Genomic DNA, 72,089 nt, shown 5'->3' on the forward strand with positions numbered 1-72,089 from the left:
ATGGTGAATTGGAAGAGGAAGTGTACATGGAACAACTAGAAAGATTTGTTGTTCCATGACAAGAGCATAAGGTATGTAAGCTTCTTAAATCTTTATATGAACTTAAACAAGCACCATAACAATGACACCAAAAGTTTGACAAGGTTGTTTTAGCTAATGGCTATAAAATAAATGAATCTAATAAATGCATATATAGTAAATTTGAAAATGGAAAAGGTGTCATAATTTGCTTATATGTAGATGATATGTTCATTTTTGGCACAGATTTGGAACAAATAGAAAACATGAAGAAATTCTTGTCTAACAACTTTGCTATGAAGGATATGGGTGTAGCAAATGTTATTTTTGGGATTAAAATAACCGAAAATGAAAGCACTATAGCTTTATCGCAATGACATTACATTGAAAAGGTGTTTAAAAAGTTTGATCTTTTCAACTGTATACCAGCATCTACACCCATGGATCCTCAAATAAAATTAGTATCTAACGTTGGTAGGAAAATTGATCAATTGAAATATGCAAGTCTAATCGGTTGTCTTATGTACATAATGACTTGTACAAGACCAAATATTGCATATGCTATTGGGAAATTGAGTAGGTACACAAGTAATCCAAGTAGTTTGCATTGGCAAACTTTGAATAGAGTACTTAGGTACTTAAAAAAACCTATTAACTATGGATTGTGTTATAATGGATATCCTCCAGTTTTAGAAGGGTATTCGGATGCTAGTTGGATTACAAGTTTGGAAGATCATGCATATACTAGTGGATGGATCTTCATTCTTGGTAGAGGAGCCATTTCTTGGGGTTCCAAGAAACAAACATGTATTATTGATTCCATCATGGCAGCATAATTTATTGCATTAGCCGCTGCATCTAAAGAAGCAGAATGGTTAAGAAATTTGCTTTATGATGTACCTTTATGGCCTAAGCCAATTTCACCTATTTCTATCCGTTGTGATAGTGAGGCTACTCTAGCAAAGGTATCTAGCCAAGAATATAATGGAAAGTCTAGACACATTGGATTAAGACATAGCTATGTCCGACAATTAATATCTGATGGAGTGATCATTATTAATTATGTGAGTTAATTGAAAATTTGGAGGATCCTTTGACAAACAGTCTTGCTAGATGTGCAATAAAAAGGACCTCAAAAGGGATGGGACTCAAGCCCATTAACTAAAGTCACCCATGATGGAAACTCGACTCAATGCTTAGTATAACGTCAAGTCTTGAGTTCAATGAGACAAAGTACATTATTAGTATGTGACTGTTAGCACTATAAATAAATCCATCCTAAGATTAAAATGCTAGGTACCCGTAATGATAAGGGAAGGATGAGCAATGTACTCTTAATGGACCCATAACATAAACATGTTAGAGTGTTATAATTACGGGAACACTCTTGATGGGATCTACTTATGTGAGTGGAAGTGTGGCCGCTTCTAGGAGCTCAAGGGCTTGGCTCTGACAGCACTCATGAAAAGAGGAGATAGACACATGGTCATAATAGTGTCCCTAGATACTATGCATTGACTGATGTTGAAATCATTGTGTGAGATGTGTTCAGTTAATCAAATGGAATAGTTGGTTCAAAGTTTAGTCTATTATGCAATTTCGATTAACTTTAACATGTTTTTACTAAGTGAAGGTTCAATCGTAAGATACCTTCATTTATGCTAATTGATTTCCAAGAATATCAAAATCTAAAATATTTTGAAAATAAAGGAAGATTGTTGAAATATTTTCAAATATTTATAGTGTTCCAATAACTATAAATGAATGGGTGTAATTAATCAAAAGTTATATTATTTGATTTTTGAAAAAGAATTATAACTATTTAAATAATATTATTTGAATAGTTATAATATTAAATGAATAATTATGTGTTTATTTGAAAGACGTTATTATTTAGAAAAACACCTATGGAAAGATGTCTCTATGAAGAGATATGAAAATTCTTATAAATAGGAATGAGATTTCATTTGGAAATCACACCAACAAATTCTACTATTCTTTCTTTCATTTCTTCCTTTTCTAATATTATTATATTATTCTATAAAGTATTACTGTAGAAATCCTTTGCAGAAATTGAGTTTCTTGTTATACATTGCTCAGTGCGTAGTGGACTATTCTCGTTAGTGCAAAACACAAATAGTCATTGGCTTCATTGTATCCTCGAGATTAATTTGCTTGGAACTCATTTGCACATCGAAGATAAGTGAGGGCGAATATAACCTTAAAGATAGTGGCTTGATATACGCCTTAGATAATTGTCCTATTTCTTATTTTTGTGTTCAAGTTGCCTTAAATAATCAACCTTTTTTTCGATCTTAAACCTTTTGCAATGGTCTCTTTTCTGAACAATGAAAAATAGTGGCAAGGCACCATCATACGAGTAAAGCCAAACTGTTGGCTCCTAACTTCTTCGGACTATTTGAGCCTAATTGCAGGTGAGTAGGGAAAGGAGTTCTTTTCTTGGGTCATTCTTTGCCTTTTGACCTAGTCCAAACTTCATTGTGGGTATAATTCTTGCCCATTAAATTAGTTTTAATTATCATTATTATTATTTTTAAATATAATTTTTTTATTGTTAGTAAAAGAGAAATGGGAAAATCCAAAAATAAGAATGGAAAGGAAAATAAATTCAAAAGGAATGAAAAAATAAGAAAATTAAATTCAAATGGAAAGGATACGAGTAAGGACAAGGAGGTTGAGTTAAGCCTAATTTAGTATTGTTTCTCAAAAATATTTTAGGGATCAAAAGCGCTTTTGGAACTAAAAACAATACTAAACAAATAACTTTTAAAATAATAAGTGCTTTTGAACCCAAAAGCAAAAGTAATTTCTTCTAGTTTTGACAAAAACGCTTTTAAAAACAAACGGTACTCCACATGCTCTATTTTTGGAAGTTCAACATTTCTGTCGAAATTATTGTAACCGTGATATTGGGAAGAAAAAAGAAAACCTTTTACTCTTAGAGTGTATATAAAGTCAAATAAATTTTGACATTTCAGTATAATTGATTGTAAGCGTGATATTAGGAAGATAAAAGAACACCTACGAAGTCTATGCCAATTGACTGACTCTTGAGTTTTGGTTCTTCTTCTTGACAATCAAATCAACAAATCATATATACTGATTTGTAATTTCATTCATTTTTTCTTTCTTTGCATGCCTCCAAACTTCAAAAATCTTGGTTCCCCAAACAACAATTTTAAAGTTTGATCTTCTTTATGCAAAAAACTTGACTGATTTCTTTGTATTTTTTAAGTTTTTTGCCACCTTCCCATTTTTGATTAAATTCTTTGAATATTGAAGGCATTTGAAAATAGGAGGATAAACGCGCTTTAACATGTTTGAATCCATGTTCTCCTGCACTGACAATAATACTAATATCAACCGAACTAAAACTCAATTAACTAATTAATTAAAATAACACCATTTGGCTATGCCATTAAGCACTTATTTATTATTAGCAGGAGTAAATCAACGTTGTAAAATCCTAATCTTACATTAAGAATTTGCAAGGATGCAAAAAGATTCATATTTCATTTTTGCCATATTAAACTCTTATGGAATCCACTATTCATTACCCACTACTCATTAATATCGGTGGGATTCAATTAGATTTTGAAAAATAAAAATTATATAGTTATTATACAGTATTATGATTTAAAGAAAAATGAATCAAAACTTATCTAAATATAAAAAAAAAGTAATCCAACCATCAATTCGGTTCATTGACTTTTAATTTTTTTTAAAGGATAAATTGTTTGTAGTATTTTAAATTCTTTTTACTAGTGAATGGAAAATCAAATCAAATACATTTAAATAATAATTAAATCGGGAGTTGATCGCCGCAGAGGCGAGCGTAAGCGTTTTTCCCGGTGTTGTTAATCGCCTTTTGTTTATAGTTTCTTTACGCGTTTTCAAATGAAGGATATGTTCCTTTCATTTTTGTTTTTAGGTGTTTGTGAACTTTTTGTCTATGGAAGAGACGTTTCTCCATTAAAGTTTTCTTACATCAATTTTTTCTGCTTTTATGGCATGGTTATGTCTGCTTCTATAGCATGGTAGTTTGGGTTTCTATTCAGTTTTTCCAGTTTTTCAAGCGTTTGGGAGAAAGAGGGTAAAGTCGCGATTCAACCATTTTTTGAGTGGTTATGGTGGCAATTTTGGCAACATTATCCATAGAGGGTGGGGAAATTGACGAGTGGCATATCAATTCCAGCAATGAGGAGAAGGAAATCGGGCGAGGGGTAAGCAAGTGAGAGGCAATGCCGGACGACAGGGAGATGGGTTACAGGAGAAGCCTTACCATTAAGTATCGTGGTGGGTCAGGTGGACTTCAAATCGTTGAGAACGTTGCCACTGGATTGAGGAGTGGACACGAACTGGATGCTATCGTCTTGGAGTAGAACAAGGGAAGATTGGGAGTAAACAGATGGTGGTGGATCTTGTCGGAGTCAGGGACTCTCATCATTCATTTGTCACAGGAGATATGTAGTATCAAGAGAGCTCTATACGTATCAATGTGAAAATATCGGTTTGTACGAGGGGCAGCTCAAACAGCGGTTGGATGCGCATGGATCTTCCCTTTGATAGGATGCTAGTCAATGAAAGGGACCCCAGTCATTATCTTCTTGTAAAATACAAACGACGAAAAGTGTCCATGGAGGTGATGTGGTGCATGGGTCAGGCCTAAGGGTGATGGTGGCGGGAGGCGGAGGATTGGAATGGATCTCAATGGTCAAGGTGCTTACCATCGACTTGTTTACTACCAGATGCTTATGCCACCATCTACAACTAGCAACGGATGTGGACAGAGGTGAATTGGGAGCTTTACAATTTATTGGTATTCTAGTTTTTAGACGAGGAAAGCTCAAGTGCGGTTGAAATCTATGTTTTTCTTTTTAAATTCTAGGGTTTGTATTTTATTTGGTTGTTTTTTTAATTTCCATTTGTAAAACGTTACCTTCTTACTTCAAAAATTAATAATTAAACCGAGTATTGTATAATTCATTTTTTTCGATTTTTTCTCAACCATAAAAATAATTATTTAAATGAATATATATATTCTTATATTCCTTGAAAAAAAATATAGTCATATATACTTATTTAAATATAAGAAAAAAGAAAGGAAAAGATACGAATAGAATTTGTCCTCTTTAAGCATTTGATTCACCTTCATTTTTGTTCATTTTTCAGTCCCAAATTTGACATTTCTATTCCCCCAGTAGTCTCAATCAAATTCACTTTAATTTATCATGTCCGAATATTATTCATCTCCTTCCATTATTTTTTATTCATAAATAACCTCACACACATATTGTCATGAATCTGACTAAAATGGAACATTGTACTATTCGAATATAATTGAAAATATGAATAATTATATAGAACTGATGTGGACCGCCAAATTAAGCATGTCATATGATATGAGCATGAGAGTTTTCATTTTTAATTGGACAATTTTGTTGTAGTTGAATTTTTAATTATGTGGATGACAACCTCTCTTACTGTGTATATATATATATATACTTAGGATGTGATAAGTTAATTTTTGATTATCTAATCAACCGCCCACATAATAATTGAGAATGAGATAGCTTATTCAGGTAACTTATCATAAATATGCATAATTGAAAAATATATTTATGAGGCCTAATTGAAGGGCTACTACTACTAAAAATATAAATTAATTAATATTGTGAAAGTTCAATATATAAAAAAAAATTTATTGAAGTCCTTGGCACACTCAACTATAATTTTTTTAAAGGTTTTTATATTTTAATAAATTTAGAAAAAAAAAGTTTTTTATCCAAATAATATAAAAAAATAATTAATTATGAAAAAGCATAGAAAATCGATCAATTACGAAAATAGGCTTTTGCTAAAGTGTTCTAACGGTGTCACCTGACAAATTGGCAGCACTAGACTGAAATGTGATGACCTAAAATATTCAGAGACATGATATGTAAATTTTTTTTTTCTGTTGGCAGCTGAAAGAAAGGGTTTAAGGGTACTGCCTGACAGTGTAGAGACACTCTACACCAAATAAATTGTTTCATAAACCTCTTGTTTATTATTTTATTTTATTTTATTTAAATTGCTCTAGTTTTCAGAAAGGAGTAACAGCACCATACTTATACAAGCACACATAAGGTGTTCTTGTTTTTTTTTTTCCATCATAAGCATGCTCAAAATATGCTTTGAGGTTTCAGAAAAAATATGGAACTTGCAACTTCTCAGACTCTTAACTGCTACCTCCTAAATGGGCAGAAGAACAACTTTTCCAATTTTTGTTCTTTTCCTACTGTGATGTTTCACCCGAATGAATTGATGCTTCTGTTTCACTAGATTGACCGTATGAAATGGCCACTTCTTTTGGTCTTACCTGCAAGATTATTCGGCAAGAAAAGATACTGAAGCTTCACCGTCATTACAAAGAGTTCAAATTTTCACTTGAATAAAAGATATTATTAGCAGGCCCCTTTTATCCCATATCAATGAAATTTTTCCTATGAATGCTGTACCAAGTGAGGTTCTAAATTTTCAAAGACTTTTTCTGAAATTTCATAATAAAATATTTTAGTTTAAACAAAATCTGGTAGAAAAATGGTAGGCGGGGGTTTATGAAGCAATTTATTCATTTATAGTTTGGTGCCGTCACACTCTCAAGCGGCACCCTTAAACCCTTTTTTTCATCTACCAACAAAAACAGAAAAATTGCATATTCTTGAATATTTTAGGTCATCACATTTCAGTGCTGTCAATTTGTTAGGCAGCACCGTCAGAACACTGTAGCAAATGCATATTTTTGTAATTAATCTGTTTTCCATACCTTTTTCGTAATCAATTATTTTTTATATTATTTGGGTTAAAAACTCAAAAAAGAACCTACACATTATGAGAATGATAAAATGTACTCTTGGTCATCTTAGATTTACCATTTTAAATAAAAACACATTGGGTTTATATATCAATTTTTTATAATTTTATTTCGTCAATAATTTTACTCATATAATATTAGTAAGTGTACAATAATAAAAGAAAAACGCACTAAAAGATTTTCTTTTTGGTGAATTACAAGAATAGAATAAAACCTTAACAACAACGCAATTAACACAATTTGAACCCAAGCCGCACCTAAGATAATGAACACGTTAGCCATCAACACAAATTCACACACTAAGGGTCTGTTTGATTGACGGAATTGATTTTTCGGAAAATCATTTCCAACTTTTCCAGCGTTTGATTGGCGGAAAACATTTTCCATTTGGAAAATGAACTCCAAAACAATGGAAAATTGGTTACATTTTAGGGAAAATGTCTTACCCTTTCAATTTCCGTAAGACATTTTCCGTGCTTTCCTCTCTATCGCCTCCTTCATTCCTTCCTTCATTTCCGGTAGAAAACTGCTTCTGTTTATCGATTTTCCAGTAACTTGTTTTTTAATTATTCAATACTTGTTTTTTTAACACAATTACAAATAATTTATTTGATATTAGTTTTTTTCAATTTATAATGATTAATATTGTAGCTTAATAATTGAGTATTATTATAAATAAATCATTGCAATATATGTAAAAATAATTTAAAATATAAAAATTTATTAATATATATTAATATATGTAAAAACAACTTTTCCGAAAAATATTTTCAAAAAATCTGTCAAGCAGCAGAAAATATTTTCCAGTAAATCATTTTACAAAAAAGTAAAATATTTTCCAGAAATCATTTTACGAAAAATATTTTACTGGCAATCAAATAGACACTAATAGTATTTAAGTTGAACTTCCAACCAAAAATTTTAAAAGATTATAGTGGGACAAAAGAAAGAGAGAAATAAAGGTAGCTCTAAATTGACAAATTTTAGATGAATATTTTTAAAAAAAATAATAGAAATTAGAACAAGGGCAATCAACCACCACCATGCATTGTGATTTTCAAAATGGTCCCCCAATGGGCCATAAGAAGCATGCTAGATTCAATGTATTTAACTAAAATTTAGGCAATAATAACTCATTCATTGACTAATTTCATATTTATACTTAGCCTCCCATTGTTAAGGAAAAATCAGGCAATCACAATAATAATACTTTCCTTATTGACAATTTAAGATAAACAAAAAAAAGGGTAAGATTTAATAATAGATGGAATATTTCACTCCATAAAGCTTTCCCAAATAATCAATAAACCTAAAGAAGTTTCTAAAAACGTTTTTTCTTTTAATTAATAAATGTGCTATTTGAGGTCAAATTTTTGAAAATTATTATTTAATTGAAATAGGGTTTAATCTTACTAACTTACATTTATTTAAACCAGACAATATTAATTTAAATAAATGCATTTTTATTTTTATTTTTATTTTTTTAGATTAAGATTAATTTACTACGTTTATTAATGCTCAATTTGGCATAGGCTAGTTAAGCCACCCCAGAAGTGGTTGTTGTTGAACCTTCCAACGAATTAAAAATAAAATAATGGTCTTCACATTATAATCATAATTTAACTTTTATGCAAGTCAACTATGTATCTAGATCCAAAACTTTAACCTATTCTATAATAGGGTATTGGATCTAGTGTTTTGGGGATCTTTATGTGTTATTATTGTTAGTATGGTTAATTATTAAAAAAAAAAATCAGTCATAAAATTATTACTTGATTTTGCCCCTAAAAAATCAACTATCTCCCCAAAATAAATTATGCATTGTGGTCTGATCCGAAATGCAAATGGTTTGCGGTATCTGGGATTTGTAATGGTCTTGAATAGGCTTGGAAGATTGATTGTCGAGATGTGTTGTTAGAATCAGATTGTTTGGAAGCGCTGCACCATATTAAGGGGAATCTGATAATTAATCAGTCCAAATCGCACATCATAAATGCGATTCGAGATTTGTTGAGGCGTGATTGGAATGCAATTGGTTGGCTGATTGTTTAGCAAAGGCTACAAAAGGAATGGATATTGACTTTCACCTTTGGTCTTAACCCCCAGATTACCTTACTGGTTTATCTGTTCCTAGATTAATTATTATGTAATAGCCTAGAATGCTCAATTTGCAAAAAAAAAATTATGTATTTTTAAACTATCATGTGGTTGAAAAAATCTGTTAAATCTGTATTTTTTTAGCCACACAATAATAAAGAAACACATAAAAAAATTTTGGCTAATTAAATTTTTTATGGACCAGATCCTGAATAATTTAACAAAAAATTAAAACAATATTATGATTTGAATAAACTCCTAATCATACCATGTTGATTATAATTTTATATTATTAAATAAATTTGTACATATTTGGAAGGGAAATTATTATGTCCACAAATTTATTTCCATAGTGGACCGACATTTCCTTTTGTCAATTGGTCAAGTCACAAAAGGTTTATGGAGACTAGAATCTCAAAAGAATATCCGGTAAGATGCTGTTTTTGACTTCCACACACAATCTTCACTTATCACATCTTTTTCAGAAATAAATATAAATTTGATAAGTTGTCAATGGTTGAATTAATAAGCAACCGACCCTATCGTCATGCAACTTTACCTCCCGTTATTACCTTTGTTCGTATCCTTCATAGTCAATATTTGACTTCATTGCACTTTGAAAATTAGGCTCCTCTTTTATCATTAATTAATACTTAGGAGAAGCAAAGCAGTAATTTTTTACAAAAAAAAAATTATTTACAAAAGAGATTATAGTTGAGGATAAAAAATAAGTTCTCTATATGAAAAAGAATTAATTTATCTTTAGAGTTTTACTTAATTCAATAGATTTAAGTTTGTGTATACAAAATCGATAGTCTTAATTCGATTGGTATAAACATTGTTGTCAATGTAAGAAAACGTGGGTTCGAGTGCACTGAAGTGCATTATCCTCCTATTTATGGGTTGGGGAGAGATTATGAGTAATTCTAAGTATTGTATCAAAAAATAGTTTGTGTATACGAGAACTGGGCCCAAAAGCTTAACGGAGTCCCCTCGCGTACTAGTAATTGTACGGTTAGAAAGAGAAATATCTGTAGGAATACAACAACATATAAGGCTTAAATACGCCAGTCCTTTGGGCATTCTTCAAGCGCTAGCAAATGAAACAAAATTGCTTTTCAAAAAAAAAATATTCTTCCTTCTAGAGGCAATACTCGTTTATTTGGTATTGGACCGACTATAGTAGTCATATCAAATTACTAAGTTTTTTAGTAATTCCTTTTAGCTCTCGCATTATTTTAGCCAGTAATTCCTTTTAGCTCTCGCATTATTTTAGCCAATCTCAATATCAGTATTTTCTTTATGGATTGTCATTTCAAGTATTGTTCCCGTTGGGCTTCTTATGTCAGGATACTAAATAAACGTCTAGATGGAAGAATATTTTTTTGAAAAGTTGTTTTGTTCCATCTGCTAGCGCTTGAAAAATGCCCAAAGGACCAACGTATTTAGGCCTAATACGTTGTTGTATTCCTGTAGATATTTCTCTTTCTAACCATATAATTACTAGCACGCCTATTGTGATTCCCAATACAAGAGTCAAAATAGGGATCAACATCCATATGATCCCATAGACCTCTTTTAAAGATTTCAATGTGTAAAAGGAATTGATATCTTCTACTTCTGTCATATAAATTATCATTTCAACTATCCACTTCTCCCATAATGATATCTATGCTACCTAGTATCGGGAATCACAATAGGTTAAATACTATAAAACGAAAAAGGGTTAATATATATTTTGACACCTATATTTGGTTTTAAGATTCAAATTGGGAGCTAATTTTTTTTTGTACAATTAGGCATCTGAACTTGGTTTATTTTGATCCAATTAAATACCTAAGCTTGACATCTTGGTTCAAATTGGTACCTAAACTTGAGTTTTTGGATCAAATTAGTACTTACGATAAATGACTTATTTGAATTAAATTGAACTATGAAACTAGGTTCGGGTACCTTAAATACCAATTTAAACTTTAAAGCTAAATTTAAATAACTAGGAAAAATTCTAAAAACCCATCTATAAATTAAATATAATTTATTATTAAAATCTAATTTTAATGTGACAATGGAGTGTTGGCACAGTATGAAAATATCTCAATTATAACCCACAAAACTATAAAAAAAAAGTAATGATGAAAATTAAATAACAATGAGGATTTGATTACCAACTACTCAAGAGTACTCGAAGCTTTCCGTTTTTATTATTATTAAATGACACAATAATATATTTAAGGGGACATTGTTGAGCTAACACCAGAAAAAGGTAACATGAAAAAAACCTAATATTTTAGGAAATTGTCTGTACTAATACCAAATTACCAACCAAACCACATGGTATTACATTAGATTCATGTCAATGTCTTTGTCTTTTTTTCATCACATGCATGAGGAGTTGTGTCATTCATGCCCTTATTTGAGCACATAATGCTACACATTTGTCATTATGGTTGACCATTACATAAATATTAACATATACATAATAATATGTAGTTTAATATATATTTTTTATTTATCTATTTATTCAATGATCACTTAAAAAACCAACAAGCCTGGCATAAATGTGATGTGACAATTAACTAATATGGATTTTTTTCATATGAGGGATGCATGATTGGATTCATCATATAACTAATTTTTGGAAAATAATTTATTTATCCAAATAAATAGATAAGAATTTGTGATTATAATTATATGTGTAAATTTTAATCAAACTTACAAAAGATCCAGTAAATAAATAAAGTACATAATAACTCATAGTTAAGTGTATTTTTTAAAAAAAAAATCAAAGTTATTTTCAACTAAAATTCGAAAAAAAATATCTATGTAATGAATTTATTAAAAATATATAAATTAAATCTGATTTTGATTAAAATGGTAAAATTAAGATAATAAAGAATATAAATTATTGGGTTTAAAACATATAATTTTGTATACATTTTTCTAGATTTATCAACATATAAAAAGATATAAATACTCTCGAAATAATATTTGTTGCTTTATAAAAGGAATAATACAATACAATGGGGAAGGAGAAATGGTTTACAAAGATTGAATTATGAACTTCATGCCAATTAACTTGAAACCTACACAGAGGTGAATCCAAGGTGGCTGGCAGGGGCCCCGCCCCCCATAAAATGGAAAATTGTTGTTTAGGTCATTTAAAAAATTTAAAATTTTAAATTAGCAAAAGTAAAATTATACTTTGGCCCCTTAAAATTATGAAATTTTAATTTAATCCTTTAAAAATTATAAAGATTAGACTATTAAAAATTAAAATTTTGTTTCGGGCCCCATTTAATAAATTTTTTGGCTGTGAAGGCATTAAAAATTATAGTGTTTTGAGTTCAAATCTAATCAAGCTTTTTTTTCTAATTTTACATTATTTGAAATGATAAAAATATCCTCACAATAACGTTTATTATTTTATAAAAAGAATAGTATTTAATAATTGTTCAACTGGATTGAGAATTGATACTAAGGGCCTGTTTGATAAATTGAAAATTTAAGTGTCGAAAAATAAAATATTAAATTTTTAATGCTAATTTTTATAAATGGTGAATTTGTATAATTTGTTTGATAAACTAGTAAATACAAGTAATGAATACAATTACGTTATTTGATAAAGTAAATACTGATTTTAAATTATTGTTAATTTTTTAAAATTTTAATTTTATTAATATAATATTTTATATTATTTTAGATAAAAATACATATATGATAATTTTAAATAAAAAATTAAAATAATGATCAAATACGATATCTCACTAAATTATGCATATTGATTAGTCCATACAATTTGTCCTAATACATATAAAAGAGGAGATGATGATAGTGAAACTACATTAATTATTTAGTTTATTCAAACACCATCATTTGTCATGTTGATGCTCGTGACTGCTGACAATTGACCAACATGGTTTATTAATCGAAGGCGACACTCATGTGAAGGCATAATTATAATTTAACAAGGATTAAATTGAAAATTCAATATTTCGATAAATATTAAATTAATTTTTTTAAATATGTGTATATATAAAATTTCAAGTCTATATTATTGAAAATAATATTAAATTTACTTTTGAGAGAAACGAAATTTCATTAACAATCAAAGTGCAAAAACAAATAATAGTAAAACTTTAAACTTTATATTTTCAAGTCTTATTAAATTTCTACTATTATTTAGTACCTCAAAATACAAAATAAATTTATATATTTTTATATAGGTTAAAGTAATTTCTAAAAATTAGGAATTTAGTTTCTTTAATTTTCAAATTTCAAAATTTAAGTCCAACCAGGAGCGTATCTAGGGGATCTGGTAGGGTCCTTTAAAATTTTAAATTAGTAAAGATAAAACTACACTTTAATCGCCCCTAAAAATGATAAAATTTTGATTTAATCCTTTAAAAATTATGAAAAATTATAAAAATATAGGCTATTCAAATGGTGAATTTGCATTTTTACTATCGTAAAAATTATAATTTAATTTCGGCCACCTCTAAAAAATTTTCTAGCTTCGCCCCTGAGTCCAACTAATAATACTATTAAATTTTTTATTAAATTCGGATTAATTACATGGTTATAAAGAAGTTTTTTTTTATCTCAAAATGTCGTAACAACAAATTTAACAAAAAAAATTAATAATATTAACGGTTAGACTTGAAATTTGAAAACTGAAAAATAGAGTGACTAAATTATTAGAAATACAAATACAAAAGCTAAATTTTTAATTTTAAAAAAGTAGAAGCAATTTTGCCTTTTACATATATTCTTCAACTTTTAATAGTGTGTGCTTACGAGGATTTACAAATTAGAAAATTGGTTGCTTTGGCTTTTGCTTTTGATCCAACTTTTTTTATACATAGATAACCCATCAAAAAGTACAGCATTGATCAATTAATCGGTATCCCATTCATCAGCATATCCACTAGATTATCCTTTCTTAAAGTTTTATGCTTCAATTTATAATACATTTTTCATGAACTATGCGTTTACGATGCAAGCATCAATGTCTATTAGTGGAACAATGAAGAATCAATTCTTAACCTGTTTTCTACATTTTATTATATAAAATATTACCAGGTAAAAACGTTTGAGTGCGGATTGAATCTTAACTTATTTGGTATGAGTGTTATTGTCAATGTAAGAAGATATGAGCTCGGATACGCTTATTTGGTATGAGTGTTATCCACCTATTGATGGATTGGGGAGGAATTATGGATAGTTCTAGCGATGGATGGATTGCGGAGGGATTATGTTTTCGAATCACTCCTCCAAATTTTGTTATTTTTATAAAATTAAGGAGGATAGTAAGTGCCTATATCTTGAGCTTAATTTGGTAATAAAAATCAAAATAAATTTTTTTTAGAAAAAAAAGTTAAAATATGTTATAGTTTTTGTACTTTTAAATTCAAGTTCATTTCAATGTCATTTTTAATCACATCATTATTAAGTGAGTATTTTTTTTTTATTTCAAAATGTTACACTAACAAATTTAACAAAAAAATTTAAGAATGATAACAATTGGACTTGAATTTTAAAATTCGAAAAGTAGTGAGACTAGATTCTTAAAAATAAAAATATAAGGACTAAATTTCTAATTTTCAAAAACTACATGGACTTACTCAAAAAAGTTACGTCATTAAATCAATTAAATTTCCTTTATTACAATTTAGAAAATTGAAGGAGAAGAAACTAAAGTAAACTCAAATTCTGAAATTAAAATTAGAAAAAGAAAAAAAGAAGAAGAAGTTTTGCATTTGCTTGTTGCTTTTCTAATTTGTTTTTCTTTCCTACTCCAATGTCGTCCACACTAATTTCTACAATATAAAAATTAAGAAAAACCCAATTTTTTTCAATATTTGTTATTTTCCCTCTATAAATAATCGTCTTCCTTTGTTCACTTGCTCATTAACTAGCTTCACACACTCTCTCTCTCCCTCTTTTTCTGGTCCAAAGTTGGGTTAACAGTTGCCCTGATTCAGGTACACTTCTTTATCCTTATCTTTATTTGATTATATCCAAATCTGGGTTTTCTCCAAAAACTTTAAAGTTTTTTTTTTTTTACAAAGAGCTATATTTTCTCCTAAAACTATGGGTTGTGTAAAAACCTTTTGATTTTTGATGATTCCACTCTTCAGGGTCTTGGTCAGATTTTGTTGCTATTTTTAAACCCAATTTTGGTTTTTGTTATTTTGGTAAATTAGCCTGTTTAATGGTCCACAGGGATTAAAAAGAAAAAAAAGCTAAGTTCTATATTCGGGTGTGGCAATGGCTACTAATAACAATAATAGCAAGTTAGAGAAGTTGGCTTCTATTGATGCACAGCTACGTGCTTTGGTTCCTGCTAAAGTGAGTGAAGATGATAAACTGGTGGAGTATGATGCTTTGCTTTTGGACCGGTTCCTCGATATTCTTCAAGACTTACACGGCGAGGATCTTAGGGAAACGGTATGTCATTCTCCAAGAATTGCATATACATAGTTTGACGTTTAAAACTAATGCATATGGTAACATTATACTACTTTATTATCAATTGTTTGTATATTGATTTGTGAGAGTTTCACATTTGGATCACTTAGAATCTTATTTCCTGGTTTTATGTATTACTTTCAGATACGGTTCATAGTGTTCTTTGGAAGATGCTAAATAAATTGATTTGATCTTGAAATTTGTGTTGTGAATTACAGTGATAAAATTGTACCATTTTTTTGTGTGGTTGATTTGATTAGGTTCAAGAATGTTATGAACTTTCTGCTGAGTATGAAGGGAAGAGTACCCCCAAGAAACTTGAGGAGCTGGGGAATGTTTTGACTAGTTTGGATCCAGGGGACTCCATTGTTATAGCTAAGGCTTTCTCCCACATGCTTAACTTGGCTAACTTGGCTGAGGAAGTTCAGATTGCTTACCGGCGAAGGATCAAGTTGAAGAAAGGTGATTTTGCCGATGAGAACTCTGCAACAACTGAATCGGATATCGAAGAAACTCTCAAGAGACTTGTGGTTGATCTCAAGAAGTCTCCTGAGGAAGTTTTTGATGCACTTAAGAACCAGACTGTGGATCTGGTCTTCACTGCTCATCCTACCCAATCTGTTCGTAGATCTTTACTTCAGAAGCACGGAAGGTTTGTTCTTTGATTCTTGTAGCTTAATGTCTTTTTTATTACATTTTGAGAAGTACAGCGAAGAAGCAATTTCGAATTTAAAACTTGTTGTTTTCATTACATCCAGGATAAGGAACTGTTTAGCTCAGTTGTATGCTAAAGATATTACTCCAGATGATAAGCAGGAGCTTGATGAAGCTCTACAGCGTGAGGTATATCACTGTGTCTTGATATTTGTTTATCTGTAAATAAACTTGCTATCCTTGTCACAACTTCTTCTCACTTATCTTGTTTCAATTCCTTTTCCATGTAGATTCAAGCCGCATTTCGTACAGATGAGATTCGAAGGACTCCTCCAACTCCCCAAGATGAGATGAGGGCGGGAATGAGCTACTTCCATGAAACGGTATGGAAAGGTGTCCCCAAATTCTTGCGGAGAGTTGACACAGCTTTGAAGAACATTGGAATTAATGAACGTGTTCCCTATAATGCGCCACTTATTCAGTTTTCTTCATGGATGGGTGGTGATCGTGATGGTACATTCCTACTTGGATAACTGAATATAAAAAAGACTTTACCCTGTAGCACAAAAGCTTTTCTTGTTAATATTTGCTTGATATATAATGCAGGCAATCCAAGGGTAACTCCTGAGGTCACAAGGGATGTTTGCTTGTTGGCTAGAATGATGGCTGCCAATTTGTACTATTCCCAAATCGAGGATCTGATGTTTGAGGTATTTAGCTTGTATCATGTAACACTTTCTTATGAGCTTTATTTGAAGGATCCATTTTGGGCCAATCCTTATTGATGTATCTTTGCAGTTGTCAATGTGGCGTTGCAGTGATGAGCTTCGTGTTCGTGCAGACGAACTTCATAGATCTTCAAGGAGAGATGCTAAACACTACATAGGTATACTTTTAGAAATATGCCGGTTTCCATTTTGTTTACCTTTTTTCCTAAATCTAGATGATGCACTTTTTACATAAATAGCTGTTCCGAATGGGCTTTACATGCATTTCATGCGACCTTGTGAACAAAAATGTAAGTCCAGCTATTATTTTTGCATGTGTTTTCAGAATATACTTTGAAGTATTGAGAATACTATTTCTATCTCTAATTCCCCATACGGACAGAATCTTCTATAGTGTATCTTTTATAGAATGCTTAAAGAATATATTTAGACTTTAGGGAAGTTAAAACTAGATATGCTTCTCTGACAAGATTTCCAATGCCATGTGATGATTTACGCGACTTGGAAATGATAGTTTCTATAATATCTTGCTCAATTGATTTCGTGTCACTGGTTCAGTTCTCATTTGATGTTACTTCAATGCAGAGTTCTGGAAAAAAGTTCCTCCAAATGAACCCTACCGTGTTATTCTTGGTGATGTTAGGGACAAGCTGTATCAGACACGTGAAAGGTCTCGCCAAATGTTGTCTCATGGTATCTCTGACATTCCAGAGGAGGAAACTTTCACCAACATTGAGCAGGTCTCTGTCGGTTTATCATATATCAGTCTTATTATGAGTTTGGAATCCACCTACTCATCATGAGTAAAATACAGATTTACATTAGATTGCCCCTCGGCTAACATCTAGCCTTAATAACAATAGGAAAACGGCCCGGAAAACCCGATTTTGTAACTCTTCTCCTTTTTTCGTTTTATGTGCTGGGACAATAATGCCTTGAAAACTTCCATTTCACTTTCTCGGCCCTCATTGTAACGTCTGCCCTAATTAACTCTTTGCTCTTAAACTTTTTGCAGTTTTTGGAACCGCTTGAACTATGTTATAGGTCACTTTGCTCTTGTGGTGACCGGCCAATTGCTGATGGAAGTCTTCTTGATTTCTTGAGGCAAGTGTCAACTTTTGGCCTCTCACTTGTCAGACTTGACATTCGGCAAGAGTCTGACCGCCACACCGATGTCTTAGATGCCATCACCAAGCACTTGGAAATTGGTTCCTACCGAGAGTGGTCTGAAGAACAAAAGCAGGAATGGCTATTGTCTGAACTAAGTGGAAGACGTCCATTGTTTGGTCCTGATCTTCCTAAAACAGAAGAAATTGCTGATGTTTTGGATACCTTCAGTGTCCTAGCAGAGCTCCCGGCAGACAACTTTGGAGCATACATCATTTCAATGGCAACTGCTCCTTCTGATGTTCTTGCTGTTGAGCTCCTACAGCGTGAATGCCATGTGAAGCAACCATTAAGAGTTGTTCCACTGTTTGAGAAGCTTGCAGATCTGGAGGCTGCACCTGCTGCTTTGGCTCGGCTCTTCTCTATAGATTGGTACAGAAATCGGATCAATGGCAAGCAGGAAGTCATGATTGGTTATTCTGATTCGGGTAAAGATGCTGGCCGTCTCTCTGCTGCCTGGCAGTTATACAAAGCTCAAGAGGAGCTTATCAATGTTGCTAAGCAATTTGGTGTGAAGCTAACGATGTTCCATGGTCGTGGTGGAACTGTTGGAAGAGGTGGTGGTCCCACCCACCTTGCTATATTATCTCAACCACCAGAAACAATTCACGGCTCACTTCGGGTTACAGTTCAAGGTGAAGTTATTGAGCAATCGTTCGGAGAGGAACACTTGTGCTTTAGAACACTCCAGCGTTTTACTGCTGCCACACTTGAGCATGGCATGCACCCACCAGTTTCACCAAAACCAGAATGGCGTGCACTGATGGATGAAATGGCTGTCGTTGCTACTGAGGAGTACCGTTCCATTGTCTTCAAAGAACCTCGATTTGTTGAATATTTCCGCCTTGTAAGTGAACTTGCATTATCATGTTCTGAACACCATGCCATTTGTTCCAAGTTAATTAAAGCAGTTTTGGATTAACTAATACCTGTTCTTTTTTCTGTAGGCTACACCAGAGTTGGAGTATGGTAGAATGAATATTGGAAGCCGACCATCAAAGCGGAAGCCAAGTGGGGGTATCGAATCTCTTCGTGCAATCCCATGGATCTTTGCGTGGACGCAGACGAGATTCCATCTCCCTGTTTGGCTCGGATTTGGAGCTGCATTTAAACATGTCATTCAGAAGGACATTAAGAATCTCCTTATGCTGCAGGAGATGTACAATGAATGGCCTTTCTTCAGAGTGACAATTGATTTGGTTGAAATGGTTTTTGCAAAAGGAGATCCTGGGATTGCAGCCTTATACGATAAGCTTCTTGTTTCTGAGGAACTCTGGTCTTTTGGAGAGCGGTTGAGAACCAACTTTGAAGAAACTAAAAGCCTTCTCCTCCAGGTAAATTCCCTTGGCCTGGATCGCATATAGATGCTTCTGGTTACTTACATCTTTCAAAAAAATCGAGCAACTTACTCTTTTCTTCTTTACGGTTATCAGATTGCTGGGCACAAGGATCTTCTCGAAGGGGATCCCTACCTCAAGCAAAGACTCCGGCTACGTGATTCATACATCACCACTCTAAATGTCTGCCAGGCCTACACACTCAAACGTATCCGTGACCCAAATTACAATGTGAAGTTGCGGCCACATATCTCTAAAGAGATCATGGAATCAAGCAAACCTGCTGATGAACTTGTGAAACTGAACCCAACAAGCGAGTATGCCCCTGGTTTGGAGGACACCCTCATCTTGACCATGAAGGGTATTGCTGCCGGCATGCAAAACACCGGTTAAACCACCGACATGCTACACAAGGTGTGCTTAAAGTTTTTTAAATCCAGAGAAGATGAATTATTCATCAAAGACAGATGTCATTTCGGCGAAAACCTTTCTTATGGGTAAACAAAAGAGGCGGATATATATATAAATGCTCTTTAAAGCTGTATGATTATGCTGTTATGCTTTTAAGACTCGTTTTATTTATATATATATATGTATTGCGGCAAGTGTTTATTATTGCCCAAAAACGGATTGGAATGGAACTCCATTGGAACTGATCCATTATGCTTTAAATACAAGTAATGCCTTTTGAGGCTTCTGGTTTTTGTTTTTACGTATAATCTTGGGTCTTTTTAAGCTTATATAATTTACAGCTTCTTTATGCATGCATGTATTTTTGTTTCAATCAAATGCAAGATTTTCATATGATTAAAACAAAAACAGACTAATAGTTAATGGTCAGAAATGTAATTTCTCTTAATTTTTTGTGTTTTTGACAACAGCAGTTCCACTAAATTCTGGCGAGTGTTCAAATTTCTAATAAATAGTTGGGTAATCGGATCCGAAAAATAGGCTTAAAAAAATAAAATCATTTCAAATATAAATTAATTTTAGGCTTGGCTCGATTTGCTTTCTACTTTATAATATATTGTCTTATTTTATTTATATATATATAGAGAGTTTATATAAAGTAAAATTAAATATATAATAATATAGTGTATATTTCAATATATAAGATAATGTAAATATGCATATCCTAAAACAGACTTGAATTAAAAATTTACAAATATGAACGAGCATAAAATATATCAATATTATATATAAACTCAGCCCTCATGAACTTCTTTAATTATTATGTAGATTTTCGTATTAAGAGATAAATAATATACATTCATTTATAGATTAGTTAAAATTTTTATTAAATTATACAATAAATATTTATATAATGACTTTTTAACAATTTTTTTCTTAAAAATAAATTAAAATTTAGATTTTAAAATCAACCCTTTTTTGGTTTCTTCCTCCTTTTTCTCCCTTATAAAACATGTACCTAAAGTTATTTAATTTTATATATCATTATTTTCCTCTTAATTGTGTAAACAATAACAATAAATTATCATTTCACTAACAAATTAAAAAAACCAATTAAAAGCAGAACAAAGAACGAGTCTCACTCACTGTTTTTAGATAATTTTAGTTGCTTTTCTTCAGGTTGGTTTGATTAATTAAAAATTCCCTTAAAAACAAAAAATTTGAATAATTTCCATAGCCGAAAAATAGCTCAGTCCCTCGCTATAAATTTACCTTTTTTGTTTTACAAACTTCCATAACTAGAAGAAAACTAATAAAAATAAAAATAAAATAAAAAGATGGAAAAAACATCAATCCTGGCCCTTGTAATTTCATTGGTAATATGCCTAATTTCGTCCCTCCTTGGCTTTTCCCATGCCAAGCATGGCTTGTTAGTTGTAATAGGCAAAGTTTATTGTGACACTTGCCGAGTTGAATTTGAAACCAAACTTAGCCAACCTATTAATGGTAATATGCAAACTATATCAACTCCACTTAAACTTTTATATTCGTCATATATTCGGACATAAATACGTATACTTCTTGTTTATATGCATAAGCAAAAGTGCATTTGGAATGTAAGAATCGAACCGACGAACGAATAGTATATAGCAAAGACGCGGTTTCAGACAAATTGGGAATGTATAGCATCCTGGTGGAAGATGATCACGAAGACGAACTGTGCGAAGTGCGCTTGATAGAGAGCCCGAGGAACAATTGCAACGAGATGATGGAATCGTGGAGGAAAGCCAGAGTGGGGCAGACGAGAAGAGATGGGGTGACCGATCTAACTCGACAGACCAACAATTTAGGGTTCAAGATAAAACCGGAGGATGTTGATACTAAGGCATGTGTCAAAGTGCTTGAAGAAATGGGCTTCGTTGTTGATGGTAAGACGCAAATGGTTGAAATTCCGTCGTAAGCTTTTTTATTCACCAATATTTGTATGATAAAAGGAAGGTTTATAATAGAATATTTTAAACCCATTTTTTTATCCTTTCTTCTTCTTTTCTTTTTTTCCTTGAATAGTAGATAATGATTTAATCCGAGTAGATTTAAAAAGGATTTAGAGCTAATTAATGATCGGATCAATTGAGATTTTATAAATATGAAACTTGAATTAATAGATTTTATGTTTTACATTGATTACAGTTTATTAACTAATGTATCCGTAGAGTTATTTATTAAAATTTGATTGATGGAAGCCTATAAGAATCCATTTATCTTCTTCGAAATAGAGAATGAGATCCTATTTCTCTTTGTTCATTTTATACTACAACATACTATCATTTATGCGATTGGAAGCGAAAAAATTAAGGCAACAAGGTTGGGAGAAATTGTCAATGCATCAATCATCTTTTGTTAAGTTAGTGTGCATTCATATCTGATTCTAAAATGTGTACTACATACAACCTTTTTGACATCTGTCGGACAAAATTAGAAATTTTGCATTGGAGGGCAAGGTCAAATAAAACAAGTTGGGAGGTGCCATAGTTAAAAATTGTGTTTTAAAATTATTTGAATTGAAATTTTAATTTCTTGTAGGGGTCAAACTTGAAAATCTTCATTTAATTAAAGGGTTAAAAGGGAATTAATCAATTTATTAATTTCAAAGGAACTTAAAAACAATTCTACTATTTAACCAAGGCAATGTTTTAGAAAATTGAACCGGTGATCAAACATTTAGATCACCGATTCCTCATTCAAGTGTCGGTACAATAATAATTCTATAAATAGTTAATAAAAATTTTAAAAAACTTGTAAAACATTTCAACAGTTGTTTTTTATTATTATTTTGAATTACAATTTCTTATTGTTTTAAGCGGTTTGCTCAAAGATTGATTTAATCTCTTCGTCAAACTAGATTGAGAGACGAATCTAGCTTAATTCCAACAATGCCAATGCTCTTGCTTTAATCATGTTGAAACATTATCAATTTTTGTTAAAAGTGAATTGTTGATGGTGCCATAAAATATTTTTGTTAAATTTTTTGTTGGTATCAATTTCACATTTTATCTTTAAAATATTTTTGATTAAAAAATCACATTTTACATTTAATATATTTTTTAATTTCAAAATACATGGTGACAAGAATCATAAGATAATTGAAGCAACTAAGCAAGCAAAGAAGCTAACCTGTATGTAAAAGATTAATAAATAAATGATGAGGGAATCAAAGTTAATAACAAATTTGATTACAGTGGGTGACAGTGGCTACAAGGACCCAAATTTATTTTTTAAATTTAACTCGAACAAATATATTCAATTCGATTTTATTCTAATTTCATCTTATTCAACTCGAATAAATAAACTTTCAAATCGAATTAAGATGAGAAAATAAGATCCATCAACTCGATTAACTCAAATTCATTCAATTCAATCCAACACTACCCTATCCATTATTATTTGTTTAGTGGATTTAAATGCTAGAATTTATAATTTTATTACAGTGATAGAAATTAATTTCACCCGACTTCTCCTTTGGAAAAGGATTTTAAGTAAATAGAAAATCTTTTTTCTAATTTAAAACTATTAGTGACATAATTATTTCCGACGAAAGATTCAACCGAAAATACTTGCAATGAAAAACACCTTGAAGCAGCCATTGTTGAACCCAAGCGTGCATTGATTGAAGAAGGCAGGGAAGCCATTAAAGCAAACATTGAGAGAAATGAAGGAATTCCATACGAGACGAAACGACGAAGTCCAGGGGAACCTGATCTTCTTCATCATCATTAATAATCATGAATTTTGTTTCTCCTCTCCTTTCCCGCTTTTCTTCGGAAATAATAGAACCCGCAAATGGTGGCTTAGAAAATTTTGTTTGAATGCAAGCTAAAACAAATCATTTCCAATTCCTCATCTTAATTTTCTTTTTCGGTTAAAGTAGGATTTTAATTTTGATTCAATAAAATTGGACTTTTCATAAGATCATTTACTAAAAGATGCTCAGCTTACTCGAAAATGGTACTTGCTCCATCCTATTCGAGCTATTATCATGATCCATCTCCATTTCAAACACATTATCATGATCGAAAATTTATTTAGTTGTGACGTGGAGAATATTTATTTGCATTTGTTAAGGTTTGAACCGCTGCTCTCAAATGTTATTAACGACATCAGGTGGTAGTACACTTGCCCATTAATGCCATTTAAGGATATGAGTTTAATCTTTACTAAGGTCCCCTTGATAGGTGGTCGTGCTCTATGTATAGTCCGGTCCAACAAAACTCTCTCGTTTTGTTGAACCTACTACTTCAAGCACTCGAACTCTTCAAAAAGTTAAGAATGAAACCTCAATTAGAGACAATGCCAACCCATTAAAAAATCCATTGACTTATGACAAATAATTTTTAAAAAATGTCTAAAATAAAATCTGCTTTATCAGTTTCTTTTTTCATGTATGCTTTTTAATCGGTGGTATAACCACAATAACCAAAAATATTAAAAATATGTATACCACAACAAAATAAAGTACTAGACAAGAACAGTATTTAATTAAGTTTAAATAAAAGTGTACTAAGCTTTAGAGATTGTGTGATTAAATTATTTAATTATTTGTTAATAAGACCAGCAATTGCTTTGCGGAGGAGATATCTCTCCAGATAGGAGAAGAGTATTTAAGTTTAATTTAAAATAATAGACTTTTTATCTTTAAACACTTCAAGTTTTTAATTTTTATAATAACATTTTTATCGTATTAAACGAAACTTTAGCCATATTTAGGGATTTAATTTAAATTGAAATTTTATTATAATCCCTACCAAGTAATTACAAACCCTATAAATATATATATCCCATGTTCACCTTTTCCAACACTTTCGATTATCGTTTCCTTAAGTTTCATAGAAGCTAATTCCTTTAACGTGTTCGAATTCTTTTGACTTTTAGTCATGAAGAAATATCAGCTTTTGTTCCTAATGCTTTACCTTGCATTATGTGTGAATCAATCTCACCAGCGGATTCTTTCTCAAAAGCATGATGCTAAAAAATTTGATGAACAATTTCTTCATCAAAAGCAGAATGTTATCGTCTCAAAAGATTGTGAATTAATTAATCTTGTTAAAGTTACAGGTCCTGAAAGTATCGCGTTTGACTGTAAAGGCGAAGGGCCATACGTTGGAGTATCTGATGGTCGGATACTTAAATGGCATGGACCAAAACTTGGCTGGAAAGAGTTTGCTATTCCTTCATCAATTAGGTATTCTGTATTATTTACGCATTCGTTAACTTATAATCTTTTTGTAAAGATAGTTAACCAGCGGATGGATTTTTTGTTGGATTAGGAGAAGAGAGTTGTGCGATGGGTTTACAAATCCTAATCTTGAACCAATATGTGGAAGGCCACTGGGCTTAAAATTTAACCCAGTAACTTGTGATCTCTATATCGGTGATGCTTATTTTGGTCTTCTCATGATTGGACCTAATGGTGGCATAGCACAAACTCTTGTTAGCTCAGTTGAAAGAATCCCATTTAAGTTTATAAATGGGTTAGATATTGATAGTAGTGCAGGAGTTATCTATTTTACAGATAATAGTACTACTTTTCAGAGAAGATATGGTTTTCTTTTGAACTATTGGAATTTTTTTAATTCAACTTTTTGAATATTTATATAATTTTTAATTAAATTTTTAATATTTATGTGTAGGTATGCGGATTTTTTGTCCAAATCAACTGATAATAGCGGAAGGTTATTAAAATATGATCTACATACAAAAAATACATTTGTTATCTATACAGGTTTGATGTTTCCAAATGGAGTAGCTTTGAACAAAAATCATTCTTTTCTTTTGGTGGCGGAAACAACACGAAGAAGAATATTGAAGTTCTATCTTGGAGCAAATAATTTAGAGCCCGAAGTGTTTGCTAAGTTACCTAGAGTTCCTGATAATATTAAGATGAATGATAAAGGAGAGTTCTGGGTAGCTTTAAACGCAGGAAGGCTTGGAAAGATCGATGATGATGTTCCGGATCCCATAAGAACTAAATACGATCAAGAAGGAAGAATTTTAAAACAACTGGACGGAAATAATGAAGATGTATTTAGTTCTATTAGTGAGATTAATGAGGTTAACCGAACTTTATATATTGGTTCAGTTACAAAACTTTATGTTACTATTTTAAAATTTTAAGTTCTCGTTTTATTAGTGATATTAGTGAGGTTAATTGAATATTGATTAAATTACAAAACTTTGGGTTGCTATTTTTATTCTTGTAGCGAGGTTACAAAATCTTAGGTTGATATTTTAAAAGTTTAATTTTTTTTATTTTTTAAATAACTTTTATGAGAATGTTCAATTTTATTTTAAATTTTATTTTTTTGCATTGGGCTCGATGATAATTAAAATCTTATGTTGCTATGTGATAATTAATTTCTATATGGTTTTGGTGATAACTAAAACTTTAATGTCAAGTATTATTTTTTAAGCATGTTTTAGTGTACGAGTTACCAATAAACCACTTCAGTTAATAATATTTAACTACTTTCTTGACTTATATTAATCAAGTTTAAAAAATTATTTTTTATGAGAGCTATCACTTATCTTTTTTATTTCAAATTTAAATTTGTATTATTTTTCTTATTTTATGGAAATAAGTATGTTTTTCTCTAATATGTATTGAATTTATATATTCTGATTGAGTCTTAACTTAATTAATATTGAAATTATTATCAGTATAAAGGAATATGAATTCTAGTGCGCTGAAAAATATTTTTTTATTTATAGGTTTGGGAAGAATTAAAATTTTCTCCAAATAATGATTTCCAAAGAAGGGATTTAAGTAATTTCATTTTATAAAGGTTTTTTTCACGTGTGGTGGGCATGGCATGGCACTGGTATTTATATACAAAGAATCTTAAATTTTATTATCTCTCTCCATTTCTAGATCCCCAAAACCCTCAAATACTTTTTTTTTTCCTTCCCATCGATCTCGCCAATGGCCAACACTAATCTCCCTCGAAGAATCATTAAGAGTTTGATTTGGTAGCTGAATTGTTTTGGGGTTTTAATGAATCGGAAGCTTCAGTAAATTGTTTTAAGTCTTCTTACTTTGTTTCTGTGAATTATGTGAATGTTTCATGCTTAATTTTTGTTTCTTTATCTTTGATCTAAACAGGAAACTCAGCGTCTCCTCAGTGAACCAGGTAAATACTTTGCTTCTTTTTTTGAAATTCTTGTTGAATATTGTTTGCTATCGGTTTTTTTTTTTTTTGGTTTAAATGTTATGGGCTGAAAAATGTTTAATTTTATTGTTTTTCCCATAAATACAGCGCCTGGAATTAGTGCCTCACCATCAGAGGATAATATGCGATATTTCAATGTGATGATCCTTGGTCCAACACAATCTCCATATGAAGGTAGTTGATTTTTTTTTAATCTGATGGGTTGCGCTTTTTCTTTGTGTTAGAAATGTAAAATTTTAGCAGTTATTGTATAATAGTTGGGTCTCAACTGATTGAATACATAAAGATTGACACCATTGCCAATTTTTAGTTATTAAAATGACCTCTATATGCCTTAAGAGTATGGTTTTTCATTTGAGAAAATGGTTATGCTGTGTTTATTTTACTTCATTTCTATCTTTTAATGAGAAAGAAGGGGCCCTTGTTTTCAATGTTGAGTGTTGAAATATAAGCCCAATTAGCATGGGTTTAAGTCTTATGCTGTGGTTAGTCTGGTTTTTGGAAGTTGTTTCTGGTAATATCTCATCACCTTTTTTGTCATTCTGCATTTATGTATAGGATATGATGCATTTTCTTGTTTGGTTATTTGTTTAGGAGGGGTTTTCAAGTTGGAACTATTTTTGCCTGAAGAATATCCCATGGCTGCTCCTAAGGTAGTCAGCATTGAGTTATTCTTAATGTTTAGCATGATCTTCATGTTTTGGCATCTGTTGGGGTATGCTCGGTTGATGTTCCTTTGATATATGATATTGATTGACTTTACATTGGGTTTTATTATGAATTAGGGATGCACTAGTTTACATGTAGAGAATGCTGTCTTTGCTTTGTGTGACTGTTTTATCTGTCACGTTTTACTGTTAGTGCATCTAGTTTCCATCAGTTTCTGTTCTTCTTGGTGATTAAGGATATAATTTCCTTTAGCTTGTCAATGTTTGCTCGACCTTCACTTGTTAAGTTGTTTGTTAGTCAGTGTTGAAGCACACATGCATCATATTACATATTTGTAGTCTATCTGCTTAAAAAGTGTTTTTGAATTGCTCTCTATCTAATAGGTACTATATTCTATGACCTTCAGTTTACTGAACAGATGGAGATACATATACTATCAATGCATCCTATTATTAACAGCCTAATTTCCATGACCTTCTTAGCTCTCTAATATCAAACTCTCTTTCATCTCTTTAACTAGTTGGAGAAATTCATCTGAAATCATATGATTTTCTATAATTTGCTATTGCTTTGTGATCTTCAACCTTCGTTCTAATAGATTCAGGTTCAACAGAATATTTTTTGCAAAATTGTGTTATTTTCCTTTCAATATGGTGAAGTTTTGGTTCTATATGATTCTTTGCTTTAATGACATTTAAGAGGAAAATGTATATTGGAAATGAACATCTAGTAGTATGTTATATTCACTGGCTTTCGGAAGCCGTTCTTACTTTCATCTAGGAAGAACCTTTACTTTTGTGGATGCCTTGCCTTCAATTAGCTGCGCAGAACCAACTTTTTTGGTGCTAATGATCTAATCCGTGCTTGCTCTCCTAATTGGACTCTGTATGGCTGATTGGTGGCATTTGAGATTCATTATCTTCTTTTGATCGGTACTTAATTGTTTGATTTCCGAAAATTAGGACCTCTGTCCTCTTTTTGGTGATTGGACTTCATTGTTTGGTTCTCAGAACTTTTCCATCTTCCATTAGTTTTGCCCTTTCTGGTATATTTTGTATTTTTATCCACCTTAACAAATTTGCTGTAACAGGTTCGATTTCTTACAAAGATATATCATCCTAACATCGATAAGGTCAGCTCTACCTGTTCCTCCTTTTGTCCTTGTTTTTTGGTGTTAAAGGTGTATTTTATTGTTCTAAGAATTGATCTTTCTTGCAGCTTGGAAGAATATGCCTTGATATTCTCAAAGACAAATGGAGTCCAGCTCTCCAGATTCGAACTGTACTTTTGAGGTATTATAAGTTTTTGTGAGATGTAACCCTAATACTGTAAATCGCAATAGATGGTTTGAGTAACAAGCTTAGAATGTATTACGTGTCATTATAGTTATAATTTTTTTTCTGGAAAATGAGAGATTACAAGTAAAGATGGCAGTTGAATATTTCTTTTCCACCAATGCCTATTTATGTAGCTTTTGTTTTGCATGAAAGATTTCACTGCTTTTTTTCAAATGCAAATATATTTATATGTTTGTGTGTATGCGTGTATGTGTTGTGTACGTATTATTACTTAGAAAGGGAATTCTTTTGTGTCTGGGTTCAAGACATTATTATCTTAAGTTATTGCGGTATCTTGATCGAGTTTTAGGTCAATACTAAAATTATTATCTTTATTGCTAGCATTCAAGCACTCCTGAGTGCTCCTAATCCTGATGATCCACTCTCGGAGAACATTGCTAAGCACTGGAAAACAAATGAGGCTGAAGCCGTGGAGACAGGTAAAATCCCATGGTTGCAATCTTAGATCACTACTAGAATCAAGGCTGGTATGCTGTGATTCTTACGATTGACTGTTCTCAGTTTCCTTGACTATTTGCAGCTAAGGAATGGACCCGTTTATATGCGACCGGTGCGTAATACAAGTGGCGGATCCGTTAGTGCTCTTAAAATAACATTTTTATGCAATGTAAGCTATTCAATGTTAAAGTTAATGTTTGAAAGAGTCTGATATTCGCAAAGCTTTCAGCTGCAACCTGAGTTGGAAGCAGTGCAGTCTCATCTCTGAACTTGTAAGATAATATACATTGTTCTCAAAAACTCTGAAATGCTCAAACTAAGGGATTATTCTCTAATATAGCAAAATGTTTAAACGAAATAATTAAATCTAATTGTAATTGATTAAATTTTGTTGACTAATGTAGGTGATCATTTTTAATTTAATTATTCCATTTTTGGCAAATTCTACCATTTTTTTTACCCGTCTTCTCAATTGCTCAGTGCCTGCCTCTTTCAACCAAAACTCTTGTGGTCTTTAATATATAATGCAGAAGTCTTAATTGTATTTTGGCTTATATTGTTGTGCCGAGTAATTAGAGGTAGTAATTACATTTTATTTGATAATATAAAATGTAATGATAAAATTATATAATTTTTATTTTATAAAAAAATTCTCTAATAAAATTTAAAAACCAAATGTAATGTAAGAAAGTATTTGATAATGCAATTATTAATAAAAATAATAATAAAAAAGGTGTATTATGTAACTTTAGCTCATTCCATCTCTATCATTAAACTTATATCCCTAGTTATCATTGGTTAGTGTTTTGTTAAGTGCAAATAATTTATAATAAATACAGGTTAATATTTAATGGGTAAAATGTATGAAAAATTTCATCTTTTCAGATTACTTAAATGAAATTAGTAAAAAAACATGTAATCATATTTTTAAGTAATGTATCATTAAATTAAAATACTTTTATTGTGTAGAATAATAGCTTCTTAATATTTAAATCACGTATTGGTGTGTTTGGATAGTCACATGATAATTAGATTTTAATGTAATTGTTTGTAATTATTAATATAATTATCTCATTTCTCACCGTCTCTTAAGAATTGGAGTGTATTGAAGTGCTCTAATTGTTATATTTTGACATATGACCGAAAACATTACAACATCGACTATTAGATTACAGTTTTTTATATTGAGAAATAAAATAATTTTAATTTTTATGACATCAATTATTAAATTATGATGTTTAAATCAAGAAAAATAATATTTTTAACTTTTAAATATTATTTAAAAACTAGATTTTAACATTGATGCCATATAAAATTTGGGAGGAAACATTACAACATCAACGATTAGGTTGCGGTTTTTAAATCGGAAAAATTAAAATAATCTTAGTTTTTACGACATTAATGTTTAAATTACAAATCATAAACCTATAAACTAAAATAAAGACTAAATTTTAACTTGGACACTATATTTTGAAGGTTAAATGTAGTAAAATGTCAGAAGTGGGATTTGAACCCACGCTCTCTCACGAGAACCAGAACTTGAGTCTGGCGCCTTAGACCACTCGGCCATCCTGACATTTGCGTTAATTTTCTCATTTTGTTTTTAATATCACTGTATAAGGAGCTGCTAATCACATTAAAAAACAAAAATTAGAATATAACCTAATTAAAAATTGTCTGACTTTAAATTTTTGGCTTCTAACTGTTTATTTTTATTTTAGAGTTAAAAGTGTAAATTTATCATCACATTATAAATTAATATTGAAATTTGTTATTTTACTTTTTTTATTAATATTTGCAACTATATTATAAAAATATGAGTAAATATTTCAAATCTTATTTCGATTAAATTTTACATCAAAATTTTTAATTTTATTAAATTTTACCGTCAATTTTAATAAAAAAATTAAAATTTACCCATCAAGATTAATTTTGATAATTTGATAGCATAATTTAATAAGGAAAGATTTTTACTTTGATTAACAAAAATTTAACTTTATAAATATTTAAAAACAACTAATTAAGTTACATTTTCTATTTAAAAAAAATAAAAACTTAAAAAATTTTTAAGTTTTTCTTATAAAATAACCGTTTTTATTTAATCTTAATTTATATTAATTAAAATATAGAAATAATTTTTATAAAATTTATTCTTTAAATTGTTTTAAATTAAAATTGCATTGAAAAATTCAATAATAACTTTAGTGGCAAAATCAAAATTAAATAAAAGTAAAGCAATAAAATTCAGTATAGAGTTAAAATATAGTGATAAATTTATCTTTAATTCATAAAGATAATGACAAAAAAGTCAATTAAAGGGAAGTATATATTAACCCTTTATTTTATATTGCATTAGCATTCTACTTTTATTTTTAACTTTTAAAAGCAAGTTTAAAAATTTGTCTTTATATTATATTAAAAGGAAAAAAGCTAAATACTATCACATGCACTGGTTTTTTACCTTTTTACTTCTGAAGGTTAAAAATTTCGCTAAGTAAGCTTATGGATGTATTTTAATTTAAAGCAAATTAATTATGTATAGTATGAAATTATTCGTGAAATTTTTAGACTCCGTAAATAGGGTCAAAGGGTTGATGAGTGTATAATAAAATATTTTTTAAAAAATAAATTATTAAAAATTTAAATATCTCATATGATTACCAATAAAGAATTGATTTTGGGAGGAAAAAGGGTAAAAAAAATTTCAATCAAGTTAATTATGACAAAAATAAATAATGAATGGTCAACCACCTCAAAACGGCAGCGTTTTCGTGGTCAGATAAATAAAACTGAAATTACCCCACAACGGCTATATTCCCTGCCATAAAAAGTTAAAAACAAATACTTTAATCGTAATAAAAATATACAAAAATTCACCGTATTCCGTACAAACGGTAATTCTACAGTACTATTTTGGACCCGAATGAAGAAAAAAATGACAGGCTTTTACAACGTAGGCCCATTTCAACACGTGCAACCCACCCACACGTGCCGAATTCATCATCATGGTTTATTTTTTTCTACAACTAAATTACTTTATTTATTTATGTCCGTAGTTCACATCAAATTAAGATTGATAGGTTTGCCCAATTGACATTGTCAAATTATTCTCCCTTTTCCGTTCCATCCAAGCAAAACCAATGCCCTTTACACCACAAAAATCCATTAATGTTGACAGCTTTATTACTATTTCATATCTTAATCATATAAAATTTCAACAGTTTATGCATTTATTATTATTCTTTTTATATTTATATATATATGATGATGACGATGGCTTCAATAATTTTAACTTAGATCATTTTTATTTTAAAAGAAAAATAGATGATGAGGATGTGATGATGATAGGATGGCTTCAATAATGGTTCATGTAAAATAGGGAAAAGACAATACAATGGTAAAAGTCTAGAAACCCAAACATCCCCCCCCCCCATCAGATATTGCAAAGGTTTTATGAATGGAATGGGGGGAATCTTTGAACAACCTGTAAACTTTTGGAACTAAGCTACTAGCCTTAGCTTTTCTGATAGCTCCTTTTTCCTCACTCTAATTTAATATATACCCAAAAAAGATTTAATTAAATCAATTTGTCTTGTAGCCAATCAAACCATTGTTTTTTTTGCTCTTACTTTTCCCAATCTAAGTTTGTCCCAGAGACAGCATTCATTGGCACAGCACATCACGTGGCCCAAAGGGTCCAACACAGCCCTCCAAAGTAAGAAAGGGCTGTGTGCCTGTGTTGCTATGCTTTGTCATGGTCATTGACAAAGGTGCAACACAAACCCGGCTCATTTCGGCACCCACCATTTGTACTTTTGGTCCCTTTTTTTGGTTTAGGTGGGTTTAAGAGGGCAAATACTTCAACTTAACAACACTTAAATGCCCACATGTGAATGCCCCCTCACATGACAAAGGCAGCAAACAACTTCACTTGCAAACAAAATATATACAATATCAAATCAAATCTCCTATAATGGAATAGCTAACATGCATTAATGACTTAAGAAACAGATAATGTGGACTTAGGGGAATGGATGTTTTAGTTGTTTAGACTAATCTAGCCCTCCTATCCCCTATCCTATAGGGCACTAGTTTTATATTTAAACACGCACACATATAAGCATTAAATGGTGTCAACTACCCACCCAACTCTTTAATAAGAAAAAACCAGCCTTCATTTATCAACATATGTCTTGCTTTTTCTTATACCCTATCCCCAGTCCCAAGTGATTGAAATCAATTTAATAATGGGGTTGCAGGGAGAAAAGAGGAAAAAAATGGGAATTTTTTTATTGATGAAATGGTTGAGAAAAAAAAAAGAAAAAAGAAACAACAATATTAATGACAACATATTCATCCTTCTTTCACTAACCCAGTAACTAAGTACCCACCAGACATCCAATCATCTCCCTCATGGCTTCTTCAGATGATGTGTATATATCATCACATATATACATGTACAGATCCTCTGCTACCAGCCTGCCTGCCTGCCAGTCCTCTCACTGTATCTCTAAAATGTAAAACTAAGTATCCACTTTTTCAATTAAATTGTACACATATTTCTCAATTGTTTCTCCCTTTTTTTCTTTTTTTTTTTCAAGTTTCCCACTGAATGGAAGTAGTGATACAAGAACCAGGCTGGCCTACTTTTGAAAATGGAAAAGAGAGGGGGAGAGAAATTAAGGAAAAGGTGAAAGGGAGGAAGAAGAACAGGGAACCCTAGAGCAATGAGGAATGAATGAATAAATGAAAACTGCAAAAGGGGGGGGGAACTAAAAGCTAATTTTATCTGTGGGTTCCTCTGGCATTGGCTGCTAATGGGATTATTATGTAGCTCTGGTTTTATGTCACAGGTACCTGGTAATCCTTATGTGGTGGGAGGGAAAGATTGGAAGGGTAGTGGAAAGAGTTCCCAACAAAATAGACATTTGGGCAGTAGCAAGAAGTGAAACACAAAAAAAAAGGAGGGTGGACCAAGGAGTACAGTCATTAGTTCTAAAAGCTGTAATGCCTCACCGAGTGTTCCAGCATTTCCCGACTCGGGCACACCATTTCCTTCACCCGGCTACCGTTTTTGTATATCTTGAATGTTGGTACAATCCTCACATTCTCGGTGTTCGCAATCACTGGACTCTCATTGATGTCCACCTTTATTCCAAAGAAGCAACAAAAAAGTAGAGAAGAAATCGTTATTCTCGCTGCACTGCAATAAACCATGGATGGAGAAAGAAAAATGGGACACTTACCTTAAGAAAATTTATGGAGGGATAACGACCACATAGAGCATCCACAAATGGAGATATCTGTTTGCATTGCAGGTTGGAAGCCATCTTGAAATGGACTACAGAGATGCCTGTGGATCAAAATTAACTCTCAAGAGGATTGCAAGATGGAAAAAACCAGAGAGAGAGCGATTGAAGTAATGAAGATAGTTTAAAATGCAAGGTCAACATTACCTGGCAGAGATATTGCAGCTCTGAACTGCTCAAGACTGCATACTTCTTCTACTTCGCCACCGAACTTCATATTATAAACCTCTTCACCGCGAGATTTCTTCAATGCAACTTGTGCATGAAAAAGCGATTCAGCAACTTCATTGTCATTAGGAAGTTCCCTTCTCAAAACTTCATAATCTCGGACAGCTTCAGCCCATCGCTCTAGCTGTACTTCACAATGACTGATGATCAGTATGAAGCAAACAAATTCGGGTACACCCATACACAAAGATGTTGATCATTATGATGAAGGAAAGCTTTAAAGAATTGTTTACCTTGCTATTACATGCTGCCCTTCTAAGAAGGGCTTTTATGTAGTTTGGTTGGATACTTAAAGCTTGGTCACAATCTTCAATAGAACGCTCCCACCGCCCAAGCTTAAACCAACATGCTGCTCTGTTACAATAAAGGATAGAATTCGAAGGATCAAGCCTGAGGCCGTCCCCATATGCTGAGCATGCCTCAGTGAACCTTTCAGATTTGAAGAGATCATTCCCACGTGCTCGTGCTCTTGCAACCAACCTCACATTGTTAAGCAGTACAGCAACTTCAACATTTCGGGGATCAACCTGCCCAGCCTTCTCAGCAGCTGTAACTGCATTCTCAAACCTGCAAGACATCCATCGTCAATTCTACAATGGTCCCAAAAACCTTGCCATCTTTTATATCTGATGAAAGTTGGCATTTTTTAAACTGACCTTCCAAGTGCCATCTCCATTTGTGCTTGAACAAAAAAGATATAACCTTCAGCAAGCATGCCAAAGTATTTAGTTTGCAAGGAGTTACTGCATGATTCTAATTTAGGAACAACTGAAAGGCTTGATTCAGCATCATCAAGTTGATGTAGTTTCAAAAGGGCTTCCACTCTACACATAAAAAGCTGTAAATTCAATGTGAACCAGTTCAGCCATTTTCAATGTCTGTTAACTGCACAAAATTCTTAGAAATTTATGGATGGAAAGTTTTAGACAAGTTCTTTACCTGAGGAGAAAAGTCAGCACCGGCGGCAATACCAGCATCAGCTTCCCTTAATGCACTTCTCCAGTCCCTAATTCTCCGGGCATCTGTGCACTTGTTAAGATGCCTTTCCACTGCCTGCAACTTCTGCGACTCCATTGGATCTTGTGGTTGCCCGGGAAACAATATGTGCTTCCTAGCATTCTCAACATGCCCTACCCTGAAATAGAATTGTGTTAAAATTGTAGCAACATAAATATTATATGCACATTTGACTAATGTTGCGAAATGAGAAGTGATATCAAAATGCCCACGATCATTAAAAAAAGAAAAGGCGGGCACAAATCAAAGTAAATACTGAAACACATAACAGACAAGTTCATCAGCTACTAATACCCTATGGCAATGGATCCTTCTAAATAACATACACGAACTCATCATTCGAAGGAAACTATTGAATATGCAATCCTAAAGATTTCAACCGGATGCGTAAGCCAAGCCAAGCTAATCCTATAAATACAAACATTAAAATGAGAACCATATAACTGAAAGGAAATTCACAGAACAGACATGACATATAAAGAAATACAGATCAGAATTCTGCCTAGACATACAAAATAAAAGCACAAATGGATCTAACAATCTACAACTATGCAGATGAAAGCATTAGCATTAGTCACATCCATTCACCAGATCAAAAACTTGAGCAACAATCATCAAGACAGAAACCTTGTAATCAATGTAGAACAAGAACCACAGTTGTTACCAGCAAGACAAAACATCTAGAAAACCATCACTAACTCAAAATTATCCCCAGAAAGAAATTCCCACCGACACTCTTTGCTTCACCAATGTAGGTGAAAACATAACACCAAATATATGAATTTTTATGTATTGTAGCTGTTTTCACCTTAACAATAATGAAGCCAATCTCTGATGAGCCCTCCCATAATTAGGATCCAATCTAACCGCTTCTTCACATTCCTTGACTGCCTCACCTACTCTCCCTAAAGCCGTCAATGCAGCCGCTCGGTTACTCCGGTAAGCTGCGTTCGCCGGTGACAAAGCTATAGCCTTATCATACAAACTCAAAGCCTCTACAAAATGTCCCTTTTTGTACATCTCATTCCCAACTTTCTTGAGTTCCTCAGGTTCCAAGTTCCCCATTGCCTTCCTCATTACATCACTTGCATTCCCCCGGTTTCCCAGGGTGTGACTGGGTTCAAAGGCGGTGCCTCTGGAAGGCGTAACGGGTCCAGTTCCCACTCCCCCGGCCCGCATTATGCTGCCGTGGCCATAATTACCCGACCCAGAGCCTAAAACGTCGGTTCTGGAGCTTCGGTTCACTGCCATGCCGGTTTTTATGATTCTCCCAGAAGGGCATATGTTTCCGGTCGGGAGAACATTGACTGCCGGCGAGTTGGCAGTGCTTTGACCCGAATAGATCAACGGGTGGGTCGTGGCAGTGTTGGGTTTGGATCTGGTCTGAGCCGGTTTCATATTCCCCGTCGAAGCTGTTGGGCTCGTTTCGCTTGAACCGGATAGTTCACCAGAGTGGTTATTCCGACCCGATTCAGATCTCCTAGCGGTCGCGCTAGACGAGTTCCGACCGGAAACGGATCTGGACGAACTGGAGCTCGAACTCGTCGTAGTCGTAGTAGTAGTGGTCGTAGTCATCGTCAGACCCTGTTGCCCTGTTCGGAGCGGAGACACGGGTGAACCCAGATCGAGTTCACGGAAATCGGGCTTATTATCATCGTAACTCAACGAGTCACGAAGTTGATCGGCGAGTTTATCATAATCCCGACCCAACTCCGTTTCCGGCTTTCCAAGATGCGACATTTTGCCTTCCTCTTTCTTTCCCCTCTCACTAAAAAAAAATTGGGTTGGCTCCAATTTCCGTCCCCTCCCCCTTTCCCTTCCCCTTCCTCCCCTCTCTCTATTTCCTTCGAGTCTTTTATTGATAATGTGAGTGAAAAAAGAAAAGAAAGAACTTGAAGTGAATGTAGCAAGAAAGGATAGAGCTTGGAGAAGAATAGGAAACCAAAAAAAATAAAGACTTGGAAGAAGAGATCTAAGAGAGAGAGAGAAAATGAAAGGAAAGGAAAGGAAAGAAAGAGATGGGGATCTCGTGATATAAAACTAAGAAGCAAAGAATGAATGTGAAAAAAAAAAAAATTGGAGAGCGAGAAAGGGTTTTACAGAGAGATAAGAAACAGAAGAGAAAGAAGAACTTGGAAGAGAAAGAGCTTTTTATTTATTCACTTACTTGCTTCTTCTTCTTCTTCTTTTTTCTTGTTTATTAATTATTTTTAATTTTATTTTTCCAAATTTCTTTCACCTGCTTCTTCACGAGACGGGTTTTTTCATTTCTTGGGTTAATTACAAATCAGAGGGATCAGGCAATGGATCCACAGTAATTATTTCTTAGTATCATATATGTAAAGTATTTATTCTTTAGGAAATATTTTCAACTAAACAAAGGAAACTATGTAACAAACCACAGCCTTCAACTCCATCTTCATCCATTTTCTTTTTCATATCCGTTTTTCAAGATTTATGATTGATTCTCTTACCATTTCAATATGAATTCGTATATACTAAAACTTATTTAGAAATCAAACTTTAAAAAAGTTTTGATATTATATAATAAATACTTTCTCATATTACACTAGTGAAAATTTATTTTAACTCTATCGGCCTGATTTGTAATTAACACTTCATCTTTAATTTTGCTTTGTTTGTTGTTTCTGCTAACTGCTAAGGGGCTATGTCTTATCCCACTCTCATATCAAAGAGAGTAAAACACACTATTTATAAATATACATTTGATAATTAATTTACTTCCCATTTTTATTGTGTGATTAAATTAGGAGACATAAAATGAGAAATTAATGCTTTCTTTTTTTCTATCAGATAATGCGAAATTCCTTTTTTCCACAAAAATTATCATCGCAACAATTTTTATATTATAGCGCGTGAAGGCGAGTGGGAAAGCAAAACTAAAATTGCATGAAAATAATTAAGAAAGGAGAGGTGAGTAAGTGAGCAGGTCATCATCTTGTTCAGTGTTCTATTTTCTTTTTAACTCTCTTTTTTCAACACTGCCCACAGTCAAAATATACAGCCAACTCTTTTTAACCGCGGTAAATTTAGTTCAAAATTTACTGAGCTCGAGTCTTTTTCTTCCAAACAAAGCCGTCCCGTAACCACGTGGCACATATACTGATGCTTGTGGCCCCACTTTAGAGCACCAGCAAACATCAATATCAAACCACCAGCATCCAAAATTATTTTTTTTTTTACTTATAAAAAAATAGGATAATTAAACTAATTACTAAATTTACTGTGACCTTTTCAATTATTTTAGCAAAAATTATGCTTACCATAATCTCCAGTTTAGTGAAAATTTCATATCACAACTAAAATAAATAAATCTAATATTAAATTTTTAGATATTTTTTAGTCAGATATTTTTAATTTTTATAAAATTTAAATCCATAAATTTTCTTTAAAATCCGAATATTTTTATTATTTAATTAAAGTGGATAATAAATTGAAACATTCAAATAATGAATCTAAATTCGTTATCAGCTCAGTATATTTAGATGATTTTTTAAACTGTATATGTGAGAAAAAAAAAGGCAATTTTTTTATTTTATTTTTCTTTTTATGGTATTTATGTAGTGTCTTAAATTCATGACTGCTAATTTTCACCCCCTAGATTATTGTACTTCCTACCAGATTTTTTACTTGCTTACGCAATCCATAAAGGCCAACACTTAATTACCCAAATTACCCTCATGTGCCCATTAATTACAGAATTACTTGAAGCCATGCAAAACCCCCACCTGTTCACTCCCTTCGATTGTCTCGAGAAAGTGAGTGAGAGATAATGTCAACTTCAATCGCATAAAAGAAAAAGGACCCCCACAAAAGCCGAAAAAGGCCAGCAGTGGCTTATTGTGAAATTGTGGGTTTTATCAGGGTTAAATATGGAAGTTGACGAACCCGGTCCACTGTGACAGAAGTAGCTGGCCATGTGTAGCAGAGAGTGGCGTGCCAGCTGGCCCATTGAGGGGAAAGATCTTAAGAGAGAGGGCAAAAGAGTGGCGTCCAGCTAAGCAGATAACGGAGTCTGGTAACGGCGTTAGAATGATCTCGGGGATATTCAATGTAGTTTGTTGAGGGGTTAGGGGTAGGATGTTAACGGAGGCTAAAATGGGGGAAGGGAAGCCGTATTTTTATGGAATGATGAGGTGGCTATCTAATTCATGCCAGGTAGCTCATTTGCCCTTTCTTTCTTTGGTTTTATTCAATGCACAAATGGTCTACAATAAGCCATTAAGCTCTACAATGATGAATTGTTTTTCAATGCAAACATGTTATTTGTGCACAAATGTCTCTTTTAATCTCAACAAAGCACATGTTATGCTAAGGTTTGGCTTAGTGAGCAAACAGATTGTACTGATAAATCTAGGAAATGTGACATTTACGATATGTATAAAATTTCTTGGATTGGACAATATTATTTGTGCCTAGGGCCAATTTGATCTAATTTAAAGATAGTTTGTGCTATATTTACGAGCAAAAACTTCTTCTACACCATGAGTTGGTGAAAAAATATTATAGAGCGAATTGTCACTAAATATTAAAGAAGTTTAACCAAACATCTGTACAAGAGCTTTTGTCTTCTGCCTAGTGTCATAAGGATGAGCAGGGATATTGATGCTTGATGTTAAAGTTGAACATGTTGCAAGATTAGCTTGAGTAGACTTGCGAGTGTGTTTGATGACGATGCTCTTTTCAAAGGTCATTGCAACTTTGAACTTTAACTTTTAGATATAAGAAGGTAGAGATTGTCTCATCAAGCGAGCTAAAAATTTGTACAGAAAAATTCGAGCTCAAAGTTGACTTGAAAGTTTAGGGTCAAATTTTATTTATGAACTTCGAAAAAAAGTTGCAATCATTGGACTTTTAATGTACAAAGAAAATCCATTAGATTCATATATTTGATAGAATTTTGATCTAAGGGTCATCCAGACTTTTCTTTAGGCCAAATGTTTACTTGAAATTTTGATTTGATCTTAATCTTGAATTTGATTTATTTTTAATTAGTGATGATATATCTTTATTATTTATCTCTTAATTAATATAAATTAACTAGAGAAAATGAATTATGACACAGATATTGTGTCATCATTTTACCCATGGTAATTCTGCCTTTGACACATAGTAATTTTGAATTGGCATGTGTTGCTTTGTAACTTGTCCAAAAATTTCGTTCTCTTTATCAATGTTTATATTTTTCTGTCAATTTGTCCCTTATTCTTTTTTTTATAAGTTAGTTTTGACCATTAATCTTTTAAAAAGAGTCAATTTACTTTTCTTTAACAAAAATGTTGATTAAAACATTAATTTTTAATAAGGTTGGCGTGGCAACCCGTGTAATAGCCTGAGTGCACTTCATGTTAACATGACGCCATTTGTTTAATATGTCACGCCAACTAATAGTCTAAATTTTATATAAAAAAACCTCAAAAAAATCAAAATTCAACAAAATAATAAAAAAAGTTCATAATTAAAAACAACAAGAAGAAGAAGTATATGTGGATTTTCATGTGGGTTACAATGTTTAAAAATTTCACATTCTAGTCAGTATTTTCATTAAAAAAATTAATTTGACTATTTTTAAAAGATTAATAGTTAAATTTGACTCTTTTTAAAATGTTAAAATTAACCCAATTTTATTTTTTAAAATAAATATCGAATTAACAAAATATGTAAGCGTTAGAAATTTGTGAAGACTAATTTCATAACTGAAGTAGATAATACTTTCTTCATTTGCAATCTAATAATCTTTGTACCAATAATATATATGATAAAGAGTCTACGTCCAAAACTTATACATAGATGTAGAGTGGACAAAGAGTACTCGTAATAGTTCGTACACGTGACTATTTCTATATTAAGATAGGAAACTACGTTTTTATGTACCATGTTTATACATGAAATAAGTGTATACATTCTTTTTAGTTATTTCACTATTTTATTCGTTTAACTATATCCAACACCTACAATAATTTAATGATTTTATTTTATTTTATTGCTAAATTAGTGTAAAATCGAAAAGAAAACTTAAAACATAAAAAATCAATTTTACTTATAATAAATGTTGTTATAGCCGATGATTATTATAGATAGAATTGATTGTATGTACATTTTAGTATCATACCGACTTATTTCAGGTCAAGTTTGAATAAAGCTTTTATATATTTGGATTTAATTAAATAATATTAAAAAAATTTTAAAAATTAATTATAAAACATATAAATGTTAAAATTTAATTTATTTTTAAGGAAAACGAAATATGGTAATTTTTTAAAGAAAATCCAACCTTGAATAATTCCAATATACCATAAAATAACTCAAGGCATGCATGAATTACGTCAAGCTTGGGATAGGCAAATTGTCGTGCAAAAAATAATTTGACACATGGATAACACGTGGCAGATGTTTTATATATAGGCCATCATTTTCTTTTTGGTTTTTTGTTTTTGGAATTTTTTTTGTTAAAATTTTCCATAAGTCCTTATTAGAATTTAATCTCTTTACTTTTATTTTAAGCAATTTAGTCTCTCTACTTTTTAGATTTTTAAAAGTTGGATTCAATTGTTAATACTGTTAAAATTATTTTGTTAAATCTAGGTTTATTACAACGTTAGATTTTTAGTTACATAACAATAAATGAATTTTTTTATTATTTCAAAATATCAAATTAACAAATTTAACAGAAAAAAACTACCAGTATTAACAATTGGACCTAAATTTTGAAATCTAAAATGTAAAAAAATTTAAATTCTTAAAAAATAAAAATATAGACTAAAATTTAAAGTTATAAAAAGTACAGGGACTTACGACAAATTTTAAGCTTCTTTTCTTTCTTCCCAAGTTCATTAATTGTAAGCTGTAACGACTAGAGCCGCTTATTTCACTTTTTTCCCCCTCCTTATTTTCTTACCTTTTGCTTGACTTTCTTACATTACATGCCACGAGTTGTGTCGGTTGAATATATTACCCTTTTATTATTTTCTTACAATCCACCATTGTTTTTGTAAATAAATAATAATTTGTTTTTCATTTAAGTGTTAGGTTTGACTGTTAATCGAGTATTAGCTCGATTAATTTTGATATTATTACCGGTACAGGAAAATATGAGTTTGAGTTGGTTGAAACGTGTTATCTTTCTATTTAAGAATTGAGAAGGAACTATAAGTAGTTAAGGTAATAAATCAATATAATACTAAAAAATAAATAAAAAATTAAAGATTGTATTTTTACATATTTCAAATATTTTATTCTTTTTGGTCCTGCTTTGGTGAATACATGGTTGACTTGTTTGATTTTTGACCTTTCACGTAATTAAAGATTGTGTTTTTATATATTACTTTTAAGGACGTGGAAAATATTTTATTTATTGTACAATGATCCCCATATAATATAATATTATCATCAAGCGGTGAAAATTCAAGTTCTCCATCTTTTGAGTTTGATTTTTAGCAAGTATGATATATTTAAATTCAAGTGCTACAATAGGGATTAAATTGCAAAAATAATAATAATATTTAACCCCTTAAAAGTCTTTCTAATAATATATTAAACTATTCATTAATGCAAAACTTGGACTTTCTAGGGAAGCATGTGATAATAATAATTAACTTTAAAGCATTTAACCTCCAACGGCAAATCAGGTTTTAATTTAATTACAAAGCTTAAATCATAGAATAATAATTCAATATTTTAAATCATATAATAAGAATTTTTGGCATGTATTAAACAATCTTGAATGATATGCTATTTTCAAACATATTTAAATATTATTTAATAAATAATATCATATGATATTAAATCCTTTATATATATGAGTTAAGTTAGCTTACGTGGCTTAGTTCTATGGTTGCCACGTGTAATGTTTTATTAATAGGCATTCACATTTTTTTTAAAAATACAATATACGAGCTCAGAAAAAATAGACCCTCAAAGGAAGATCTTCAAATTGTCTTAACCCTGACTTTTTATCACAACTCATCTTGACAATACTATCCGCCATTGTGTTTTTCTCTCAAGGAATATGTTGGATCTTCCATTGTTTTACCTTTGTCAGGATCTGATGGATTCTTCTAAGAAGAGTTGAGTTCGAGATTCTAAAAGCATCTTCCTGAATAGCATTAGCAGCCTTGAGACTATCTGTTTGAGTTAAAATCCTTTCAAATATTCTGTCTAAAATAAGTTTTAAACACATGTAATTTTATTCGTAAACATTGGCTAAAATCATTGCAAAATAAAATTAAATATTCTTTATTTGCAATTTACAATTTTTATGGCATCAAATACAACTTCCATAAACATTTGCTCAATACCATCCAAACTTTTTGACCTTTTTACCATCCATTTTTTTTATATATTTTTAGTTCATATTTATGCTCTCATAAACTAAAATTAGAAATAATTTCCAACATTCAATGTTTATTATTTGGGGACATTCCATAAATATTATTAAATTTCTTGATTGGAAAAAAAGCAAAATTAAAATTTTTTAATGGTCAAGAAATAATTAAGGAACTAGATGACAATGAAGAAAAAGTAAAATTAAAGGAAAAATTATTTATTCCACCACTTTTTTTCACTATATTTAATTCAGATAGGTACGCAGTATGATCTCTTTTTTTCATTTTATTTTAGTGTGGTATAATTACATTATTAGTCCTTTAAATTATGTTTATATTAGATTTTATTCTCAATTTATTACTCTTTTTATTCTATTTGCTCCTTGCGGACTTTTCTTTTTATATTATAAAATACATAAAAAAAAACTAGTGAATGGCATCTGCCATCTATCCGATCAATATTCGCTTTGAGAATATTTTTTATTGAGTTTCAGGGTTATGCAAATTCCTATAACTCATTGCAATTGAAACCGGCAGTTTTGGCTAAAGAATCAACAACAATATTATGGTATTGAGGAATATGACGAAACCGTATTTTCCAATTGCGACACATGAGTTGGCCTACCAAACACAACTCTGACATATTACTGTCTGCAGCTCCTCTAGATAACAACATTTCTACTACTAAAGCATTATCACTTTCTACCTCTAACTGTCTGAAACCCAATTCCCATGCCAACTTGAGTCCTTCTAGAATAGCTCTTACCTCAATTTTAAAGATCGACTCCTTTTCGGTCCAAAGTTATATAACTAATTGACACAACAATCTCTAAAAACTCCTCCCATCGAATCGGTGTTACTATAGATCGAAACTCCACCATCGATATTAAGCTTGACTCACCCTCTCTCCAGTGGCAACCAATGTGTACCAAACACGTTCTGTATATAAAACAGGTCACAAGATTTAGAGTTCATCGGTATTGTTATGACAATTATTAAATATGAAATTGTTTCGACTTTTCCATAACAACCAACATATAATTACAAACCCATTATTAATTTATATGTATACAATAATTTAGAGATTTTTAATAAATTTATGAACCATTTTAAGTTTAATAAGTAATTCTCATGAATAAGATAATTTGTTCAAATCTCTATGTTATTTTGAATGTAATAATTAATTATATTAACTGAAGTGTCTAAATTTAATCATTTGTTCGTAGTTAAAACTTCATTATAAAATAATTAAATGCATCGGGATAAAAATATTAATTATGTTTTATAACGGTTAATTATGATAATAGCAAGATCCCAACACTAAATAAATTAGAAAGGTTTTTTTCCCCATAGGGATTGATACTATAAATGCTATGAAACCATGTTCGGTGGATCACCTAGTGGGTGTGTGTGTGTGTATATATGTGTAGCTTATTTAAAGGAAATTGATGCTCACCATTAATTTTTCTTTTATTTCCTTGATTGCTTGTGGTTTATGTTGACACCATTTTTTTGGATGAAAACGGGGTCGACTTGGATTTTGAAAAAAGAATGAAAACGGGAGTCGCCACCAATCTTTTTTTGATGAGGTGTGATCGGGTCACCTCGAAAAGTGGTTGTTTTTAATAAACAATTTAATTTTTATTAAAACAACGATTTTGGTCTGCGAAATTCAGAAAAACGGGTTCGGGAGTCGGTTACGCACAAGGAAGGGTTAGCACCCTCGATACGCCCAAAATTGGTACCTGGTTGATTACTTAATGTCTTGGTGTCGAAAATTAAAAACTCGAAAAGAATTTAAAAATACGATCCTTGTATTAAAACGTTGAAAATTTTCAGGAAAAAGGGAATATTTCACATTATTCGAGAAAGAGAATCATATCCAGTAAGTTAGGACACAATGTCTCAAATTCCCGATACGCGGATAAAAAATGCTTATTTAAAAGATATTTTATTATCTTGGTTTTAGAAATAAATCAGGCCCAGTAAGTTAGGGCACGATCTTTTCTTAATTCCCGAGATCATTTAAAATTTGAGTTTAAAAGGATTCGTGTATTTAGATTTATCTTGAAAATTGAAATCCAGTAAGTTAGGGTACGATCCTCTCGAATCTAAACACAAAATGCCATTTATTTAAAACAAGTTTTGACATATTGATTAAAACGAAACACGAAGTCGTAATAAGAGAATGTGAAAACAAATTACATTGTTGATATGCATGGCAAAACCATAATAAATACAAAAATATATAAAAATAATGCAAGCAATAGCAATCAAAATAAAATAAATAAAAGAACAAACCAACAATTCACAAAATAACAAATGTATAAGCAAATAAAAATAAAATATTCTCTTAAAATAATCATGAGAATGAAATAAATAAATAATGAATACAATCAAAATTTAAAGGGATATATGTATTTATATGTATAGACAAAAAAATATATGTGTGTATTCATAAATTACAATATATATATGTAAAGTATACTTTAAAATAAAAAAATATGCATATAGATAAAAATATGTACACATATATATAGGTGTATAAAATTATGGAATATGAAGATAATGAAATACATATATAAAGTAGGCGCATGAAAATATGTATGTACCAATTAAAGTTTAAAAATAATGCAAATATACCTACGTATACAAATAAATACGTTAATTTATATATATATGTTTAAAATATATTGAAAATATGTATATATATATATTTATGTAAAATAAGATATACAAAAAATATATATGTACGTACATATAAAAATATATATATATACTGATGAAATAAAAAGGATATGTATGTATATAAATTAATAGCAACATGTGTGTATATACGGATTTATAAAAAAGGGGTATATTTTAAACTATAAAGATTATGTATAAATATGTATATATTTAGGAAAATGAAAATATATAAATGTATAGATATATACATAAGTTGAAAAATATATAAACTATATAAGTATATATGTTATAAAAACAATGTATGTATATCACAAAAATATATGCATGTATATGTATATGTGCCGAAAATCTAAATAAAATAAACATAAACAAATAAGTAATAATAATAATAATAATAATAATAAAATAAACAAAATAATAAAGTGGCTAAAAAAAGGGGCTAAATCGAAATAAAAAAAGAAAATACTGGGCGAATTTGGAATGACAAAGGACGAAAAGGACCAAAATGTGACTCGCGCGAAAGGATGGAGGGTCAAAACGGAAAATATTCCCACGTGGTCCAAACGACGTCGTTCTAACAAAGCCTGAGCAGACGGTCGATGGACCAAATCGTAAGAAAGATGGAAATTTTGGGCAAAATTAAAACAAATAATAAAAGGGAATAGGACCCAATTGTACGGCCTCAAAAAGCGGAAGGACTGAGGGTGCAAATAACCCCTCTGGTCCAAAAACACGCGGATCCCAGGCGGTACGGGTCGGGTCTCGGGTCAGGAGCCCAAAACGACGCCGTTTTGGGGCTGTCCTGACCCTATCAAAACGGTGCCGTTTTGCATTTACTATAAATATTAAAAAAAACTTAAAACCCATCAGTTTTAACCATTTTAAAACAGAGAGAGAGCCTTCTCCTCTCACTTTCTCGGTCCCTTTTCGACCGGTCATCGGGCCACCGTCCAACGGCCGCCGCGCACGGTGGTCGGAGGCCCAAAATCGGACCTTTTGGTTCCTTTTTGAAGCCAATCGCCTCTAGACCATAGATCCATGGCGGCATGTCGAGAAAGATGAGCCCAGAATCGGAAAACGAGGAGAGACCGCTCGTCTCCTCCTCCACCGGCGACGACGAAGACGGGCTCCGACGCCGGCCTTCGAAACGAAATGGTCCTTTTCTTTTCCTTTATTTCTTTTGTTTATAAGAGTAGTCAAACAAAAATGAATAAATAAAAAAAATGTAGAATGCCCGAATAGGAAAGAAGAAAATGCTATCAACCTTCAATTTTCTTCTCTTTATTGAGTTATTTTTTTTTTACCCAAAATCGGAGAGCCCCCTGTTACATTTTTCCTTTTTTATTTATATAGCCGATTACAATGCCTATTTCTATTATTTTGCCCTGTTTGTGTCTCTGCCTTGCGTGTTTGTTCCTTTCCTTGCAGGTGGAGCAGGTGGAGCGACGTCAGAAGGGCAGGTGATCGGCGGAGTTGGTGGCGGTGGCAGAGGGCAAGTGGACTAGGTGCGGCGGCTAGGGTTAGGGGTTAGGTCTAATTAGTGTTTTGGGCTATTTGGGCTGTGGGTTAGTTTGGGCTGTTAATTAGGGTAATGGGCTGGTTCAAATTGGGCCTGTACAGCTGCCCCTCTTTGCTCGTTGTCGTGTAACGATAACAGAGCAAAGACTAAGAAAGCCCAATTTTGCCCGGTCTCGTCGAGTCTCGACTCCTTGGTGCTTTTCTTCTTCAGGTAGCTTCATTCCAGTCCACTGTCTTGTCGTTTCAATCTATTGCACTTCAAAAAGCTCTGACTTGTAGTTTCAATCCTCTTCTATTGTAACTTCAAGAGGTAAGGTCCATCATTCTGACCCGCTCCACTGCAACTTTAGGGAGATCGGACTCATATCTTCAACTTGTCCCACTACAACTTCAGGGGGATAAGATTCGTTGTTTTCAATCCATTCCACTGCATCTTCAGGGAAATAAGACTTGATGCGACCTACTCTGCTGTAACCTCAGAGAGATAAGCTCCTTTATTTTAATCCATTCCACTGTAACTTCAGGGAGATAGGATAGTGTCTTCGATCTGCTCCGCTGTAATCTCAGGGAGATAAGCTCCTTTATTTTAATCCATTCCACTGTAACTTCAGGGAGATAGGATAGTGTCTTCGATCTGCTCCGCTGTAATCTCAGGGAGATGAGATCTCTGGCTTCAATCTGCTCCACTGTAACCTCAGGGAGATAAGATCTGAAATTCTTTGGTCTGTTCCACTGTAATCTCAGGGAGATAAGACCTGATGTGATCTTCTCTACTGTAACTTCAGAGAGATACGATCCTTTAATCCGCTCCATTGTAATCTCAAGGAGATAGGATTACTATCTTTGATCTGCTCCGCTGTAATCTCAGGGAGATAAGATCTGAAATTCTTTGGTCTGTTCCACTGTAATCTCAGGGAGATAAGACCTGTATTATGAACCTAATTATGCCTAATGATTAGGATGACATGATCAAAATGAAACAAATGCTCCTAACTAGACATATGTGAATGGTGTTTGCATGAATGCAGAATTTTATTTTTCTGAGAATGATCTCGCTTAGGTTATCACTACTCGCAGTTTATCAAAGTTTTGTGACTGACGTGCTACAACGCCTTCTCGCTTGACTGATTTTTCTGAAGGAACATTTAGCCAGACTGTCCCCATTGTAAACCTCAAAGTTATATCCACTGGGACGCCAAAATTTGTACCATCATTCTCTCACAGCAATCTAAGGGTGGAAATGTGTGGCTTTTCCTCTGTCCTCTTTTATCACAATTCGGGGATATAGGATCTGAACCGTTCTGGTTTCCTACACCATTCTCAAGGTGTCGTACCAAAGTCTTATGAGCAAGTGAAGGCTCTCTTCTCCGAGGTAACCTTTTCCTATTGCCTGATGATCATTGCTTGCTTGTTCATTTAAGCTTTGTAGTTAACACAACAGCTTGTCATTTTGTTCAAACAATGTTTAGACCACGAAATCTGAAAGGATAGTCTTTAACTTAGACTCTTCTTTCCTATCTATTTCACCCTTTAAACTTGGTATTTTCTAAACAATAGTCATGTTTCAGGTCCCTATATTATTTAGAAATTCTCAGAGTAATATGCAAAACTTCTTTCCTGAAAGTTCTATTAGTTCGTTAATCATTATTCCTATGCAACATGTTTGCAAAAAGACCATAACAATGGATAAGAATAAAGCTAGTTCTGATCATAACTCGAATAAAACATCAAAGATGGCGAAAGAAAGGTAACAAAGAAGTGGATTGAGAATGTGCGTTTTCACAAAAGGAAAGGAAGAAAGAAAGAAAATAAAAGAAATGTATTTTCAAGAATACACATAAGAACTAGGTGCCCCAGTTATCGCCGCTTGAGTTTCTCTGTACAAACTTTCCGAAGACCCTTCTAAGTTTGACATGTGTTCAGGAGATCTGCAATATTCTGTCAATGTTCCAAGACGTTGCATATCCTTTCTTATTGGTAAAGCAAGATCATCATATGCCCCTGATCAAAATTTGATCCGCTCAAGTCCTGATGTTCCAATCCTGCCCAATACTTGAGTCGCCCTTTTCGGGTTTTCGACTCAAGCCCTCTTTGGTCTCAAAGTGCCCTTTACGGGTTTCCACCTTAGCCTCTCCAAAGTTTTTTTTTATTTTTTTTTATTTTTTTTTTAGGAAGCAAAGCGCCCTTTACGGGTTTTCACTTTGGTTCCCCTTTCTTTCATGTGAAGTATTTCTTGACGGAGTCTGCGTTTACCGGATTTGGTAAACTTTTGCCATCCATCTCACATAGGATCAAAGCTCCACCAGAAAAGGCTTTCTTTACAACATAAGGGCCTTCCCAATTTGGCATCCATTTTCCTCTAAAATCTTTTTGCATAGGAAGAATCTTTTTTAGTACCAAGTCCCCTTCACGAAATTCTCGGGGGCGAACCTTTTTATTATAGGCTCGCATCATTCGTTTCTGGTACATTTGCCCATGGTGAATAGCTCTTAGCCTCTTTTCTTCTATTAGGTTCAACTGATCGTACCGAGATTGGATCCAATCGGCTTCATCCAACTGTAGCTCAGATAACACCCGTAGAGAAGGGATTTCAACTTCAATGGGTAATACTGCCTCCATTCCATAAACCAGAGAAAAAGGCGTTGCCCCAGTAGAAGTTCTAACAGATGTTCGATAGGCAAGGAGAGCAAATGATAATTTCTCATGCCAATCCTTGTAGGTTTCAGTCATTTTCCCCACAATCCTTTTAATGTTTTTATTGGCCGCCTCCACTGCACCATTCATTTTGGGACGATACGGCGATGAGTTATGATGCTTAATTTTAAATTTGCTACAAACTTCAGCTATTGTGCTATTATTCAAGTTCATCGCATTGTCGGATATGATCCTCTCAGGCATTCCATATCGACAAATGATCTCCTTCTTCAAGAATTTGCTGACTACTGCTTTTGTGACATTTGCATATGAAGCAGCCTCCACCCACTTGGTAAAGTAATCAATTACTACGAAGATGAAGCGATGCCCATTAGAAGCCTTTGGTGATATTGGCCCAATAACATCCATACCCCACATGGAAAACGGCCAAGGAGAGGTCATGACGTGAAGAGGTGAAGGAGGCGCGTGTATTTTGTCTCCGTAAATTTGGCATTTGTGGCACTTCCTGGCATGATCAATGCAATCTCCTTCCATGGTGGGCCAATAGTACCCAAATCTCATGATCTGTCTGGCCATCGTGAAACCACTGACGTGCGTCCCACAAATACCCTCATGGACTTCTTCCAAAATTTTCTTGGCTTCTACCGCATCTACACATCTTAACAGTACTTGATCCTTCCTTCTTTTATATAACACTTCTCCATCTAAGATATATTCAATGGCTCTCTTTCTCAGAGTTCTTTTGTCATTCTCTGTCGCTTGATCAGGGTATTCCCGATTCTTCACATATTGTAAGATACTCCGATACCAAGGACAATCATCTTTTCCCTCCTCCTCAATAGTGCAACAATTAGCCGGGGTCTCAGAGATACTCATCTGAACAGGCCTCATTGCCTCAAGTCTATTCACCTGAATCATCGAAGCTAGAGTAGCCAATGCATCAGCCATTTGGTTTTCCTCCCGTGGGAGGTAATAGAAGGTGATATCGTCAAACTCCTCAGCCAATTCAAGAACTAGTTTTCTATAACCGATTAGCTTAGGATCTCTAGTCTCCCACTCCCCTTTGAGTTGGTATATCACCAACGCTGAATCCCCGTATACTCTCAGTACTTTGATGTTCCGTTCAATGGCTGCACGAATGCCCATAATACATGCTTCATATTCTGCCATGTTATTTGTACAATCGAAGTCCAACTTGCTAGCAACAGGATAATGATCTCCACTTGGGGATACCAAGACTGCCCCAATTCCATTACCCGTAGCATTCGAGGCTCCATCAAAATTTAACTTCCATACGTGATCCATTTGAGGATTTTCTTCAGTATTCGCCACATACATCAAATCCTCGTTTGGAAAATCAAAATTCAAAGACTCATAGTCCTCCAAGGCTCTACTAGCTAGGAAATCGGCTATTGCACTTCCCTTTATGGCCTTCTGACTGACATATACTATATCAAATTCTGAGAGCAAGATCTGCCATCTAGCCATTCTCCCGTTCAAAGCAGTCGATTCCATCATATATTTTAAAGGATCTAACTTTGAAATCAACCAAGTCGTGTGATACAACATATACTGCCTCAGTCTTCGGGTTGCCCAGATTAGAGCACAACACAACTTCTCAATTGATGAGTACCTCATTTCGCAATCGGTAAATTTCTTACTGAGATAGTATATTGCCCTTTCTTTCTTTCCCGTCTCATCATGTTGGCCCAATACGCACCCCATGGAATTCTCCAACACTGTCAGATACAATATCAATGGCCTATCTGGACTAGGAGGTGATAAGACTGGAGTATTAGCCAAGTACTGCTTTATCTTATCGAAAGCCCTCTGACACTCTTCATCCCATTCGCCCGGATTATGTTTCTTTAAGAGCCGAATATTGGATCACATTTCTCTGTCAGCTGTGAGATGAACCGAGCAATGTAATTCAGCCTCCCTAAGAAACCTCGAACCTCCTTCTGAGTGCGCGGGGGAGGTAAATCTCGTATTGCCTTTACTTTGTCTGGGTCAACCTCGATCCCCTTTTTGCTAACTATGAAGCCTAATAACTTCCCTGATCTGGCTCCAAACGTGCATTTGGCCGGGTTAAGCTTGAGCTGAAATTTCTTTAATCTCAAAAACAACCTTTTCAAGACCTGAACATGCTCTTCTTCCGTTCTAGACTTCGCGATCATATCGTCAACATAGACTTCGATCTCCTTGTGCATCATGTCGTGAAACAAAGTCACCATAGCTCTTTGATACGTTGCTCCCGCATTCTTCAATCCGAAGGGCATTACCTTGTAACAGAATTTCCCGATAAGGTAATGAATGTGGTTTTTCTCATGTCTCCAGGATGCATCTTTATTTGATTGTATCCAGAGAAACCGTCCATGAAAGAAAACAATGAATAGCCCGCCGTGTTATCTACCAAAGTATCAATGTGAGGCAGTAGAAAGTTGTCCTTTGGACTAGCCTTGTTCAAATCCCTATAATCCACACACATTCGTACCTTTCCATCTTTTTTGGGAACAGGGACGATGTTGGCTACCCAATCCGAATACTTGACCTCTTGTAAGAAACCAGCGTCGAATTGTCTTTTGACTTCTTCTCTTATTTTCAACACAATGTCAGGTCTCATTCTCCTAAGCTTCTGTTGAACGGGTTTACAATCTTCTTTTATGGGCAGACGATGCACCACAATGTTAGTACTTAGCCCAGGCATATCTTGGTACGACCACGCGAAAACATCCTTGAACTCTCGGAGCAAATTAATGAGGTCTTGCCTTGTCTTTGCGGTGATTTCAGTTCCAATTTTCACCTCCTTTCCATCCTCTAGGCTCACTATTTCTAATGATTCCCTATGAGGTAGGATATGCTTATCCTCTTGTTCCATCATTCTTAACAAGTCCGGAGATGCATCATAATCTTCGTCATTTTCAAAGTCGTGGGATCCCTCTGAACACACTTCTTGCTCAAAAATAGGCTCCGTGTTTGAGGCAGCGTCACTCATGTCATTGATATCTGAAGACCTATGAAGGCATATCAAAGAATATACCAAGAATATAAATTTATGAATATGTTTATGCAAAAGAATTACAAATGAAAGAATTATTTGTAAGACAATCAACCAAATGAAAAATATAAAAAGAAAAAAAAAACTGATTAAGATGAACGTTGACATGTATTTCATTAAAATAATGATATTTAGGCCCCATGCCTATTTCACAAAAAATTTCATATTGTTTCTAGGCCAACAAACAACAGGAATGTTTTGAGCATTACTCTGAATAAGCCCTAAAGACTACAGAGATTTCTTCAGCAGTCTAATTGTTTAGCTCACTTCCAGGTTCATAAGGGCAGATCTCCAACAAAGCCCTCCTTTCCGTTGCTTCTATGGCGTTGGTATAAACATTTTCCAACATTCCTCCCATGCCGCTACCGGACACTCCACATTCAGAATGGATTAATCCTCCCGACACAAAAGATGCAGATATGTGGGGAAAGGTTAAAGGCTCACACTTAACTTCATGTCCATTCAAACGCGCCCTTCTTCTCTCTTGTCTCTTCTCTATTTCTTTCTTCTTCTGCTTCATGTCTGGCTTGTACCCTAAACCAAATCTATCAAACTTTCCCTTCGGCATCGGTGCCTCAATCCTTCCCTGAAGATATTTTCCCAATCCTTTCCCGGGTAAGGCTCCTCTTCCTACCATCAATCGCAATCCCATCTCAGTGGTCCTGGATATTTTCGGTACTGGAATTCTATTTCCCTCCGCAATAAACATCGCGTTCACAAATTCTAACGACCGAAAAGAACATTCTAGTGCCTCATCGTTGATGTCCACATAAGGTGCATCGCTAGTCATCATTGCGATAATATCCTCCTCTGCATCTATTGTTACCAACCGATCCTCCGATACCAACTTCACCTTCTGATGTAATGATGAAGGTACTGCCCCTGCTGAGTGTATCCATGGTCTCCCCAATAGACAGTTGTAGGAGGGTTTAATATCCATTACCAAGAAATCCACCTCATAATTGACTGGGCCAATCCTTAATGGTACCTCAATTCTCCCCATAACCTCTTTTTTGTTCCATCAAATGCCCTTACTATGCTCTGGCATGCTTTCATGTGCGAACTGTCTATTGGTAATCGACTAAGAGTGGACAAAGGCAATACATTTAGTGCAGATCCATTATCAACCAAGGCCCCCGGGAGTGTGTACCCTTTGCATCGGACAGTAACATGTAGGGCTTTAGTAGAACCTCTTCCTCCGGATGGTATTTCATCATCACTGAAGAAGATAAAATTGTCAGCACCAATATTGTTGATCAGCCGATCCAGCTTGTTTACCGAAATATCGTCAGCCACATATGTTTCGTTTAGCACCTTTAATAGTGCATTCCGATGTACTTCCGAGTTTAAGAGTAAAGCTAATACAGAAATGCGGGCTGGCTGTTTGTGTAGCTGCTCCACAACACTGTATTCACTGTGTTTCAAAAACTTCAAAAACTCCTTTGCCTCCTCTTCTTTTATTGGTTCATTTACCAATGGTTCGACTTCTACTGCCTTCCCTTTCCTCTGTTCTTTCTTCCAATTCTCTTCCCTGGACGACTCTGCTTGAGCGTCATATCTTTTTCCATTGCGCGTGTAAGAACCTGTTTCCTGATTTCTTTCTGCTTCTTTTCCCAAAACGGTCACATTACACCCGTAATTCCACGGCACCATTTTGTTATCCCTATAAGAGAAATTTGATGGTTTCTGGATTACAATTTTCGGTGTTACCTGAGCCCTAACCTCATTACCCTTAGGGCGTGAGATAATGACCACAGGATGATTTGGAGCCTTTGTTCCCAACTCTGTCGCGCTATGCTTCTCATTTCTTTCGCATCTTCGTAAAACCTCATCTCCTTGTTATCCATCATGCTTTGAACCAAAGCCTTAAATCCTTCACATTCTTGGATTTCGTGCCCTGTTTTATGGTGAAATTCACAATAATTTCCCATCTCATGCCCTTCCTCAGAATCTGAAATAACCAAACCTCTTTTCGCCATTTCTTTCCAGACCCGTTTCAATGGAGTTTTTACTTCAGCAATGTCAGTATTGACTTCTTCTCCCGTACCTTCGCTAACCATATTCACCCCCTTATCTGCGTGATTAGGTAACGGATTCTTTGCGTTAGGTGAGTCGTAAGTTTGACAACACCTAAATTGATAAGTCCTTCTACTACCTTCTTGAAGGCAGTACAATTTTCTATCGAGTGCCCAGAAATTCCCGCATGATAATCACATTGCGCGTTCGTATCATACCATTTTGGATACGGGGGTTGTAGAGGACTCAAGTAACGAGGAGCAACAACATGTGCATCAAATAAAGTCTGATACAACTCCTTGTATGACATCGGGATTGGCGTGAATTGGGGCTTTTCAGTAGTTTGCCTAGCTCCTGACTCTTGTCTGATGATCCCTGTTGATTAGCAACCACTTTCTTTGGTTGATTCACGGTAATTGACCTACCATAAGCATTCACATTATTCACTTCATTTTCTCTTTTCCTCGGGGGTGCCCTCCTATTATTTTCTCCTCCATCTATTTTTCCACTTTTAATGGCATGCTCAATCATTTCACCATTCATGATTATATCCGAGAAATTTTTTGAAGCGCTTCCCAACATGTGAGTGATGAACGGGGCTTTCAAAGTGTTAATAAAAAGCGTCGTCATCTCCTTTTCCAAAAGCGGTGGTTGGACCTGAACCGCCACCTCTCGCCACCTCTGCGCATATTGTCTGAAGCTTTCGTTCGATTTCTTCTCTAAATTTTGCAGAGTTATCCTGTCAGGCATCATTTCTGAGACATGATTATATTGTCTCAGGAAAGCCTGTGCTAAATCCCTCCAAGTAGCAATTTTAGCTCGGCTCAGCTGATTGTACCACTTTGACGCCGCTCCCGTAAGACTTTCCTGAAAGCAATGTATTAATAATTGATCATTATTAATATGCCCCGTCATTCTTCTACAAAACATAGTAATATGGGATCCTGGGCAACTAGTCCCGTTGTATTTCTCAAATTCCGGCATCTTAAATTTGTAAGGGAGCACCAAGTCCGGAACCAAGCTCAGATCCTTTGCATCTATTCCATAGCTTTCGATGCTTTCTATTGCCCTAAACTTTCTTCTATCCATTTCCATTTCTCCTCAAATTGTTTTGGAAATTCCTCCTTCGCCTTGTCCTTTTCAACCATCTCGTCAAGATCTGGGACAGCAATATTATTCGGGCTATCACCGGGATTAAAGCCCGCTCCGGGTTGAAAATTCATTGGGATTGAAGCATCGCCTTGGAACTGCTGGGGCCTAACCGACACAGAGGGTCTCCGCGGATGCAGCTCAGTCTGTACTTGCGCATGCGGAGGCGTGAAACCTGGAGGATAAAGTGGTTCACCATTGTTTTCTTCTTCACTAACAATCACAGGACCTTTACCCTTATCTACTCCCTTCAATAATTGCGTCATCTTAGCCACCAATCATTTTGGGACTCCTCCATCTTTTGCACCATGTCACGCTGAATCTTTTCTATTTGCTCTTTCATTTGCGCCTGCAACTGGTCTTGCATTTCTCTTTGAAGTCGCTCTAGCTTCTCCAACCTTTGGTCCATAATTTTTGTCTTAGCTCGGGTGCCGTAACTTTGTTGGTTTTCCAGGTTAACTGAAATGATTTTATTCGATTAGGTTTTTAATGGTTATTAATGCATATGATGTGATGCAATGCATGAAAAGAATGCAAAGAAAAAAAAAAAGAGGCACTGATTCTAATTCAACTTCATTAGAAAACTTTACTAGATAAAGAGTTTCTTTACATAAAATAGACTACATATACGGCTTTGCCCTCACACTCAAAGCCTTAACCTTTCTAAGAAGCCAAGCTAATTCTCGGCCCCTGTCGGACTCTGACTCATACTTCAAACTTAATAGATCAGCCTGAACCGCTAGAGTTTGCAGATGATCAGCACTCGCGCACTTGAGTCACCGCCTCTCCCATAATATAATCTCTTTCTCCAATCTGCTCTTGAGACCGACGGAATTGTCCTTGCCACTGCTCATTACTTTCTTCTAGAAGCTCTATCCGGATTTACTATTTTGCAATGCATTCTCTAGCCCTCCTATCTGTGTTTTTAATTCTTCAATTTTGTCTAAGCTCGCCTTAATTCAACCGTAGCATTACGATTACAGTACTGGTGAAGCGATCTTTCTAGTTCTGTTATCCGGACCTTCAACTCCGTCTTCTCGTCTTGGCACTAGTAGACTCTTTCCCAAGGCGACTTCTCGAGCCCGAGTATCCTGAATTTCCTTTCCCATTGATTAGCTTTCGTCTTTTCCTCCTGAATTTCTTGTCGCCATTGTTCTGGTGTTTTACCCAAGCCAGCGCTCTTACCGACTTACGCAACTTCTTGTAATCTGTCTTCAGGCTATCCAAATCTTCTTCTGCCTTGTTCTTTCCTTTCTCAATTGTTGGCCTCTAATCTTTGAATGTCCACATCCAGTCCTAACTGCATTTTTTCTTCCTCAGTTGTTCTATCTTCTTCCCCAATTCTAAACTTCTTTTTTCGAATTCTTGTTTGATGATTTCTATCTCAGAAGGCAAGACTTGTAAGTGTTCCTCTAAAGATCGAGCCGTTTCTGAATTTGACGCCGGGATGTTGTCGTTGATCCTTTGATACGCCACTGACCATACTCGGGGGTAATTGTCGGACCCACGGTTAAGATCTTCATTCGACGAGTCTGGTTCCAGGCACTAGATATTTCTCGAACCTTCTTCTTGTAATTGTCTCCCTATAGGAAAAATCACTATAAGCCAACCCCTGGTTGCTGGTATGAATTGTCGTGATCTATACTGTCTTGATACGAGTAGAGGAGCATATCCGATAGCCCCCATATCCCGAGTAGCGGAACCCAGTCAAAATCTCCACATCGGTACAATATCTCATCAGGAATTAACCAAGGAGCCCTCCATTCAATATCTTCATCTTGGAGATTCTGGAGTATCTCTATCCATTTTTCTTCTGAAATATCATCCCGTCTTGGCGTGGCCACCAATTCTCCTAAAGGGGAGTAGCTATCGGAGAATACCCGATAAGAGACCTTTTCGACTTTCCAGAAGTGGCTATGGAACCATGCCAATAAGAGCTGCGCGCATCCAATAAACCTTCCCTCCCCTGCTTTTCGACACGCATTCAAAGATCTAAAAGTTTCAGCGAGTATTGCCGGAACCGGTGTAACCCCTTTACCAAGCCGATCGAACAAATCAGATACAGCCTCGTCTATGTGTCCTAAAGCTTTGGGGAAAACCACTAGTCCATAGATACCTAAAGTGAAGACATCGACCCTTTTCTTTAAGTCAGGATGTACAAGCACCAAATCTCGTAAACTTTTCCAAGGAACACATTTACTGTCGCCCTTCTGTTGGATCCGGGCAGCGACCCACTGCTCGCTCATCCCAGTGATGTTCATTAATTTCTTTAACAACGGAGGGACACAAGCAGCCTGGAATAAGCCTTGTCGACTTGAATCTTTGGGCACCGAAGCAAGGTCGTATACTCCTCCACAGTAGGCGTCAAATCTACCTTCCCAAAAGTGAAACAACTGTAGGCAGGATTCCAAAACTGAGCAAGGGCTCGGAATAAATACTTGTCCACTTTGACACTAAGCAGATAAGGTAGGTCACCGTAGTTACAATAGAACAGCTGCTTGGCCTCGACATCCCATTGATCCCAGACTTCTTTCATTTCTCGAAGGTCATTCTGGATTACATGATACGGGTAAAATCCCACAATTCTGACACGTACCCTTTGGTAAGACTATCGCCTTTCTCCCGTTGTGTCGTTTCAGCCCATATTCGCACAGCCGCATTATCCTCTACTTTATCAACAAACCCCTTTTCCATGATAAGCTTTCTACTGAGAAACTGAATGTAAATCGACACCTCTTTTAGAATGAAGATGCCATGCAATCACAAACAAAGTAAATTAGCATTAAACACATAATAAGATTTAAAATAAGCGACAAATAAATACAACATTCATTTAGGTAAGCGCTAAAAATTTGGAGTAGCTCTACCTAGGTCGGTTCCTATGGCTCATTACATGTGGTTTGGTTCTAAAGTAGGGTACCTGAACCAGCAAATTCCTCGATCCTCACCCATTATAGGCTCATACGGACCAAGTTCGATTCAGGGGGATACATTTCCCTATGGCCATGCGGAGATGAAAATCTCACGAAGACATAGGTACGGATGTATCCCGAAAGCGATTCACTATCCCATGCGGAGGTGAAAACCTCACGAAGGCGTAGTTTCTCACTCCCACTTAAAAGGGTGTGACCAACGGTCATGCAATGCAATATGCAGAAAGATACAAAAACTTAAACTAACACAGCATTATAAACCACAACGATGAAAATTGTAATAAAAGCAATGAAATGCGATGAAAGGATCGTATATTTAAACCAAGTTTTTGATTTTCGATAAAAAGACAAAAAATAATCAACTCGTGGCTCGACTCACTTGGTGTCCCCAGCGGAGTCGCCAAGCTGTTGACACCATTTTTTGGATGAAAACGGGGTCGACTTGGATTTTGAAAAAGAATGAAAACGGGAGTCGCCACCAATCTTTTTTTGATGAGGTGTGATCGGGTCACCTCGAAAAGTGGTTGTTTTTAATAAACAATTTAATTTTATTAAAACAACGATTTGGTCTGCGAAATTCAGAAAAACGGGTTCGGGAGTCGGTTACGCACAAGGAAGGTTAGCACCCTCGATACGCCCAAAATTGGTACCTGGTTGATTACTTAATGTCTTGGTGTCGAAAATTAAAACTCGAAAGAATTAAAAATACGATCCTTGTATTAAAACGTTGAAAATTTTCAGGAAAAGGGAATATTTCACATTATTCGAGAAAGAGAATCATATCCAGTAAGTTAGGACACAATGTCTCAAATTCCCGATACGCGGATGAAAAATGCTTATTAAAAGATATTTATTATCTTGGTTTTAGAAATAAATCAGGCCAGTAAGTTAGGGCACGATCTTTTCTTAATTCCCGAGATCATTTAAAATTTGAGTTTAAAAGGATTCGTGTATTTAGATTTATCTTGAAAATTGAAACCCAGTAAGTTAGGGTACGATCCTCTCGAATCTAAACACAAAATGCCATTTATTTAAAACAAGTTTTGACATATTGATTAAAACGAAACACGAAGTCGTAATAAGAGAATGTGAAAACAAATTACATTGTTGATATGCATGGCAAAACCATAATAAATACAAAAATATATAAAAAATAATGCAAGCAATAGCAATCAAAATAAAATAAATAAAAGAACAAACCAACAATTCACAAAATAACAAATGTATAAGCAAATAAAAATAAAATATTCTCTTAAAATAATCATGAGAATGAAATAAATAAATAATGAATACAATCAAAATTTAAAGGGATATATGTATTTATATGTATAGACAAAAAAAATATATGTGTGTATTCATAAATTACAATATATATATGTAAAGTATACTTTAAAATAAAAAAAATATGCATATAGATAAAAATATGTACACATATATATAGGTGTATAAAATTATGGAATATGAAGATAATGAAATACATATATAAAGTAGGCGCATGAAAATATGTATGTACCAATTAAAGTTTAAAAATAATGCAAATATACCTACGTATACAAATAAATACGTTAATTTATATATATATGTTTAAAATATATTGAAAATATGTATATATATATATTTATGTAAAATAAGATATACAAAAAATATATATGTACGTACATATAAAAATATATATATACTGATGAAATAAAAAGGATATGTATGTATATAAATTAATAGCAACATGTGTGTATATACGGATTTATAAAAAAGGGGTATATTTTAAACTATAAAGATTATGTATAAATATGTATATATTTAGGAAAATGAAAATATATAAATGTATAGATATATACATAAGTTGAAAAATATATAAACTATATAAGTATATATGTTATAAAAACAATGTATGTATATCACAAAAATATATGCATGTATATGTATATGTGCCGAAAATCTAAATAAAATAAACATAAACAAATAAGTAATAATAATAATAATAATAATAATAAAATAAACAAAATAATAAAGTGGCTAAAAAAAAGGGCTAAATCGAAATAAAAAAGAAAATACTGGGCGAATTTGGAATGACAAAGGACGAAAAGGACCAAAATGTGACTCGCGCGAAAGGATGGAGGGTCAAAACGGAAAATATTCCCACGTGGTCCAAACGACGTCGTTCTAACAAAGCCTGAGCAGACGGTCGATGGACCAAATCGTAAGAAAGATGGAAATTTGGGCAAAATTAAAACAAATAATAAAAGGGAATAGGACCCAATTGTACGGCCTCAAAAAGCGGAAGGACTGAGGGTGCAAATAACCCCTCTGGTCCAAAAACACGCGGATCCCAGGCGGTACGGGTCGGGTCTCGGGTCAGGAGCCCAAAACGACGCCGTTTTGGGGCTGTCCTGACCCTATCAAAACGGTGCCGTTTTGCATTTACTATAAATATTAAAAAAACTTAAAACCCATCAGTTTTAACCATTTTAAAACAGAGAGAGAGCCTTCTCCTCTCACTTTCTCGGTCCCTTTTCGACCGGTCATCGGGCCACCGTCCAACGGCCGCCGCGCACGGTGGTCGGAGGCCCAAAATCGGACCTTTTCGGTCCCTTTTTGAAGCCAATCGCCTCTAGACCATAGATCCATGGCGGCATGTCGAGAAAGATGAGCCCAGAATCGGAAAACGAGGAGAGACCGCTCGTCTCCTCCTCCACCGGCGACGACGAAGACGGGCTCCGACGCCGGCCTTCGAAACGAAATGGTCCTTTTCTTTTCCTTTATTTCTTTTGTTTATAAGAGTAGTCAAACAAAAATGAATAAATAAAAAAAATGTAGAATGCCCGAATAGGAAAGAAGAAAATGCTATCAACCTTCAATTTTCTTCTCTTTATTGAGTTGTTTTTTTTTTACCCAAAATCGGAGAGCCCCCTGTTACATTTTTCCTTTTTTATTTATATAGCCGATTACAATGCCTATTTCTATTATTTTGCCCTGTTTGTGTCTCTGCCTTGCGTGTTTGTTCCTTTCCTTGCAGGTGGAGCAGGTGGAGCGACGTCAGAAGGGCAGGTGATCGGCGGAGTTGGTGGCGGTGGCAGAGGGCAAGTGGACTAGGTGCGGCGGCTAGGGTTAGGGGTTAGGTCTAATTAGTGTTTTGGGCTATTTGGGCTGTGGGTTAGTTTGGGCTGTTAATTAGGGTAATGGGCTGGTTCAAATTGGGCCTGTACAGTTTACATTTGGTATCATTTTAATTATATATATATTTCCTTTTATATCATATTTTTATATAAAGGTGAAAGTATTATAAAGGCTCCTGTACTAACAGTCGGAATACATTTTACTCATTCTATTTAAAAGATAGATAATTAGTCTATGTACGTTAGATCAAAAAACAATTGGGTACTTTTAGTTAAAAATTTCATTTATTTATATTATTAAAAACTAACGTAGTTGATGGAATAACCAGATAGTAACATGTGGTGTGCCATGTGCATCTCATGCTGACATATAATGATTATTTTTTAACAATATAAATAGATAGAATTTTTAACAGAAGGATCGGTTTGCTCTTTGATCTAATGTACAGGTATTATTTTTCCCTTTTTCGAATAAATATGATGAAATATAATCTGACTCTTAATATAGAGACCTCTACAATATTTTTACTTATATATAAATGTGTGGTTCAGGCTTATTTCGTGGTGACCTATGTCAATATTATTTCTTTGTTTCACTTTTTTTTTTAAAAAAATTCAACAAATTTAAACCTTGAGGTTTAAATGTGTAAAAATATTTTACACCCAACATTAAATTTATTAAAATATCTCTATTTAATACACAAATACATTTTTAAATATAATTCTATTTTGCCATTCAACTTGTATTCATTAATTAGTATTATCAATTTAAAGTACACGAAGGGTGATGATTATTTATACAACAAATAGACCAAGAAACCACAATATGTTGGATCAAACCATCTCTCACTTCAAAATTTTGACAAACATCTAGAATGAATATTGAAGATGCTTGGTAAATAATTTAATTATGAAAGATTACAAGTCATGCTATATTTTTTTATAGTTTGAAATGTATACAATTCACATATGATTTTATTCGTTTTTTTTGTACCAAATAGTTAACATTAAAGGCTTAATTTGAAATTTGTGAATATACTGTTATCTTCGTTGATATACTGTCATTATTTCATTTTTTTTTCACTTATAACTGCCAACATACCATAATTTGATATCATATAACTACATAAGATGCATGTTAATTATTCATATTATTGTTATCTCCTATGAAAATAAATAAAAAAGTTGTCTTTTGCATGAAAATAGATGCACAAAAAATAAGTGAGAAAAAAGAGATTGTAATTCAGCAAAAATTGGAGTTTTCCTCTATAGAGTAAAGAATTAAAAAAAAATCTTAAAAAATACAACTTCTAGTTCTAGGGAAGGTTCATAGTTTCACCCCCTAGGGCATTGCACATATAATATAATACAACATCCTCTTGTTTTCCTCAACCAATTATTTATAATACTATTAATTATAAAGGGACATTGTTTAATATTGGCAAGCAAAGCATCTCTTCCAACATTTATAATCTTATAATATTATATTATGTATATAGAAAGTCATACAAATTGCAAAACCCAAATTTAAACCATCCTATACCTTCCCTCTTTTTCATAGATGCTTTGCAATTTAAAACTCAGATAATGTTTGAAAATCAAAAACTATTATGGAAATGCATGCTCTTATACTTTAATGACTTTCATTAAGATTAAACCTTAGAAAAAATGTAAAACTTTTTACAAGATGATACGATTACAGACACAACACAGGGGTATGGGTTGAAGTCTGATCAATTATAATGACATATAAAATCAAATCATTACAAAACCCAACAGAGGAATAATTGAAGAAAATTCACACATGACGCTCATACGCAAGACAATTGCGTATGATGAGATTCAAACCTAAGCCTTCGCTTAACCAACAAGCTAAGTTCTTATTGGCATGGTTTTTTTTTTTCAATGTGAAAGAACAATAGAAAAGATTAATCAATGTGAATAATTAACCGACCAAAGTGACACTTAATCCTATTTGGGTTGAGCCCACCATTGGGTTGACTAAGTCATTATGGGCCAAAAATTCTTTAACCTATTGGGATTAGGTGTCCTTTGGGTCCCTCCTTAAACGTGTTATAGGTGTATAATACTTGTTGAAATTGAGGGGACCTTTTTTGAGTGGAAATTTAGGGAAATATTGTTTTTTAGCCCCTTTAATTTGGGTGCTTTCACCACTCCACCAAATTAAGTGGGAGAATAATAAAGTTTGTTGATATCTATTTCTTTATTTTACCACACGCAATTGAATTGAATGGCTGAGGGAGAAAAAAAAAAGGCAAAATCTTGCTCTAAAAGTTTTTATTATTCTTATTGCTTAAGGATCTCTTTTAGGGGCTTTTAACTTTTATATATATATAATTAAGGTAGTTAGGTTTTGAAATTTGTTCCATGATGTGAGGTAAATAGTCATGCTTTTGTCACAAATAATGTAATATATATATGTGTGTATATGTATATACTTTTTTGACTTTTGGGTATATTTCCATTGTGCATTAATTTACAACATTCTTGTATAATAATTTTATTTTTAAGATTATTAGTTCAGTTAGTGTTATTGTTATTACAACAATTTAGAGAAGTTCGAATCTGTGCAAGTGTGTATTATTTTTCATTTTTTAGGGATTGTCGTGGAGTGTAGATTATATAGTGCAAATCCATGCGCAAGGAAGACCATTCCAAAAGGCCAAAGCCACGCACAACTCCAAGCAGAACTGATAATTAGATCTGCTTATATTCAGATGGAGCTGTTAAGGTCAATTATGGGGATGTTGTCGTGGGAGGTATTATCAGTGATCAACATGGGAATTGGATTCTTGTTTTTAACAGACGGTTGGGACAATGTTCGGTTTTTAATGCTGAACTCTGGGGTATTTTAGATGGTCTGTTTCTTCTTCAGAGCAGAACGTATGATAAAGTTTTGATTCAGACAGACAACTTGGAGATTATTCAGGAAATTTAAGAAGCACGTTCAAAGACATCTCATTCAGCTCTAATCAAACGGATTCAACAAATTCTGTTACAAACAAGTCTTTGGGAATTTGAACATATTCCTAGAGAAGAGAATGTAGAAGCATATGATATCGCTAAACTGGCTTTCGACAAGAATGTAGGACTACAACTATTTGCAGCATGTCCATTGAATATTTCTAGATAATTTTGCTAAATTCTTCTATTTGTTTTATATAAAAAAAAACAAAAACAACGATCTCGCCTTCATTAAAACACATGTTTAAAATGTGAGAACTTCCGACTCGATAAAACTTAGTTGAGGGTTAGATAGCTAGGGTTTATATTTATATATTTATGAAGTCTATTTCTTGGAAAATACTACTTTTTTCTTTTCTTTTCAATTTTCTCCCTTTATTTTTTAATGCTTACATATCTAGAACAAACCGATAGAAGTTGAAGGGAGAATAAAGGTCAATGTATTTATTGCAATTTTATTTAATTATTTCAAAAAAGGGATCTTTTCTTTTACAAGTTTGTATTGCATGTCTCACATGCTTTGCTTTAATGGTTTCTCAACTATATATAGAGCTATGAGATTGTGATATTTATTGTATACAATACAATCTCTACTTTTAATTTATTCATGTTTAGTCGGTCCAATTTTCCTTTTTAAGATCATCTTTATTTTTTAGATATAAATATTTTTAATAAAATTCTTACTCTTAATTCTTTACATAGAAATATAATATACAATTAAACGCATTTGAATTTATATTTTTTTAGTTGTTACATAACAATTGTGCCAGTCAAAAGTAAAAGTATTGTAGAGCTCAGATTGCATTTTGTCCTACTTATTTAAAAAAAATAGGTAAATTAGTCTTTATACGCTATGTCAACGAGTAAACTAGCTCTTTCAGGTATCAATTTCATCCATTTTCACTATTAAAAACTGGCGTGATTGATGAAAAATCAGGCAATCACATGTATCTCATTCTGACATATAGGACTGATTTTTAACACTAGAAATTAATAAAAATTTAACAAAATGATCAGTTTGCTCTTTGATCTAACGTACACAAACTGATTTCTCATTTTTTTTAAAATAGAATTTAACTCGTAATACAGAACACTCTATAATAGTACTGACTATATATATATATCGTAATAAATGATTTTAATTATAGTTATTTGTACATATTGAATATGTTATAAATATAAAGAAAACGTATGAAATTGAAAAGTGAAAACCGACCCTTAATTCTTGGACGGTTTGTCTACCTTCAGCACTTGTGGTTCGGTAAAACTCATTGACTACTATTTTGGCAACAACTTTACCTTACTTTTTTACTTTCACACCATCAATGCCTTATTTAGTATTGTTCTTTATAAAGACAATAATTTAATGGGTTTGAATAACGATATAATTCAAACCTTATTCCTTAAATTAAATTTTATACATTAATTATTAAATTAAAATGTTGGGAGTGTAAATCCCGTGTATTAGTCTGATGGTTAAAACATTTATCATCTTGTGATTTGAATTCGAGTCATGCTATTCGCGCTGCTCTTAAACCTACCTTTGAATTCTTGCTTTTTTCTTCTCTAACCTTTAAATCAATGATGGAATTAAAAAGGTTGACACATGGTTTTTTCCTTTATTTGTTTGACTGATGTCAATAATCATTTTATTCTGTCGATCTTTCAGTTAATTAATGAAAATTAAATATTTGATACATCGATAGTGCATATATCGTTAGTAAATCAGATGAATGTATTTAAACAAAAATTGATCTTAAAATTTTAATTTATAAATTTATCTTTTGCCTCCAAAAATATACAACTTTTAGCTTGTTCCCTGGGTATAAAACATAGTTTTTTTTCCATCTAACTTGTGTACATTATTATTATTATTATTATTATTGCACTCCAAATCTGGAGCTAAAGTTTTGAAATATAAAAAAGACAAAATTTAAATATCAGTGCTGCAATTTGAAATTATTTGGGTGCCTGCCAAAAGTAGTTACCTCCAATAATATATTTTAAAGCTAGGGAAAATAGCTTTACAACATATAACCAGACAGCTTCCCCAAGTCCTTTGCTCAGACTTAAATTAAATGATGTTTGCTACTGTTCCATTTATTAAAATGATTGCTTTTACTTTCTCTTTTAAGTGATTAAGTTTTATTATTGTAAAAAGAAAAACTTTACTTGCACTCTGGTGCTGATTATGTATAACTATTCAAAATATCAATTTGATGGAGTGTCGGATTTGTGAAATTGGAACATGTTTACTTGAATGTGTTTGGTATTGAACCCAAGTTTTCATACCTACATCATAATACAGACTCTCAATATATTAAACATGTGAGAGATTAGTGTTCATGAAAGATGTAATAACTTAATATAATCGTGTAATACCTAATTATTGACTAACTCCTTATGTCGAAAGTGAGAATTTTTTCGAGCAGAACTTTTCAAGTGTATGTTTGTACCAAAAAAAAAAAAGAAAGGAAAATTCATGTGTGGGTGTAATATAGTGATATAGATAGTAAACCAAGGTTGGTGACAATTGGGATACCAAAATTGCAAACTTTGGATCCACCTTTTTTTGTGAATCAAAACCTCTCTAATCTGACTTCTGGTGCCCACAGATTCAGACTCCCAAAGTAAATCCAGGAACTGGTATACTATATAAATTGGGGTTTGAAAATTCCAATGATGAGAGGTGTGGCATGTGAAGGACATGAAGAAATGCTGCACAAAAGGAAATAAAACCCCTTAAGAATGTCTTGGACTTAGCAACTTCATCAGAGATGTACGGATACATTAAAAAAGGTTAAATGAGATTAGAATTGCAGACCCAATAATCATGGGGTCACGAACCATCATGTTCATCATCACATGAGACACGGACAAATCATAGTCCCCCCAAAAAACCAAGTCTCGGAATTTGGGGAAAATAAAAAAGAAGAGAAAAGGAAAGGGATATGAATTTTCCTCGCACTAAGATCTAACCATTTCAATGTGTGTGTTTTATGCTGAATTCAGAGGTGGTGCAGACTGCAGAGGCAAATGAATCATGAATTGATGACCCAAGTTTTTTGGTGGATAAGATAAGGGGAAACCACGTGATTCCCACATGGTTATAATGGAACATGAATAAATAAATAACCATGAGTTTAGGAGGAAAGAGGGGACTTTGACCTTGCCTATTGCACACAGTACTGTTTCATTGAGTGTTGAATCCTTTTCTATCGTCTGTCTTTTCTTCTCAATCCATTTTATTTATATTTAATTTACGGTCATTTCCTTTTCTTTATCTTCAATCTCCATCTCTTCCTCCCTCCTCCTATCTCTTATCCTTTTTATGATTTTCTTTGTCATTGCCTTTGTTTTTTTCTTTAATGACCGAATTAAACAATCAAACGTGAATATGATCTTAACAAAGATTGATGCATCGAGATTTTAAGTGTTTAGATTCAGGTTCTATCATACATGTTTATGCACATGGGGTTCTTAATCTATGTTGCAATATGGTTTCAAGTTCTATTATATGTTTAAATTGATAGATTCTGGTCGTAATTATACAAATGTATTGATTGTAGTTATAATTTCATTTGTGCATTATATGATTGATTTTAGTTATAGTTATACAAATATAACTCAACATTCAAATATATATATCTATAACACGCACCCATTTAAACTATTACACAAGCATGACCTACGGATCGATTTTACGACTTTAAAAAATACTGGGTTCAGATCGTTATATATATTAAACCCTAATTAGCAACATAAACAAATAATGTTAGTAGGATTTGAAATATCAAAATTATATATAATGAGGCAAAAGAATGTCTTGTGGTTTAAGAAGTGGCCTCAAATATATATTATACATGGAAAAGAGTGGGACAAAGAGGGGGGAAAAATCAAGGATGTCAGAGACCAATTTTAAAGAATGAAGAGTCAGTTTCGAAAATTCATAGACTGCAATGTCTCACAAAGAAAGCAAAGAGTTAGCAAGATCATGTCTTTAAGCATTCCATGTCCAATTATAGAACATGTCACAAAAAAGTTAGCAAGATCGATCCCACAGTTTGTAATATAGGCTTTTATGCATGTATTAAAATGGGATTCACTTACATTGTAATTATAGTCTTAAAATACCCTATGTTTTATTGACATAAAATTAAAGTTTTAACATGCTTTTTTTTTTCTAACCCAAGTATGGGTGTTTTGTATCAAATTTGTTGTAATAATTTACAAGTTAAGAAAAATTAAAATTAGGTGTTAAATTTTTAATTCCAGGTTTATATTAGAAAATCATTTAATAAATGAGTAAAAACTATTTTTTTTGTTTAATAATAGTAAATATTGATTTTTGAAAAAAATATTTATTTTTTGGTTTTAATCTTATTAGTATATTAGTACTTTATATAAATTTTTAGATAAAAATAAATATGATAATTTGAACATATCTATTTTAAAAAGAATAATTTATTCCAAATTTAGTTTTTGTTAATAAAATAAAATCAATTTAAATATTATATTAAATAAAATATTAAAATGATTATCAAACATATTTAAAATATTAAAATTTGAAAATGGTAGTGAAATCTTTAATGGTTTGTTTTAAAATAAATATTGTGGGATTATTCTATGGAAGACCTTAAAAGAACAAAGAAGACAATTAATTGGTTCAATTATGCCCTTATCCCTATACTTCTCAAACTTTTAAAATTGAGTCCTTCCACTTGTATTTTTAGGAATTTAATCCTTTCACATGCATGATTTAAAATTTAAAATCCTATCGAACTAATGGATTTCCGTTAAATTTGAAAATGAAACATTTTAATATTCAAAGTTGTTAATTAAAAATCAAAATCCAATTGATCACATACATTTAAATTTAATGTAAATCAATCAACAATGTTATCAATAATTAAAATATGTCATAAGTTTTTGTACTCTTACTAAATTTGTAATTTAATCCCTTTATCTTATTTCTAAGAATTTAGTCCCTTTACTTTTCAAATTTCAAAATTCAAGTCCAATATTATCATTGTTAACAAGTGATTTTTATTTCTTTAAAAATATAACAACAACAAATTTAACAACGTTAATAATTGGACCTGAATTTTGAAATATGAAAAATAAGAAGAATAAATTCCTATAAATAAAAATACAAGGACTAATTTGAAATTTATGAAGATTTTAACCCATTATCAATACACAAATAGAAAAACTAAAAATTTAAAAGTGGGAAGAGTAGAAGCATTAGAAACAAAAATTAGAGGTTATTAATTGAAGAAGGGATGGAAGTACCCTTATCTGTAGGGGTGAGGGGTGAGGGGTCCATTTATAGAAACTGTCTGAAAACAACATGCAGATAAAAACATGCAGAGGGTGAAATGAATGAATGAATGAATGGCAGATGATCTTAAAGCCCCCCTCCCCCTTCACTGTCTCTGCTCAAAAAGCGTTCCTTGGATTCCTCTTCATATAGAGAGAGAAAGACAGTAAATGATTAATAAAAAAAAGCAAAGTAAAAAAGGAAGGTGTTTGAAGAGCTTCATTCATGGCTACCCCCTGCTTCTTTTTCTCTCTCTTTTTTTTTGGGTCCAATCTGCCATTTTTTTGTTTTTATTCACTACATTTCTGCC

General features: G+C 33.0%; 4 protein-coding genes and 1 non-coding gene across 10 annotated transcripts; 3 read left to right on the forward strand and 2 right to left on the reverse strand.

The window, feature by feature from the left end:
* The first annotated feature begins 14,662 nt into the window (after positions 1-14,662).
* Positions 14,663-20,058, forward strand: LOC107915834 (phosphoenolpyruvate carboxylase, housekeeping isozyme). The gene is made up of 11 exons (XM_041086879.1): positions 14,663-14,973; positions 15,215-15,439; positions 15,721-16,112; positions 16,219-16,303; positions 16,405-16,627; positions 16,721-16,824; positions 16,913-17,000; positions 17,428-17,582; positions 17,858-18,856; positions 18,957-19,343; positions 19,443-20,058. Exons 2-11 carry the CDS (start codon positions 15,260-15,262, stop codon positions 19,737-19,739), a joined length of 2,910 nt encoding a protein of 969 aa, XP_040942813.1. The 5' UTR covers positions 14,663-14,973; positions 15,215-15,259; the 3' UTR covers positions 19,740-20,058.
* Positions 20,059-24,630: 4,572 nt separating this feature from the next.
* On the forward strand, positions 24,631-25,986 carry LOC107915595 (protein STRICTOSIDINE SYNTHASE-LIKE 10). Its single transcript, XM_041086880.1, has 2 exons — positions 24,631-24,996; positions 25,445-25,986. Exons 1-2 carry the CDS (start codon positions 24,689-24,691, stop codon positions 25,926-25,928), a joined length of 792 nt encoding a protein of 263 aa, XP_040942814.1. The 5' UTR covers positions 24,631-24,688; the 3' UTR covers positions 25,929-25,986.
* A 632-nt stretch (positions 25,987-26,618) lies between these two features.
* Positions 26,619-29,780, forward strand: LOC107915831 (ubiquitin-conjugating enzyme E2 36). Of its 6 annotated transcripts, none has more exons than XM_016845036.2 (8): positions 26,619-26,822; positions 26,914-26,941; positions 27,068-27,154; positions 27,575-27,633; positions 28,740-28,781; positions 28,868-28,941; positions 29,329-29,426; positions 29,509-29,780. In XM_016845036.2, the coding sequence occupies exons 3-8, from the start codon at positions 27,103-27,105 to the stop codon at positions 29,529-29,531; spliced, it is 348 nt and encodes a 115-aa protein (XP_016700525.1). In that variant the 5' UTR covers positions 26,619-26,822; positions 26,914-26,941; positions 27,068-27,102; the 3' UTR covers positions 29,532-29,780. The 6 variants fall into 6 exon arrangements, with proteins under 6 accessions (XP_016700525.1, XP_016700523.1, XP_040942815.1 ...); XM_016845034.2 differs by having other exon boundaries at positions 29,528-29,780; XM_041086884.1 differs by having other exon boundaries at positions 26,626-26,780.
* Positions 29,781-30,937: 1,157 nt separating this feature from the next.
* On the reverse strand, positions 30,938-31,021 carry TRNAL-CAA (transfer RNA leucine (anticodon CAA)). The gene has a single exon. It is a non-coding gene; the product is annotated as a tRNA-Leu (tRNA).
* Positions 31,022-33,715: 2,694 nt separating this feature from the next.
* On the reverse strand, positions 33,716-38,310 carry LOC107915830 (TPR repeat-containing thioredoxin TTL1). The gene is made up of 7 exons (XM_016845033.2): positions 36,808-38,310; positions 35,922-36,117; positions 35,639-35,820; positions 35,216-35,549; positions 34,902-35,106; positions 34,692-34,798; positions 33,716-34,593 (listed from the first exon to the last, which is right to left on the reverse strand). Exons 1-7 carry the CDS (start codon positions 37,737-37,739, stop codon positions 34,441-34,443), a joined length of 2,109 nt encoding a protein of 702 aa, XP_016700522.1. The 5' UTR covers positions 37,740-38,310; the 3' UTR covers positions 33,716-34,440.
* Positions 38,311-72,089: the final 33,779 nt, after the last annotated feature.

The sequence above is a fragment of the Gossypium hirsutum genome, chromosome D01 (assembly GCF_007990345.1).
Source record: "Gossypium hirsutum isolate 1008001.06 chromosome D01, Gossypium_hirsutum_v2.1, whole genome shotgun sequence".
In the NCBI taxonomy this organism is placed as follows: Eukaryota; Viridiplantae; Streptophyta; class Magnoliopsida; order Malvales; family Malvaceae; genus Gossypium; species Gossypium hirsutum.

Coding starts and splice junctions, on each gene's coding strand:
- LOC107915831 (XM_041086881.1), top strand. CDS start 27,103: ATGCGATATTTCAATGTGATGATCCTTGGTCCAACACAATCTCCATAT. Junction 28,782..28,867: donor ATCATCCTAACATCGATAAG/GTCAGCTCTACC, acceptor TCTTTCTTGCAG/CTTGGAAGAATATGCCTTGA. Junction 29,427..29,527: donor GGCTGAAGCCGTGGAGACAG/GTAAAATCCCAT, acceptor GACTATTTGCAG/CTAAGGAATGGACCCGTTTA.
- LOC107915595 (XM_041086880.1), top strand. CDS start 24,689: ATGAAGAAATATCAGCTTTTGTTCCTAATGCTTTACCTTGCATTATGT. Junction 24,997..25,444: donor GCTATTCCTTCATCAATTAG/GTATTCTGTATT, acceptor ATTTATGTGTAG/GTATGCGGATTTTTTGTCCA.
- LOC107915830 (XM_016845033.2), bottom strand. CDS start 37,739: ATGTCGCATCTTGGAAAGCCGGAAACGGAGTTGGGTCGGGATTATGAT. Junction 35,550..35,638: donor ATGGAGATGGCACTTGGAAG/GTCAGTTTAAAA, acceptor GATGTCTTGCAG/GTTTGAGAATGCAGTTACAG. Junction 35,107..35,215: donor GGGCAGCATGTAATAGCAAG/GTAAACAATTCT, acceptor TGTGAAGTACAG/CTAGAGCGATGGGCTGAAGC.
- LOC107915834 (XM_041086879.1), top strand. CDS start 15,260: ATGGCTACTAATAACAATAATAGCAAGTTAGAGAAGTTGGCTTCTATT. Junction 16,304..16,404: donor ATGAAGCTCTACAGCGTGAG/GTATATCACTGT, acceptor TTTTCCATGTAG/ATTCAAGCCGCATTTCGTAC. Junction 19,344..19,442: donor CTAAAAGCCTTCTCCTCCAG/GTAAATTCCCTT, acceptor TACGGTTATCAG/ATTGCTGGGCACAAGGATCT.